At 38.8% G+C, this 71,560-nt stretch overlaps 7 protein-coding genes across 8 annotated transcripts; 1 reads left to right on the forward strand and 6 right to left on the reverse strand.

The window, feature by feature from the left end:
• Positions 1-18,602: 18,602 nt before the first annotated feature.
• LOC104114476 (putative UDP-rhamnose:rhamnosyltransferase 1) lies at positions 18,603-20,470 on the reverse strand. The gene is made up of 2 exons (XM_009624937.4): positions 19,874-20,470; positions 18,603-19,475 (listed from the first exon to the last, which is right to left on the reverse strand). The coding sequence occupies exons 1-2, from the start codon at positions 20,437-20,439 to the stop codon at positions 18,641-18,643; spliced, it is 1,401 nt and encodes a 466-aa protein (XP_009623232.1). The 5' UTR covers positions 20,440-20,470; the 3' UTR covers positions 18,603-18,640.
• Positions 20,471-23,047: 2,577 nt separating this feature from the next.
• Positions 23,048-25,119, forward strand: LOC104114481 (UDP-glycosyltransferase 91A1-like). The gene is made up of 2 exons (XM_070176934.1): positions 23,048-23,082; positions 23,213-25,119. Exons 1-2 carry the CDS (start codon positions 23,048-23,050, stop codon positions 23,934-23,936), a joined length of 759 nt encoding a protein of 252 aa, XP_070033035.1. The 3' UTR covers positions 23,937-25,119.
• A 672-nt stretch (positions 25,120-25,791) lies between these two features.
• LOC104114477 (UDP-glycosyltransferase 91A1-like) lies at positions 25,792-28,097 on the reverse strand. Of its 2 annotated transcripts, none has more exons than XM_009624938.4 (2): positions 27,198-28,097; positions 25,792-26,502 (listed from the first exon to the last, which is right to left on the reverse strand). In XM_009624938.4, exons 1-2 carry the CDS (start codon positions 27,991-27,993, stop codon positions 25,844-25,846), a joined length of 1,455 nt encoding a protein of 484 aa, XP_009623233.1. In that variant the 5' UTR covers positions 27,994-28,097; the 3' UTR covers positions 25,792-25,843. The 2 variants fall into 2 exon arrangements, with proteins under 2 accessions (XP_009623233.1, XP_070031459.1); XM_070175358.1 differs by having other exon boundaries at positions 25,792-26,499; positions 27,198-28,094.
• Positions 28,098-29,717: 1,620 nt separating this feature from the next.
• On the reverse strand, positions 29,718-30,350 carry LOC138893161 (uncharacterized mitochondrial protein AtMg00810-like). Its single transcript, XM_070176935.1, has 2 exons — positions 30,171-30,350; positions 29,718-30,050 (listed from the first exon to the last, which is right to left on the reverse strand). Exons 1-2 carry the CDS (start codon positions 30,348-30,350, stop codon positions 29,718-29,720), a joined length of 513 nt encoding a protein of 170 aa, XP_070033036.1.
• A 19-nt stretch (positions 30,351-30,369) lies between these two features.
• LOC138893162 (flocculation protein FLO11-like) lies at positions 30,370-33,650 on the reverse strand. Its single transcript, XM_070176936.1, has 4 exons — positions 32,982-33,650; positions 32,458-32,876; positions 31,155-31,716; positions 30,370-31,017 (listed from the first exon to the last, which is right to left on the reverse strand). Exons 1-4 carry the CDS (start codon positions 33,648-33,650, stop codon positions 30,370-30,372), a joined length of 2,298 nt encoding a protein of 765 aa, XP_070033037.1.
• Positions 33,651-33,686: 36 nt separating this feature from the next.
• LOC108948224 (uncharacterized) lies at positions 33,687-34,112 on the reverse strand. Its single transcript, XM_018777079.1, has one exon. The coding sequence runs from the start codon at positions 34,110-34,112 to the stop codon at positions 33,687-33,689; it is 426 nt and encodes a 141-aa protein (XP_018632595.1).
• Positions 34,113-37,070: 2,958 nt separating this feature from the next.
• LOC104114479 (UDP-glycosyltransferase 91A1) lies at positions 37,071-38,682 on the reverse strand. The gene has a single exon (XM_009624943.4). The coding sequence runs from the start codon at positions 38,588-38,590 to the stop codon at positions 37,184-37,186; it is 1,407 nt and encodes a 468-aa protein (XP_009623238.1). The 5' UTR covers positions 38,591-38,682; the 3' UTR covers positions 37,071-37,183.
• Between the last annotated feature and the right edge of the window lie 32,878 nt (positions 38,683-71,560).

Here is a 71,560-nt window from a genome sequence, read left to right on the forward strand (position 1 = left end):
TCTAAGAATTTATGACCTTCCCTTCAAAACTAAATCATGACCTTGCACACGGAAATCTCAATCCCACACAACACACCACATCTATCATGCCATCATATGAAAAGTACGAGAATCTCATAATCAACTCTGAGTCACAATCAGAATACATACCCAGTCAGTCAGAAACCTTCCATTTGATCCAATCCAGGAGAAAATCACAATACGCAACATGCTCCTCACTCCGGTAGGAAATATCCATCTCAAACTGTGGTAGAAACTATCGAGAACTCTCCGAAACCCATTTGCACATAACCAAACCATCAGAACTGAATCCCTCTAACTCCACCAAGCCACGCAAGTCGCCAAACCCAAGTGTATTGCCACAAAACACCTGTAGAGACTCACCACATCATAAGTACCCAAAGAACCGATCATATCCATTACCGTGCATATCCAACCTACTACCAAGTTGTCCTATTTTCTCCGAGTTCCTTCCGAATTACTCTCACGTTGACACTTCTCCTTGCAAAACACCACAATTCTTACCCAAAGCTCACCACAAGAGATGCTAGAATAAAACCACATCGCTCTAAGGCCCATAAGCCATTGTATTCCCTCTTAAGCACCCCAAAAATAGCACAACCGAGACACTCACTCTGAAGAGACATTCTGTCAATATAAAGCCATTTCCTTCACCTTCATGATACTGAAATGTAGAATCCATAATAATATTGAAATACCGTGAGTCTCTGCACAATCCAATTTAAATCTCAAATTCTAGCCATATACAAATCCAAAAAATTCTCAATTGCTACATATAAATTTTGAATCCGTTAGAACCTTCTCGAGAGTCATCCACTTTGCTCAAATCTCAATTGCACCGCCCAAACGGCCGAACAACATGCTCCCCATTAGCACAATAACAACCAAAGAAGTAATCCACACCTCTAAGAAACCGAGTAAATTCCTACTCCATGCGTACTACATCTTTCACGAATAACAATTCAAATCATTCCATGATTCTCATATACCCATAAAGTGCAATACACCATGCACTCAGAAATTCCTTACTCAAGTCATCCTTAAAACCAACATCTGTAAGCCATAACTGATCCACAAGTATGCCTCAGACCAAAACCAATACAGCATGTAACAATGCAATTAAATCGCCGATAGCAGACTCACCTACTTGGCTCAAAGCCATGGATCAAAACACTCGACAACTCACAATGCCCATACTCTATTACTGCCATAATACCGTAGTGAGATTCAACTAAATCCTTCATAAGCTCTTATAACAAAAACCATATAGTACCTCAAATCACTGCTAAGATCCCATTCATCCTTGTGATGGTCAGGTCAACTTTCTCAACCAATCCAAACTCAAATAGCAATACCTAGCTATAACCCACTGGTAGAAAAGAAACTCTCCTCACAACATCATAAGGATCACACATCTGTAGATTACCCCGGAGGTTATAACCCACCTGCTTAGCCTCAAACAGACATCTCTCTATATCCTTTCACATCCATAACTACTACGCAATCACTTAATCTTCCTAAGTCTGAACTCATCAATAAGAAATGAGAACCTAATTCGTTCAATAATTAAACAACATGAAAGATCCTTCAACACACTCATAACCCGAGACTGTATGTCATGTCAAGACAGAAATCAAGCACCCAATAGACCTTTTTACATCTCAAGAAAACTCTTCTCGTCACATTCAAACCATCTGAACACATCCCGCAGTCACATCCTACTCATCATATAGCCATCTAACTACTCATCGATCCACAACTCTACTCATAGGGACACTACCGGACATATAAGTCAAAAAGCACATGCTCACACAACCGAAATCACCGTGCTCAAGCTACCGTCAAAACCCGGCCTCAAGTCCTATTGACTGGCCGATCATCAGCACACATAAAACACATATCGCACCTCATCCATGAAATCACAAGCCTTTGATGCACAGTTGATGCCGAGCGCTCACGTACGCATACGAGTGAGTGGAAAGAATTCAAAGCAATATGCTTCAAGCTGAATTAATATCGCATGATAAAGAAAGAAAGATGGGAAATTTATCCTAAATGCCCCGTAGCCTCTCGAAGATAGGTGTGAACGTCATCATACCGATCCGCAAGACTCTACTGGACACTTACTCATGAATTGTAGAACTTATAAACCTAGAGCTCTGAATTGCGGAATAAATGAATAATAAACTAAACTCCAATCTCAACACTGGATATATAAATATAAAACTACAAATTCATAATTACAGCTCCCCAAAACCTGGTAGAAACAAGTCACAAGCTTTTAAGAGCAAATACTAAGTGTCTCTATATATCAAAGTCTAAAGACAAATAAGGAAAATAACATAATAAGGATAGAGGGGGACTCCGAGGTCTGCGGACGCTGACAGATATACCTAAAAGTCTCCACATACGGTCTGGCTCACTGGTATCTAATCTGGTGGAAAGAACCTGGATCTGCACAAAAAAAATGTGCAGAGTATAGTATGAGTACGCCACAACGGTACCCAGTAAGTGCCAAGCCTAACTTCGGTAGAGTAGTGACGAGGTCAGGTCAGGGCCCTACTGATTTAAAAGAAAAGTAAGGTAGAGGATATAATAATATTTTGAAATGACTGAGAATTTAAACAATAAGAGGTTTCAAAAAATATCAGCACAATAAATAGAGGTACACGGCTGGGGCACTCCCGAGGTACCGCCTTGTAGTTCCAAATGTAAAGATGCAGTACAGGGGGATCTCCCGAGGAACCGCATCGTAATCCCAAAGTAAATATGCAATACAGGGGGATCTCCCGTGTAAACGCCTCGTAGTCCTACAGTAAATATGCAGTACAACTCCCGAGTAAATGCCTCGTAGTCCCAAAGTAAATATGCAGTACAGGGGGATCTCCCGAGGAACCGTCTCATAGTCCTAAAGAAAATATGCAGTACAAGGGGATCTCCCGAGGAACCGTCTCGTAGTCCCAAAGTAAATATACAGGAGGTAATCGAAGGAAAACATAATTTTTTTCAGCAAGAATCTTACAGTTAAAGATTTAATTCAAATCAAGGAAAGCAGGTAATTCAACTAATCATGTTGCATAAATTCTAAGTAAGAGTTAAGACACATAGACATGCGATGCTAGACTAAGCATGATCACTACATATGCTAAGGCAACTCAGTTAAGATAATTTAAAAGAAGACAACTCAGTTAATGTATTTTAAAAGATGACAAATCAGCAAGAACCGAATTTTTCCATAATCAGCCCGTGTACGCACTCGTCACCTCGCGTACATGGCACTCACATATCACCAATTGTTACAACACTACCAAACCCTAAGGGGACCCCCCCCTCCCCACAAAGTTAGATAAGTCACTTACCTCAAATGTCGCTCAATCAATCGGTAAGAATGTTTTTCCCTCGATTTTCCAACTCCGAATGACCCAAATCTAGCCAAAAGCACTTTCATAACATGAATATAATTACAAGAAACTAATTTAAATCATAAATCTACGACTTTAGCAAGGAATCGAAAAATCACCCCAATAAGTCGACCCGGGACCACGTCTCGGAATCGGGTAAAAGTCATAAAATACGAACACACATTCAACCACGAGTTCACCCATACCAAAATTACCAAAAGCCGACACCAAGTCGCCACTCAAATCTCCCAAATTACACTCTCCAAATCCCTAGCTTCAAACTCCCACATTCCACCTTAAACACACATAATCTAGGTGGAAAGATTAATGGGAAAACAAGATTATTGATCAAAAATAAGCACAAGGGACTTACTCGAGCTCTCAACAATCTCCAAACTCGAGCTCAAATGTCCAACAAATGATAAAATCCCGAGCCCTTGAATTTATAGAATCTGCTCAGGCTTTCCGCTTTTGCGGACCAAATTCCGCTTCTGCGGTGAAGTCTCCGCATCTACGAAGTTCACTTAAATCCCCAGGTTCTGCACTTGCGTCCAAATCGCCGCATCTGCAGTCCCTCATCCGCTTATGCGGAAACCTCCCCAAGCACTCACCCGCTTCTGCAATCGATCCCCCGCAGAAGCGACTCCGCTTCTGCAACCCACACACCGCACCTGCGACCACTGACCAACTCCCCTAGCTCCACACCTGCACCCCATTGCTTGCACCTGCGGTCAACCTTGCGCAGGTGCGATTACACCAGAACCAACCCCGCACCAGAAAATCTTCTAAGTCCAAAATATTATCCGTTAATCATCCGAAACTCACCCGAGGCCTCCAGAACCTCAACCAAATATATCAAATAGTCCTAAAACATCGCATAAACTTAGTCGAACCTTTAAATCACATCAAACAACGCTAAAACATGAATTACACATCTATTCAAGCCTAATGAACTTCAAAGTTTCAAACTTCTACATTCGACACTGAAACCTATCATATCAAGTCCGATTGACCTCAAATTTTACACACAAGTCATAATTGATATTACAGACCTATTTCAACTTTCGGAATCGGAATCTGACCTTAATATCAAAAATTCCACTCACAGTCAAAGTTCTCAAAAATCATCCTTTTTCCAACTTTCGCCAATTAGCGCTAAACTAACCTACGGACCTCCAATTCAACACCCGAACACGCTCCGAAGACCAAAATTACCTTACGGAGCTATATAAACCGTCAAAACTCCATTACGGAGTCGTCTTCATATAGTTCGAACTACAGTCAATTCCTATGACTTAAACCTCAATTTTAGGGACTATGTGTTCCATTTCACTCCGAAATCAAAACAAATCCTCCCGACAAGTCACAAAATATAAAAATAAATTAGAGGGAACAATAAATAAAGGTTCAGGGCTAATTTCCTCAAAAAGACTGTCCGGGTCGTTAGATCCGATACCAACTTATCACAACCCAAAATTCAACTAGTCGTGATGGCACCTAACCCAACCCGCTAGGTAAGCCAATTAACAACAATCCAATTCAGTGAAATTTATTGAGAAAATAAATACTGAAATAACTTAACTTTTATACACTTCCCAAGGACTGGTAGTACAAATCATGAACTTCTAAGACTTAAAGTCTACAAAGTTGGTTTGAAATAAATACATCATCTGTTTGAAATGCACATAAATTAATTTTTTAAATCTAAGGCTACCAAGAACAAGAGGCAGCTACAACCGGAACGTAGGTATATCTTTAATGCTAGCTTTCGCCATTTACATCGCCTTCAGCTCCAAAATCTGCACGCAAGGTGCAGAAGTGTAGTATGAGTACAACCGACTCCATGTACTCAATAAGTAACAAACCTAACCTTAGGTTGAAAGCAGTAACGAGCTTGAACAATGGTAAGAGTCCAACACCAACAGTCAGGAACAAATTGTAACAATATAAATAAAGCAGTACAAGTAATAACTCAAGATATGATTTTCAGCCCGTTCATAGCCAAACAGTATTTATTTCATCAAATAATGCCTAAGGAAACAATTCCAAATGATAAAGGTTGAATATTTAATCAAAAGCCCAAAGTCAACCAAAAAGTCAAAATGCGAGCTCGTGCCTCAGAACCCGATGAAACTTATAAAATCCGATAACTCGTTCAATTACGAGTCCAACCATACTACTTTCACTCAAATCCGACTCCAAATCGAAGTTCAAAACTCAAAAATTCACTTTATGTAATTTTAGACAAAACTCCCCAAATTTCACTTTGAAATCATCAATCAAATGCCAAAAACGAAGATGGATTCATGAAATATAACCAAAATCGAGTATAGAACACTTACCCCAATCCATTTAGTAAAAATCTCCTCCAAAATCGCCCAAATCCGAACTCAAAATATGACCAAATGAACAAACTCTCGATATTAGATGTTTTTGCCCACTGTTCTGCCTCAAGTCTTGTGACAAATGACCCCGAAACTCACTTTTGATGCCTCCAATAGATTTCTTATGAAATTCTAGTCAAGTTAAGCTTTTTAATCACTCCATTTGATCTTATAATGAAGGAGATATGTTGGTTTCAATATTTGAAAATAGTGCAGATTTTTAAATACGAATTTAGTGACAATTTCGTAATTAAGCTGAAACAAATATGGCAACCCAATTCTTAGTAAAATGATCATATATTTTTCATACGATGTCGAAACTTGATAATTCCTGTTGCTATGGTTCCAAAATTACGATACGGATCTAACGCTTCAATCAAAACAAAAATTGTAGCTCATTTGCTTAATGGGGTACCATTTATGCTTGAAGAAAAGACGTCGAAACATCAAAAACGGGCGCAACACAACCCAAACCTATTTGAAACTCACGCGAGACCCTTGGGACCCCGTACAAACATACCAACAAGTCCCATAACATAACACGGACTTACTAGATGCCTCAAATCACGCATAACAACATCAAAACCACGAATCACACCTTAAATCGAACTTAATGAACTTTGAATCTTTTAACTTCCAAAACTCGTGTCGAATCTTATCAAATCAACTCGGAATAAACTCAAATTTTGCACACAAGTTTCAAATGACATAATGAAGCTACTCCAATTCATGTAACCACAATCCGAACCCGATTTCATCAAAGTCTACTCCCGATCAAACTTATAAACTTTTCAAATCTTCGAATTTCCAACTTTCGCCAATTAACGCCGAAACCTTCTAGAAATATCCAAATGCAAATCCGAGCATACGCCCGAGTCCAAAATCTCCATCCGGACCTAACAAAACTATCAAAACTCCGATTCGGGATCAAATACTCAAAAGTCAAACTTGGTCTACTCTTCCAACTTAAAGCTTCAAACATGAAATTCATTCTTCCAAACTAATTCTGAAGCTCCTGAAAATCAAAACCGACGATTCACACAAGTCATAATACATCATCGGAAGCTAATCAAGACTTCAAATCACCGAGCGAAGCGCAAATGCTTAAAACGACCGGTCGGGTCGTTACATCCGCCCAGACTCTAATTCCTTATGATCACGTTCCAATCCCGTTTATCTTACCGAAAAACTGAGATGTTCAACAGGCTTGATTTTACTCGTATAGAGATATGCATCATTGTCGAGATATGCATCATTGTCGAGATATAACCGTGAATTATAAACTATAGCCACAGAGATCCAGTGGTGGATATAGCCTTTCAATGCCAGATTTATCTGAACCAAGTACTTTCGGCGTGGTGCATAAATTTATGTATAAAAGCTCATTAAAACTGCTATAAATATTAGATATGAACCCCTAATTTTAAAGATATAATAGGTTTAATGTTAAGAACCTATTATATCAGTGGTGTTTTAGATTAAACGTTAACTTATCTAATCTTAAGGCAGATTTCTACTGAGAACGAAATAGTGTTCATGTCCAAAGGAGGATAGAGACCTAATTTCTAAAGTTTGTTGCTTTTCTAAAGTCGGAGAAGGGCTTATAGTCAGAGGCGGATCGTGGATTTAAATTCCATGGGTTCAATTTTTAAGATTTTTAACCTTGAATCGATTATATTTTTAAAGTTGTGATTTTATAACTATAAATTTGTGATGCACATCGAAAGTACCGGGTTCAGATGAACTCGATACCAAAGGGCCGGATCCGCCCCTGCTTATAGTCTTATATACTAATACTACTCAACTTTATTTGATATATTCATTCAGTACTTATACAACTACCAAAGTAGCAGACCGCCATAAAAGCTAGAGGTAGCTAGCCTATAATAGTCTGCCAAAGCGAAAAAGTAGTTGGAATTAATATAATTTCTAATTCTTTTGGTCAAGTTTAATTAATTTTTTTGTCTTCTTTTGTGATCGATAATATTTGATCTTTTTAGATATCAAGAATGAATTTCAAAGTTGCCCTTGGAGTAAAGAGGCTAAGAGTATTTGTTATATTTTCAATGAACAAGTTAAGGTTAATATGGTCAATTTTATTATTAATTAATGTTAAAATATATATTTTTTAATATATATATAAAAAAATTAAAAAATTAATTAAAGTAGAGCGAACGGAACAGTGATTATCATAGTAGCAATTTAATGTTCTTATTATTAATGACAGCTTTGGAATGGGGACATATCTGATCATTGGGTTTTATTATTGTTAATAATTTTCTTCAAAAGGCACGTTGCTAATACAATGCCTCACCAATACGATTTTGTGGCCCTCCCTACATGTTGAAATTAGGATTTGTACTGTTTTTAGTGCTCTAGTAAAATCCATTGTGGCTATTATGGAGGTTTCTATGTTTGGTTAAATGTTTCTTTCACTCACTAATATATCAGCTGAATCCTTAATTGTTTTACCAGGACGCCACTATAATTTTTTAATATGATACCGTTACATTTTTCACGTCAATACGTCATAGGAGTAATTAAATATTTTATTAACAATTTTATATTTTATCCTCTGAGGAATATGATTTCAACACTTTATATAGTGGTGGGTAGGACTGAAGCATATGCCAACTCTAAATAATGTATAGTGGTCCAGCAAAGTAAACCATAAACTGTTGGTTTTTTTTCTTCTAAAGGGTGTGAACTAGAAAAGGAGGAGACATCTATTGGATTACACTTCTTCACCTCTATAAACTTAAAAGTTTGACCTCGTTTGTACATACATGGAAAATCCGAAAACTTTAACTCTCTTTTTTACATTGTTGCATTATATTTTTTCAAAATAGCATACGTTTGAAGTGTGATATAGGGCTGGAAAATGATGTATATATGTTGTTATTGTTCTGTCCTTGTATTGTTGGTGTTATCTTGAAGTTGGAGGAAGGGCATATTATAGGGGAGATGCTGCCCGTTTTAATACAAAATAGGTTTGTCGTTCGTTGTGCGATAGTTGTACCTTTCGTAACTTAACGATAGTATTATTATCATTCTTGTAGATTAAGGTGCGAAGAGGTGAGTTCAACTTGGTGATTGAAAAGATTGTGATAAGGTATGTTAAGGCTAAGCCTTCCTTCATTTTGGCATGATCTCGTAGCTACATGTGTTAGTAATGAGACAAAAAGAGAAGTTCATATTCATGAATTTATTCACACTATTCTAGTCTCATAAGTTACAATATTATTCCTTATCGAGACTCTATATTCAATTTTAGTATTGTCTTCTTCCAGTCAAGAGAGCAGCAAGCCTATATATACAGTATTACAGTATTTTCATTACCATCGAGCTATAATCGATGGGCAGGCCCCTATTGGGCAACCTCTGATCAGATGGAAAGTTATATACTGAGCCTACTGTGGCCGAGCGCCTATGAGCGAGCCCAGCATGGTCGAGATACATAGCCTAGTATGGCCGAGCGCCTATAAGCGAGCCTACTATGGCAGAGCAGTTATATATACCGAGCCTTATAAGGCCGTACAATTATTTTACTTACTATATTGAAGGAGTTGAGTCAGTATCAGCAGGTAAGTATATCTCCAGATCATCTTTGACTCCCAGTTAATTTCAGTTATCATATTATCAGTTCAGTTTCAGATTTCAGTTATTTTATTGCCTTACATACTCGGTACATTATTTCGTACTGACGTCCCTTTTTGGGGCGCTGCATTTCATGCGTGCAGGTTCAGACAGACAGACGGGTAGACCTCCTCAGTAGGTGTTTCCCGAGTTCCGCCTGATCGGTAAGCTCCACGTCTTTCGGAGTTGCCAGGACTAGAGTTTTCTGTACATCTTATGTATATCTGTATATATGTTATGGGTAGGTCGGGGCCCTGTTCCGATCACAGTACATCTATCAGTAGAGGCTTGTAGGCATATCCTGTTGGTTAGTGCAGTATGTTGGGTTTGTATAAATTGGTGGTTTGTCAGCTGTAGTAGCTATGACGGCCTTGTCGGCCTAGCTTTATATTGATATTTAGTTAGTGCTAGTTTCCATTCAGTTTTATATTTTGCTTCGCAAATTGTCTTGCAAGGTGGCCCCATGGCCAAAGTATGACATTATGTGTTCAGAGTCCCTTAGTCGCAATTTGGTACGCCAGGTTAGGTGAGGCACGGGGTGCTTGTCTCGCTCCTAGGTTCGGGGCGTGACAAACTTGGTATCAGAGCAGTTCTGTCCTAGGGAGTCTACAAGCCGTGTCTAGTAGGGTCTTGTTTATAGATGTGTTGTGCACCACATTATATAAGCAAGGAACTACAGGGCATTTAGGAGTTGGTTACACTTCTTTGAAATCTAAATCGTGCTATAGAACTGAGTTATAGGAAATTTGAATTAAACTTATGTGTTGGTGTTTGCATGCACAGATGACGGTGACTAGGAAGACTACGGCTAGCCAGAGGAGAGATACAGTAGTAGGTGAGGGGACCAACAGGGTACCCCCAGTAGATGGGGCCCAGTCTGAGGCTCAAGGGGAGACCCCTACTCAGCCATTACCGGCTCCTCCACCAACTACGGAGATTCCTAGGGAAACCGCACATCCAGTTCCCCCTCCACTTCCATCAGATCAGGACTTAAGGAGTGCGGTGCATTTGTTGACACAGTTGGTAGCTACCCAGCAACATGCTAGGGCATCAGCTAGTGCAGGAACTTCTGAGGGGTCTGGGAGTTCAAGGGTCCGAGAGTTTATTGCTTTGAGTCCCCCAGAGTTCACGGGGACAGATCAGAGGGAGGACCCGCAGGATTTCATAGATCAGCTTCACAGGATCTTTCGTGTTATGCATGCCACGGAGAAAGAGGCAGTTGAGCTAGCAGCTTTCCGACTCCGAGATATAGCCATCCTTTGGTATGAGGGATGGGAGAGGTCCAGGGGACGTGATACACCTCCAGCTATTTGGGAGAATTTTTCAGATGCTTTCCTTGTCCAGTACTTACCGCGGGAGATCCGACAGGCTCGAGTCGATCAGTTTCTAGCCCTCAAGCAGGGTAATATGAGTGTTCGAGAGTATAGTCTCCGTTTTGACTCATTGGCCAGATATGCACCATCCATAGTTTCTACTATGCGGGACAGGATTCACAGGTTTATAGCAGGGTTAGCCCCAGAGTTAACCGAGGCATGTGCCACCGCTGCATTGCAGGATAGTATGGATATCTCCCGGATTCAGGCATTCGCCCAGAATATAGAAAGGGGTAGGCGTCGGCAGCAGGGTACAGAGAGGGCTGAGCAAGGGCAACGTAAGAGGATGAGATTTCCCAGGTCTCAGGAGCAATCTCAGGGTAGTTATAGGACCCAGTACTTCGGACGGCCACCTAGGCCTCCGCCACCTCAGTTACAGGGTTACGGGTATGACCGCTATACTCAGTCAGGACCAGGTGAGAGCTCACGGGCGTCGGGTTTGCAGCGACAACGAGGTTCTGCGCAGACATGGTCATTTCCTCCGCGGTGTGACATCTGTGGTAGAGGACACTTGGGTCAATGCCGAGCAGGTTCTGATGCTTGTTATACATGTGGGCGTCCGGGGCATATGATGCGAGATTGCCCAAATAGAGATTCTGGGGGAATGGCACAACCAGCGAGTTCAGCAACAGGATCGTCTATGTCCGTGCATCCTTCAAGGCGTGAGTCTCAGTCTTCGGCTGGTAGAGGTCGAGGCAGAGGTAGAGGTTCCAGTTCAAGTGGTAATCAGAACCGTATCTATGCTTTAGCGGGTCGACAGGACCAGGAGTCTTCACCAGACGTTGTGACAGGTATATTAACCATTTGCTCTCACGATGCTTATGCTTTGATAGACCCAGGATCTACTTTATCGTATATTACCCCATTTGTCGCGAGGAAGTTTGGTATAGTGCCTGAAATACTAAGTGATCCTTTTGCGGTATCTACACCGGTCGGAGAATCGATTATTGCTAGACGGGTTTACCGAGGTTGTACGGTGACAATTTGTAGTCGTCAGACCTCAGCTGACCTAGTTGAGCTAGAGATGATGGACTTTGATGCTATCATGGGCATGGACTGGTTGGCAGCTTGCTATGCCACAGTTGATTGCCGAGCAAAGGTAGCCAAATTTCATTTTCCGGGTGAGCCAGTCCTTGAATGGGTAGGTAATACACCAACACCTAGAGGTAGGTTTATTTCCTATCTGAAGGCGAGGAAAATGATCGCAAAAGGGTGCATTTATCATATTGTGCGAGTTAGAGATGCAGATGCTGAGATACCTACACTTCAGTCTATTCCCATAGTCAAAGAGTATGCAGATGTGTTTCCAGATGAGCTTCCAGGTATTCCTCCAGAGCGAGAGATTGATTTTAGCATCGATTTGCTTCCAGGAACTCAACCAATATCCGTCCCTCCGTATAGAATGGCACCTGCCGAATTGAAGGAGTTGAAGGAGCAGTTAAAAGATTTGCTGGAGAAAGGTTACATTAGGCCCAGTACCTCACCTTGGGGTGCACCGGTACTATTTGTGCGGAAGAAAGACGGCTCGCTGAGGATGTGTATCGATTATAGGCAGTTGAACAAGGTAACTATTAAGAATAAGTATCCACTTCCAAGGATCGATGACTTATTTGATCAGTTGCAGGGAGCTAGATACTTTTCCAAGATTGATTTGAGGTCGGGGTACCACCAGGTCAGAGTTCGGGAAAAAGATATTCCGAAGACAGCCTTCAGGACTCGATATGGCCACTTCGAGTTCCTTGTCATGTCCTTCGGGTTGACTAATGCACCCATTGTATTTATGGACTTGAGTAATAGCCTATTCCGGCTATTTTTATATCTGTTCGTGATAGTATTTATTGATGATATTCTGGTTTATTCCCGTTCAGAGGATGAGCATGCAGACCACCTGCGAGCGGTACTCCAAACCCTCCGTGATCGTAAGTTGTATGCTAAGTTTTCTAAATGTGAGTTCTGGTTGAAGTCTGTAGCATTCTTGGGGCATATTGTATCAGATGAAGGGATAAAGGTGGACACTCAGAAGATTGAGGCCGTGAAATCTTGGCCTAGACCTACCACTCCGACAGAGGTTCGTAGCTTTCTAGGCTTAGCAGGATACTATCGGAGGTTCGTAGAGGGTTTTTCTTCCCTTTCGGCACCATTGACGAAGTTGACACAGAAAGAAACTAAGTTTCAATGGACAGAGGCTTGTGAGCGGAGTTTCCAAGAGCTTAAGAACAAGTTGACCTCAGCTCCAGTTCTAACACTTCCAGAGGGTCTAGAGGGTTATGCCGTGTATTGTGATGCATCAGGTGTCGGGTTAGGATGTGTCCTGATGCAACATGGGAAGGTAATTGCATATGCTTCAAGGCAGTTGAGGAAGCACGAGAGGAATTATCCGACCCACGACCTCGAGTTAGCTGCGGTTGTCCATGCACTTAAGATATGGCGGCATTATTTATATGGTGTTCATGTTGATATATTTACTGATCATAAAAGCCTACAATATATTTTCAAGCAGAAAGAGTTGAATTTGCGACAGAGGCGATGGCTTGAGTTATTGAAAGATTACGATGTTAACATTCTCTACCATCCAGGGAAAGCTAATGTTGTAGCAGATGCCTTAAGTCGCCGATCTATGGGTAGCTTAGCACATGTAGAGCCCGAGAAAAGACAATTAGCTAGAGATATTCATCAATTGGCTTCGTTGGGGGTTCGGTTAGTAGATTCTGAGGATGGTGGAGTTGTAATCCAAAACACTGCAAAATCATCCCTCATAGCTGAAGTCAAGGAAAGGCAGTACGAGGACCCAGAGTTGGTCGAGTTGAGAGAGCGAGTTCCGCAGCAGAAGAAGCCATTGTTAGAGCTCAAGGGAGATGGGGTTCTCAGATACAAGGGTCGTTTGTGTGTTCCAGATGTAGCAGGGCTACGAGACAGGATTATGTCAGAGGCACATTATTCATGGTATTCCATCCACCCTGGATCGACGAAGATGTATCATGACATTAAGGATATGTACTGGTGGAATGATATGAAGAAGAACATTGCTGAGTTTGTCGCCCAATGTACTAGTTGCCAGCAAGTGAAGGTAGAACACCAGAAGCCCGGAGGGCTAATGCAGACTATAGAGATCCCGACATGGAAATGGGAGGCGATAAACATGGACTTTATCATGGGTTTACCTCGTTCTAATCGTAAGTTCGATTCCATATGGGTGATAGTCGATAGGCTCACGAAATCAGCTCACTTCCTACCGGTCAGATCTACATATACAGCAGAAGATTATGCAAAGTTATATATTAAGGAGATAGTGCGGCTACACGGAGTACTAGTTTCTATTATATCTGACCGTGGGGCTCAGTTTACAGCACATTTTTGGAGGTCATTTCAGAGAGGTCTAGGGACTCAGGTGAATCTCAGCACAGCTTTTCATCCACAGACTGATGGACAAGCCGAGCGCACAATTCAGACGCTCGAGGATATGTTACGAGTATGTATGTTGGATTTTAAAAGAAGTTGGGATGAACATCTACCTCTTATCGAGTTTGCATATAATAACAGTTACCACTCCAGTATCCAGATGGCTCCGTACGAGGCTTTGTATGGGCGTAAGTGCAGATCTCCTATAGGGTGGTTTGATGTTGGAGAATCTGGGTTACATGGGCCAGACCTGGTTCAGCAGGCCATAGAGAAAGTAAAGGTTATCCGGGAGCGACTGTTGACAGCTCAGAGTCGTCAGAAGTCATATTTTGACGTGCGGCGACGAGACTTAGAGTTCAGGATTAATGACTGGGTATTCTTAAAGGTATCACCTATGAAGGGCGTGATGAGGTTTGGCAAGAAAGGAAAGCTTAGCCCACGGTATATTGGGCCTTATAGGATCATTCGGAGAGTGGGCCAACTAGCTTATGAGTTAGAGTTGCCCTCAGAATTGGAGTCTGTCCATCCGGTTTTTCACGTATCTATGCTACGGAAGTGCATTGGCGATCCTACCCGAGTGGTGCCCACGGATGATGTACAGATTACAGAGGACTTGTCATATGAGGAAATTCCAGTTGCCATCCTAGACCGACAAATCCGCAATCTACGAAATAAGGAGGTAGCTTCCGTAAAGGTTTTATGGAGGAGCAAGAATGTAGAAGAGATGACGTGGGAATCGGAGGAAGAAATGAAGTCTAAATACCCCCACCTATTTCAAAATGAAGATATGGTTCGAGATGGGACGCTACAACATAGCTCTATGTAGGCTAGCAGGTCATCAGGTAAGCTTTTATTTTTCACTTTCAATATTTATGATTTACGGTCGGTGAGGCAAATTGCTGCTATTTATAAAGATTGGCCATGTGTGGCATGCATAGTATGTTTCTGGCTACGTGCAGGTTGGTTTTAACCTAGTGTACGAAGGATACTCTGGAAAAAGTTTCCAAAGTCTCCAAGAGTAAACATTCGAGGACGAATGTTCCCAAGGGGGAGTGATGTTACACCCTATATTTTCGTATGTAAAAATGCGTCGTAAGCAAACTAATGTAGGACAAAAAAATGAGATAATATTTAAAAGTATATAAAGTAAGTTAATCATGTTACCTCTGAGGTTACAAATATTGAAGATCATGAACAACAAGTACAAAGAGGGTTGGACAGTTCAGAAGCTAAAGCAATTAAATAAAATAATGTTTCATCGAAAGTCGACAAGTTGGGAATGTTATAACATGTACCTTTGGGGTGAGACTAGGGTGATTAACATGATAAAGAGATTATGTTATGATTTATATTAGTCGTATTACATCTGTGTGTTATGTTTTTAAGTCAAGCGAGTTGTGGAACAAAAGTCGATGAAAGTCATCACAAGTTACATTCATAAGTTTTACTGAAACTTTGGGTCAAATGTAACTGCAATTTTCTCCCAATATACTTAGAGTTATGGTGTGTTCCACCCATCAAATTAAAGATCTATGAGTCTATTTTCCAACGCATTAAACCATTTGTCAATACGACATCGGAGTAGAGAGATATGTGCATTTTTGCAATACTGCGCAAGCTGCTAGGTGACAAGTAGGTGTGTCACCTACTTGCTTAAATGAAAGCCCAAAAATGGGCCATTTCGGGTCGTCCAAAGAGGCCTTTTAAGGGCCTATTTTCTTCATATATTAGACTTAAAATAGAGCATAATAACCAGACATAAAGCTCTGCAAAGAATCCTCCCAAAAATTTCCCCCAAACCCTAATTGATTTTCTCTCCCTTTCAAGTTCCAATTGGAGGTAAAACTTAGAGTTTGAAGAACCAAGATAGGAGCTGAGTTATCCAACAAATAAGGTGAGTTTACTGCTCTCTTTCATCCATTTTTTCTGCTGTAAATTCATGGTAAGTCGTTCTATACTTGTAAGAACTCACGGGACGGTGATCGGAAGCCGTGAGTTCGAGTTATTCACTTGTAGCGGACTGTTTTGTGGACTGTTTTGTGTTGCTGTTGGGCTGCGTGTTTTATTACTATTTTGTGGAGTTTTGGAGGAGGAAGGGGGTTTATAAACACCATATAAATGTAGGGTGATTGGCTGGTCGTTCGTCATAACATTTTCGGGTCGTTTGACACTACTACGGTGGTCGTTTTGTGTACGAAGAGATTGGGGTGTGTTGGGCTGTTTTGTAGTATTTGATGGTGTATATAGGGCTGGAAAATGATGTATATATGTTGTTATTGTTCTGTCCTTGTATTGTTGGTGTTATCTTGAAGTTGGAGGAAGGGCATATTATAGGGGAGATGCTGCCCGTTTTAATACAAAATAGGTTTGTCGTTCGTTGTGCGATAGTTGTACCTTTCGTAACTTAACAATAGTATTATTATCATTCTTGTAGATTAAGGTGCGAAGAGGTGAGTTCAACTTGGTGATTGAAAAGATTGTGATAAGGTATGTTAAGGCTAAGCCTTCCTTCATTTTGGCATGATCTCGTAGCTACATGTGTTAGTAATGAGACAAAAAGAGAAGTTCATATTCATGAATTTATTCACACTATTCTAGTCTCATAAGTTACAATATTATTCCTTATCGAGACTCTATATTCAATTTTAGTATTGTCTTCTTCCAGTCAAGAGAGCAGCAAGCCTATATATACAGTATTACAGTATTTTCATTACCATCGAGCTATAATCGATGGGCAAGCCCCTATTGGGCAACCTCTGATCAGATGGAAAGTTATATACCGAGCCTACTGTGGCCGAGCGCCTATGAGCGAGCCCAGCATGGTCGAGATACATAGCCTAGTATGGCCGAGCGCCTATAAGCGAGCCTACTATGGCAGAGCAGTTATATATACCGAGCCTTATAAGGCCGTACAATTATTTTACTTACTATATTGAAGGAGTTGAGTCAGTATCAGCAGGTAAGTATATCTCCAGATCATCTTTGACTCCCAGTTAATTTCAGTTATCATATTATCAGTTCAGTTTCAGATTTCAGTTATTTTATTGCCTTACATACTCGGTACATTATTTCGTACTGACGTCCCTTTTTGGGGGCGCTGCATTTCATGCGTGCAGGTTCAGACAGACAGACGGGTAGACCTCCTCAGTAGGTGTTTCCCGAGTTCCGCCTGATCGGTAAGCTCCACGTCTTTCGGAGTTGCCAGGACTAGAGTTTTCTGTACATCTTATGTATATCTGTATATATGTTATGGGTAGGTCGGGGCCCTGTTCCGATCACAGTACATCTATCAGTAGAGGCTTGTAGGCATATCCTGTTGGTTAGTGCAGTATGTTGGGTTTGTATAAATTGGTGGTTTGTCAGCTGTAGTAGCTATGACGGCCTTGTCGGCCTAGCTTTATATTGATATTTAGTTAGTGCTAGTTTCCATTCAGTTTTATATTTTGCTTCGCAAATTGTCTTGCAAGGTGGCCCCATGGCCAAAGTATGACATTATGTGTTCAGAGTCCCTTAGTCGCAATTTGGTACGCCAGGTTAGGTGAGGCACGGGGTGCTTGTCTCGCTCCTAGGTTCGGGGCGTGACAAACTTGGTATCAGAGCAGTTCTGTCCTAGGGAGTGCCACTATCATAGAATAGTTATTCCGTTCTATCTTGGGAGGAATTAATTAATCCAAAACCTTGGGCAACAATGAGAGAATTAAATTCTTTAAGGATACACAAGCAACTTGTGAGCTCGAAATTATTTTTATATTTTATTTATTGAATTAACGTTTCTTTACTTATTTAATTTTCTGGTTTCGAACACATATTACTACCATAAACAAATCTTCGTAAACTCAGTATCAAAATCACAGTAAACATTTTACTTTTAATAAGTAATAGTAGGAGTAACTTTTACGATATAGACTTTAAAATTTCTTCACAGAAACAATATATATTATTAAAATAATGGCAAGAGAATTAATTCGTTTCAATCAAAAGGAATGTATTCATGTGGACAGTGGATCAGAATTCAAATTGCTTTTACGAATCAGTTCTTTCGTCACTAAGACATATCTTAAACACTTGAGCACTAATTCAAGAAACATTTTGAATATGCTATATCAAAAAAGCTGCAAGAAACCTTTCTCGATATTCTTTTATTGCTCTCTTTTGGCATAGTTTTCATATTTCAAAGGTTATTTCATTGGACGAGGCTTCAATCGGGTATTAGTGATAGTGAAAAAATATTACATCAATATCTTTTGTTTAATTTTTTAAATTACTTAGGGGAGGGTGAAGGCGAAAGGGGAAAGAGAAAGCTAAAATTACGCTACTTACGAGGTTTGAACCCTCCACCTCAACTACTCAAGCAAGACCAATATTTTAATCTATGATTACAGGTCGAATAAATAGATGAACATTTATTTTTGATGATCCACTCTCATTAATCAATACAAAGGCTTTTGTTCTTATGAAGATACTCAATAAAGTCATCTATGTATATATCACTTAAATCTCTATTTCCAAATATTTTTTTCATTTCATTTGCTTTCTCCCAATAGATTTTTCCCTTCTCATCATTCATCACCAATTTGAGTGACTCAGCCACTGAGTTCCGAGTCAAAGACCCATCCTTTTCATTTCTTGAAATTTCTAAACCCACCATTTTTTCTTCCAAACCTCTAGCATTTAGTGCTTGATCTCCCAAAAAAGGTAACATAACAAGGGGTTTTCCAAATTTAAGTCCTTCTATAATAGAACCCCAACCACAATGAGTCAAAAAAACACCTACTGAGTCATGTTCCAATATCCTGAGTTGCGGAGCCCAACTCGTCCAAACTATACCTCGATTTTTGGTACGTTCCTCAAAACCTTCGGGTAATTTTAACAATAAAAAATCATGTTGTTTCCTTAGAGCCCAGAAAAATGGCAACCCGGATAGCTCCAACCCATGAGCTAACTCAGTGAGTTCCTCTTGACTCGGAGTTGCCTCCGTTCCTAGGGCTACGTAAACAACTGACTTTTCACGTTGCATGGCTAACCAATTATTAATAAAACCCCATGCATCCCTTTTGTCACCTTCCGTATCTTGTACGGAAGGTGGCAATAGGCCAACTGGTACGACAGGTTTCTGATGAAGTTGTGGAAGAAGATCTAGCCATTCTCTCTCTAACTTGTTACAACTACGTACAAGAAACACGTCACAATCGGAGACTGATGCCCTAAATCGATGCCAATCGGAGACGCCTGAAATGTTTTCTTGTCCATGGCCAAAAAACCTGTTGAAAATTTAAGTAGAATATGAACAATTGGACTAAAGAGCAAAGAGAAAGTCGAAAACTAACTTGCTAACGCCATAGAAAAAAAATACGTGAACACGCCTGTTTATTGACTTGCATAGTTGCCTTTAACCGGGCTACCCATAGTTGTATTTCAGAGGCTCTTGCAGAAATGTAGGATAAGACTACGTAGTTCGACCCTTCTACGAGTCCCATAACATAGCGGGAACTTAGTTCACCGGACTGCCCACGGTTGCATTGAATCGAAAAATTCTCAACTACGAGGAAAATTTAAGCACTTATTCTATTCTTATTTTGACTAACAATTTGTGGAAAATAGGAATTGCTTTACCAAATAAAAAGGAAAGGAAAAACTTTGAATTATTATTCAATATTACCTGTTTATTTCATAGAGACGGAATGCTATATTGGATGGAAAAGGGATCCATTTTGGTGGAACGGTGAAATCCTCAGGCTTGGTCCGTTGAACATTACCATCAATTATGTCTTTTGCAGGACCAAAAAATACACTAGACCATGCATTAAACGTGCTAAAGAAAGCACATGAAATTCCGAGTTTACCCGCGATTGGGGGCAACCAATAAGGGGTAAAATCGTAAATGATCCAATCGGGGACTGAGTCTACGAGGAACTGAGTCAACTCGGATTCGAGCCCATCAAAGGCTTTCTTGAGGTATTGAACCTTGTCAAGTGGTACATCTTTTGTGGCCTCTGCGTTTTCTGGTAGACCTTTGGTTAAAGGTAGAGAAAGATTAACAAAATGTATGGAGTAATTTAACTTTTGAGAAAGTTTTGGGAGTCGATCGATATTTCTAGAAGTTGAAATGTAGGAAACTTTGTGACCCTTACGTGCAATTTGCTTAGCAAGTTCGAAAAATGGAATTAAGTGGCCAAAAGCTAACCATGGGAATAACACAACATGAAGCTTCTTAGTTTCAGTCATGGTGTGTATTGCTGTGAAATAAATTTGTTGTTTCTATAGTTTATGTAGCAGCATAACCCTGTACTAAATTAGTTTAATATTCATTTTTTTTATTGAGATGATGGTGAATACTATGTCCTGTTCTTGTTATAAAATTGCCAATTATTTTCATAAAAGACATGTTACATACATTGAGTGAATTTGTCTTTTTCTATTAGGCTGAAAAGAAGAATATTCGGTAATAATAATACTTAATTGAGGTTTTCATAATCGTTATATTTTCTGTTCTAAAAAATGTGATTTTCTCCAGTTGTTATTATCTAGAGGAAACCTAGTTTACATTGAAATCCCAGTTTATATTCGAAATATTTCCTTCAATAGTTTCATAAATAAAGCTTTCCCCACGCCGTCCACATTAATTCATGTGGGTAAAAACTTATTTGTGCTTGATGTTTACACTAAACAAATACATGCACCTCGACTATTTTATTGGGTACTTAATATCTCTCACTAATACAAATCTCGGATATCTCTGCTAGCCAAGGTTCAAATAAAGAAATCACTTAATGCGAGTAGCTTTTTTTGGTTTATAAAGAATATGTTGGGTTAAGCTAGTCCAAAGTTATACTCAGTATTTTAAAAGGCGTGGGCGTAAGGCGGGGCATTTTACATATGCCTCAGCGAGGCGTAAGCCCCATAGGTATTTAATTTTTAATATTTTTATAAAATAATATAATGATAGTAAATATTTATAAACAGATAAAATTGCATAAAAATTGAAGAAAACTATAAATATGTGATATATATATATATATATATATATATATATATATATATATATATATGTGTGTGTGTGTGTGTGTGTGTGTGTGTGTGTGTGTGTGTGTATTTTTCATCCCCACAAAAAACTAGTCAAAACAATCTATTATACGCTACTTACAAGCAATGTTTTAAAAGGCAGGGGCGTTTTACTTGATATGGGGCGAGGCGTAAGCCTGGGGGCGGGGCGTAAGCCCCATAGGGGGGGGACGTAAGCCCCGTGGATCTTTAAAAGTTAAAAGGCGTGGGCGTAAGGCGAGGCGTTTTACATATGCCTCAGCGAGCCGTAAGCCCCGAGGCACGGGGCGTAAGCCCCATAGGTATTTAGTTTTTAATATTTTTATAAAATAATATAATGACAGTAAATATTTATAAACAGATAAAATTGCATAAAAATTGAAGAAAACTATAAATATGTGAAATATATATATATGTGTGTGTGTTCCATCCCCACAAAAAATTAGTCAAAATAATCTATTATACGCTACTTACAAGCAATGTTTTAAAAGGCGGGGCGTTTTACTTAATATGGGGCGAGGCGTAAGCCTGGAGGCAGGGGGTGGGGGGAAGTAAGCCCCGTGGATCTTTAAAAGTTTTAATTTATAAATTAATAAAATAACATAATAACACAAAAAAAATATAAAATATAAATTAAAAGTTAAAAATTAAAAGAAAATTAAAGGAACCCATAGAAAAAAAAATCTACCATGATTCTTAAGTATAACTAATGCATAAATCACGTATAACGTCTTAACTTTTAAATAATTAAAAAATTATAATTTCTTTAAAAAAATTTATCAAACTCCACATTTTACCTTTCTAAAAATAAATAATTAATAAATCTTATTAGTACGATAATTAAAATATTACTCCTTCATGAATAAATACAAATTAGTTTAAGATATCAAATTAATAAAAATGTATAACAAGGAGGGACAAATGAACTAAGACACGACCAATAACAAGTGAAGATATAAATTCGCAATACTATGTCTCATTATTAGAGTTATGCTCAATCTTCATATTTCTATCGATGAATAGAACTTTTATCATTAATTTGTTAAAGAATTTTGAAGGCTAACGATATTAATTGGAAAATTCGACAAGTGATTTGCGTTAGAACTATTAGGCTAGCCCCGAACATTGGGCGTTAGGCGTGTTTAGCGCACACGGTCGGACGTTTGGGGCGTAAGCCTCACAGAATTAAGCCCCATACATGAGTCCCAGAGCGTTTTGTAAGTGCCCCGCCCAAGGATAAGCCCCGGACGAATCCCAAAAATACTTTTTAAAATACTGATTACGCTTAACATAATATGATACCGTCCAATTTGAATCAACATCACATGTTTCCGGAAGACTATATGCTATTATGAACCACAAAGATTATTATTCGTACGTAAGCGGGAAATAAAAATACCATCAACCGATACAATGAAACAGAGAGATCTAAAATAAATTTCCATCCCTAGCTTTTGGCCATATGGTTCCATACTTAAGACCAGTTTGACCATAGATTTTGCCAAAATAAATTTGAATTTTATTTGATAAATATATGTTTGGACATAGATTTTGTTTACATTTTGGTCAGATCCCAAATTTCAAAATTATTTTTGGGTCAACATATTACTATTATATTTTTTAAAAATTGCCCAAACTTTTGTATTTTATAAAAGAGCCCATCATTTATTATTTTGTAACGATGTTGCTTCATCTTCTCGGTCATCTGATAGTGTATCATGTAGTTCATTATAAAAATGATAATTTTGTATCAAATTTATTTATATTCAGGACTATGGTTTGCGATAATATAATGAATGTTATTGATAATGATACTGTTGAATATTTGTGATAGTTTTTAGAACTTGTGGGTATAAGTAATATTTCATGTTTTTTCAAACCAAACTTCACCCAAAATAGATGTCCAAATATATTTTCATAACTTTATCCAAATTAAATTTTTCTGAATAAATTTGAGAATCTATGGTCAAGCTAGTTTAGAATTATCAAAACTCATTGCTCAAAGAGGTCACAAAATCTCCTTCATTTCAACCCCAAGAAACATTAATCGTCTCCCAAAACTTCCTCCAAATCTCGTCCCGTTCATAAATTTCATCAAATTTCCTATGCCCCAAATCGAAAATCTACTAAAAAATACAGAAGCCACAACTGATGTTCCTTATGAACAAGTCAAGTACCTCAAAATTGCTCAAGGCGGACTTAAACAATCCATGTCTGAATTTCTCAAAGATTCAACTCCTGATTTTATACCCTTCGATTTTACTTCTTACTGGATTCCTTCAATTGCTAAAAAATTTAATATTTCGACGGCTTATTTCAGCATATTTATCGCCGCGTTTCTGGGTTTTACCGGACCCCTACCTGGACTGAAAAACGACTATGAAATTCGGAAGACAGCTGAAGAGTACATTGTTCCTCCAAAGTGGGTCCCATTTGAGGCAACTGTTGCTTGGAAATTGTTTGAGGTTTTACCTATGTTTGACGCACCCATGAGCGGAGATGAAGAGAATATGTCTGATATTTTGCTTGTACGGAGTTGTTCAGAATTTGAGCCAGAATGGTTGAAAGTTTTGGAGGATATTCACCAGAAACCGGTTTTTCCGATAGGGCAACTTCCAACGACGTCGTATGAAGATGATAGTACGACGATTGATGCATGGAGATGGGTCATTCACTCATGAGTCGTGACTCAGTAGCTGGTATTAGAAAAATAATGCAAGCATTAGCTTTTTCGCATTACTTAATTATACATAGAGATGGTAAAATGGTTAAAAGAAAATAGGTAATCACCCATATTATCCACTAAAAAATAGGTTGGATAATGAACTTTTTAAAAATAGATCAAATATGGATAAGAATCATATTATCCATTTAGAAAATGGATACCTAATGAGTTTGTTTCTTTTACATTTGTAAAGCTTCAAATTGGAGGTTCCTCAAGTTTGGAAGACTAGGAATTCTTTCAAATGTGATCATATTCATGAAGTCGGGGCGGATAATTTATCCATTTTTTATTATCCGTTTTGACCCGTCCCATATCCGACCTGACCCGCCCGTTTACCACCCCTAGTTATACATCATACTTGATATTATTTTATGTATAAGCAATGCATAGAAAATCATGACATTTGTAATGCAAAGGTTTTTAATATTTGCGTAAATATTATTAAGGACCTAATTGCCCCCTCAAATCCCTAAAAACCCATCTCAAATGCTTTCCCCCATATTATTAGCAAACAGACATCTCTCCGTACACTTTGGCCATGGAAAAGCACAGGTGAATGCAGCTAAATCATCTTTTTCATTTTCCTCTACAGAGATCAAAGTCACGTGTACAGGTAAAAGAATCTTCAGTGATTTTGTTCTTTTTTCCCCTTTTGAACGACTCATGGAGTGAAGGCACTAACTACTGAGTTTCTTTATTTGTTGGGGGTGTGTTTCTATATTCAAGAACTAATATTTGAAATATTTTGTAAAATTAGTTCTTAGGTCTGGTAATTTCGTTTCTGGTGCTTCCTTTTGAAATGGTTTGTTCTTTAATCATTGTTTGCTTTTGTAAACATCCAATTTTTTAAAAATTATACAATGCTTTAATACACCAAACCAAACAGTAAAAAAAAAATAATTTCAATAGAACTAATGACATCATAACTAATGCCAGTATTACTAATACCACCATTACTAATACACTCTATTCAGCACTATTCTTATACTGCCTACCAAACTACCTTCGGTGAGATTGGTACTTGTTGAGGAAGAGGGTAAGATTTATCGTGAGAAGGTTAAAGAGGTAAAACAACTTTTTTGTGACAAGGAAAGACAAGATAGCTATGTGGAGAATTTGTTATGTTATCTTCAAAATCATAGAAAGACTAAAATATGAAACGGGCTGGGGAGAAAAACTTGGGTTGCGTCTACCTATTGTGTCACCTGGGTTATTTCGTCGAATATGTTATTTCCCGCTAAAGATTTATGATTTAAATCTTGATCTCAAAAATTTGCATTCTTTTCTATCACTAGATCAAACTCTTATATGTGCTTCTTTTTATTGCTTATATATGCTATTATGATAGTAAACCTAATGTATTGCAGAACTGCATAAAGGCTGCTTTGAATTTTCTTTGAATGGTGGTTTGGTTTACGAACGTACCAGTTATGTAATGTTAGGTATAATGGAGCGAAGTTAATGAAACAAAAGGAAATATTGAGGGGGTCTCAATATTACGAAATTGAGCAAAGAAGGAAATTAAAAACAAAGACTGTCATACAAATGACTCCATTCTAGATTTATTTTAACCTTAGTTGAGAAGACTAGAATTTCATTTAAAACATCATGAAAATCCACAATAGTAACGTACGCAGTATGCAGTGTAATCTCACAAATGGAGTCTGTGGAGTATAGTGTATACGTAAATCTTATATATCCGCCTTCACAAGCCAGATATAAAGACTATATTCGATAGATCATCGGCTCAAGAAAAACATAATCACAACGGTTATAAAAATTAAATAGGAAGCTATGGGAAGAGAAGAACATCATGACAATAAATTGGATAAAAATAGTAAGTAATTTACTAAAAGCATTAAGCTAGCTCTCTTTGCTGGGTGTTATGTCACCATTTTCTTTCTCGATTTCTCTATGCTTTTGCAAATATTTCATCAAATTATCAACATATTTTTCTTGTTTTCCCTTATCAGCAAACAATTCTCTCATATTTTTAGCATTTTCTCTATACACTTTTCCTCCTTCCTCTAACATAACCAAACTCAGTGAGTTAGCGACCGAGTCCCTCGTAAACGTCCCTTCTCTTTCATCTCTCGGTATAGAATACGCCATCTTTTTCTCCTCTAATAACCGAGCATTTAAACCTTGATCAGACAAAAATGGCAACAAAATAAGAGCCTTTTCATAAGATAAAGCTTCAACTACTGAACTCCAACCCGAATGAGTCAAGAATCCACCGACCGAGTCATGACTCAGTATCTTTAATTGTGGGGCCCATCCTGTGCACACCATTCCACGGTCATTGGTCCGTTCTTCAAACCCTTCTGGTAACTCGATTAAATCAGTGTCAAATTCACCGCGTTGCTTTCTTAGAACCCAAAAGAACGGTAATCCTGAAAGTTCTAACCCGTGAGCTATCTCGGTGAGTTCTTCTTGACTCGGTTTTGCCTCACTCCCAAATGCAACATAAATCACTGATCCTTTTTCTTGCGAGTCAAGCCATTGTTTTATAGTACTCCCTCCTGATTTATTTTATACAACAATGCATGTTTGAATGAGTAACGGTTCAAAAAGATTGACACTATTACTATTTGGAAAGTTTACGAGATTGTTCTTTGACCACATTTTTCTTAAATATTTTATAGATATTTTAAATTATGAATTATTATGGCTTAGGAGTAATACTTTTTATGTAGTTTTCAAAAATATAAATTTTATTTTCAAAAGCTTGAAGACTCTATGTCAAAATTCACAGTCAAAATTAAGTACTTTGACCCTCGTATTCCAAACTATTCTATTATGCTAGTGGTTGCTATAACTATGAGAGAATATTCTTGTGGTAGTTCATGCAAGAAAAGCGTTATTTATATAAGAAAGTCATTTTTTGGTATTTAATTAGCAGAAAATAATTTTCAAGGAAAAGTGATTTATATTGGGGGAGAAGTCATTTCCCTTCAAATGCATAATAATATCAACTATGTTCTAATTAATCATTAATTAGCTATTATTGTCAAATTTTAGTGCTAAATATTTCATCAAAACACTTTTCGATTTGCTATTAGTAGTAATCTTTAATCCACATTATGTTCGAAAAATATTTTCGCTCACAATCAAGTAGTAGAAAATATTTTTCAGGGGAATTTTTTGTTTTGTTTTTAAAGTATATATTTAAAGATAAAATAAAAAGGTTAAAGTTCTAAAAATGTGTACGGTGTACCTGTCCATACACCATTGCTTTCATCGTCGCAATTGTCAATGGTCAACGGCGAAAGCTGACCTACTGGAAAGACCGGTTTCCGGTGAATCTGTTCGACCAAATGTAACCATTCCGGTTCAAATTCCGAGCAGCTTCGATTGAGCAAAACATCACAACTCTTTATACCAGCACCAAACCGGTAAATATCAGATGCTTCAGACATATTACCGGTAAAACTATCTTTCATCCTTAAAACCTCGTACAATCGAAAAGCTACCGTTGTAGGAAAATTCACCCATTTTGGTGAAGCTGTAAGAACTTTGAGTTCATCTAAGGTACCATAGCCAGACATTAAAACCGGCGCCGGTCCAAGAAAGCCTAACACGGCGGCGATCATAATAGAGAAAAAAGCACTTGAAATATTAAGTTCAGTGGCAATTGGGCCGGCCCAATAAGCTGCGAAATCGAAGAAAATCCAGTCCGGTTTATTAGTTTGAAGAAAATGACGAATAGAATCGCGCAGGGCGTCGTAAGCTATTTTTAGATACTGGACTTTCTCGTAGGGTAAGTCAGTGGTAGCTTCAGCGTCTTTTGGTAGATTTTCTACTGGTTGAAGTGGGATTTTCACGAAACGTATAAAAGGTGATATATTTGGTGGTAATTTTGGAAGGCGATCGATGTTTCTTGGAGTGGAAATAAAGGAGATTTTGTGACCTTTAAGAGCTATATGCTTAGCGAGTTCTAAATATGGAAGCATGTGACCAAAGGCTAGCCATGGAACCATAGCTATGTGGAGCTTTTTGTTTTCAGTAGCCATTGGAAAGAGTTCAAGATCCACTTGATTTTTTTTACGTGTGATATTTGGGTTAGATCATTCATCTTCATTTATATAGGGAAGAAAGAAAGTATTTACACCACCAAAGTGAAATTTTAATTCCTATTACTTTATGGGGTTATTTGGTAGGATGTATTAGGAAAAAAAAATATACTTATTAGTTTTGGTATTATTAATCTTTTGTTCGGTAGTGTTTTTACATCTATGTATAACTAATACATGTATTAGTTATATACTATATTCAGTATTATTCATATACATAGCAAACTATGGTAATAGCAATATTATAATTTTTAATACATGGATAAGCATATATAAAGAGAGAAATGTCATATTCAGTACTACTCTATATTTATACATGTCAAACCAAACAGTCGATAGGAATAATCTCAGCATAATTAATCAAAATATAATTAATCCAAGTATTATTAATCTTGACATTACTAATATACTCTATTCAATATTATTCTTATACACCGTATTATAAAGACCCCTAAAAGAAAGTTTGTAGGCCATGCATGTGCTATTCAATAAGTACAGCTCGGTAAAGAAAGCTTTTAACTATGCCCATAATATTAGAGCTTTTAATTATGCCTATGCTTGTAGCCGATAGATTACAATACACGTTATTCATGCATAGAACGGGAAAGAAATAATAAGTGTAGTACGTTTTATTCGTTACAATAAGTATGAATAATTGTGTTTATCTTGATAATCAATATTGGTCGATAACGTGAAAATATGACGAGTAATATATTAAAACAAGTTAAATTGCAGAAAACATGTAAAATTATTTTACGTAAAGTATAAATTATTGTTCAAATATTACAAAAGTGCATATTAAAGGTTTATTGTTATGAGGTGCCGAATAAATAAGTTTTCTTTATATTAACCTTGCGTCAAATAATGTAAAAATATTTGATATTTGGTAAATGAGAAAATGGGAGACCATAAGAATTAAGTGTAATAATTTGGATCTGCAGTCTCGACGTTCCGTTGTTTATGGAATTGGACTTCTCATTATCTATTTCATTCCTATATGTAAATGGCATTGAGTGATTTTTTTTTAAAATTAGCACATTCAATCTCAGTTATTATTTTATATTAATTAATTTAAAATCGTTGTAGAAATCCATAAAATTCAAATCATGGATCTCCTTCGACTCTAAGGATTTCTACGATTGTCTATTATATTTAATTCTATAGTTATACGTGTGTAAATATTTGTAGATCAAGAGATTTGAAGAAATGTAATTAGGGTTTAAAAGAGAAAGAGAAAGAAATCGGGAGCCATCATTATTAAGTCTTTCAGAAGATATCAATTCTCTAGAAATATATGTATCCTAAAGTCTCTCTCTCTCTCTATATATATATATATACAAGGGTAAAATTGGTATTCCACTCAAACTACATGGGCCACTGCCCGACAGACTCATAAGAAAACTATTGGGCTTATCCCTGTACAAATAAATACAAATGTGGCCCAGTCCTTCAAGTAACAGCACTATCTCTAATATCCCCCCCCTTCCCCCCCCCCTAAGTTGGAGGGTGTGCACACGCTCAACTTGCCAAGCAAAGAATGATGAGAAGCACCTGCAAGAGACTTAGTGAATACATCAGCTGGCTGGGAAGCCGTATTAATGTGACTCAAAGATATCAAACCATCAGCCAACTTAGAGAGACACCACCTGCTGTTTTTTAGATTTTCAACTTATCAAACTACTTCCAAAAGTAACACAAAAACCAGTAACTGACTTGCGAGTCTCAGGGCAGGTTGCCCAGTCACTATCACAGTAGCCATAGAGAGAAAAATCAGAAGACTTGTTTAAAAGAATACCAAGATCAGGAGTGCCCTTTAAGTACCTTAAAACATGTAATGCAACTGCCATATGAGGAACTCGAGGGGCCTTAAGAAATTGACTAAGATATTGCATAGCAAAACATAAGTCGGGCCTAGTATGAGTGAGAAAATTGAGTTTACCAATTAAGCCCCGATAAGTATCAGGCCTAGGCAAGATATCCCCAGCCTTAGAATGTAGCTTTGTGGACAAAGCAAGAGGACAAACAACAGGAGAGACATTTGAACACCCAAACTCAGTCAATAAGTCAGAGATAAATTTCTTCTAGTGTAGAAGAACCCCTGAGGTATGATAAATCACCTCAATGCCAAGAAAGTAATTAAGAAGGCCCAAATCCTTGATCTTGAACTCAGCATCCAGAAAACTCTTTAAGGCAGTGATTTCAGCCATGTCATCCCCAGTGAGGATGATATCATCCACATAGACAGCAAGGAAAACAGAGGAAGCAGAAGTTCTTTTAAAAAAATAAAGAATAGTCATTTAAGGAATGAGTGTACCCTCAAGAACAAAGAGCCTGAGATAGCTTTGCATACCATTTCTGAGAAGCTTGTCTCAAACCATACAAGGATTTCTTTAATTTGCAAACCAAATTAGGAGAAGGAGAAGGAGAAGGAGAAGAAGGAGAAGGATGGGGAGGAGGAGAAGTAGAAGGAGAAGGAGAAGAAGGAGAAGAAGAAGGAGAAGGAGGGGGAGGAGGAGGAGGAGAAGAAGAAGGAGAAGGAGGAGGAGAAGAAGAAGAAGAAGAAGGAGAAGGAGGAGGATAAGGAGAATGAGAAGGAGGAGAAAAAGAAGAAGAAGAAGAAGTAGGAGAAGAAGCAGAAGGAGAAGAAGCAGAATGAGAAGAAGAAGAAGCAGAAGGAGAAGAAGCAGAATGAGAAGAAGAAGAAGAAGAAGGAGAAGAAGCAGAAGGAGAAGGGGAAGAAGGAGAAGAAGAAGAAGAAGGAGAAGGAGAAGGAGAGGCAGTAAGAGAAGAAGAAGAAAGAGAAGGAGGAGAAGGAGAGAAAGAAGAAGAAGAAGAAGAATGAGAAGGAGAAGGAGAGGCAGCAAGAGAAGAATCAACAGAAAGACTCTGTGGCAACCACATGTAGACTTCTTTATCTAAGTCCCCATGCAAAAATGCATTGTTCACATCCAATTGAAACAATGACTAATTATGTTTGACAGCAAAAACAATGAGGCATCTAACAATACACATTTTTACAACATGTGAAAATGTTTCAGCAAAGTCTATACCTTCTACTTGAGTGTCACCTCTAGCCACTAGCCTCGCCTATACCTCTCCACAGAACCATAAGCCTTATACTTAATTTTGTAAACCCATTTGCACCCAATTGGTTTCTTACCTTGAGGTAAGTCAATAATGTCCCATGTGTGATTAGTTTCCAAAGCCTTAAACTCTTTCCTCATGGCCTCTTGCCAAGCAGGACTTACAGCAGCCTGATGGTAAGAATGAGGCTCAACTGCAGTAATTGGTGCAGCAGTAGTGGTGGCAGTAGAGAAGCAGAAAGAGGGAGGAAGGGATATTATATAATCCTGAAGGTGAGAAGGAAGAATGTGAGTTCTGGCTGATTTCCTAGGAGCAGAAGGACTGGAAGAAACAGGTGAAGAAGAGGAGCTAGCTGGAGATGAAGCAGATTGTGGAGAGAAAGAACAATTGGAAGGAGGGAAAGCAGGAGTGGAAATAGGTGAAGAAGGGGCGAAGGAAGGAGGAAAAGAAGCATCAACATTTGAAGAATCAGAAGGGTCAGAAATGATAGGAGATGGAGAAGTAGATAAAGGAAAAGATATAGAATAAGGAGAGACTGAGAGATGAAATGGAAAAATTGCTTCATGAAAATTGACATCCCTGGAAATAAGTACAGACTTATTTTGCAAATTGTAAAGCTTATAGCCCTTCTTCCTAAAAGGGTAACCAATGAACACACAAGGGACAACCCTTGGCTAAAACTTGTCCCTTTGGCATTTGGGAACCGTAGCATAGCAAAGGCAGCCAAAAGATTTCAAATGGTTATAGGATGGTACTGCACCATATAAAAGTTTAAAAGGAGTTTTGTATGATATTACAGTGGAGGGGAATCTATTTATAAGATAGGTGGCAGTTAATACACGATCCTCCCAGAATTTGATAGGAAGTTTTGACTGAAATAAAAGAGCCCTTGAAGTTTCTAAAAGGTGTTTGTGTTTTTGCGCAACTACACCATTTTGTTGAGGTGTGTGGGGGAAACTTGTTTGGTGTAAGATCCCATTTTTAAAGAAAAATTGAGACATGGAGTGAGAAGATCCAAGTTCTAGGGCATTGTCACTTCTAATAGTTTTGACAGAGAGCTTGAACTGCGTTTGGACCATTGCAATGAATGCATTGAGAAGAGGAAAAATATTACTTTTGGCATGCATTAAATGAGTCTAAGTGGCTCTATTATAATCATCCACAATTGTCAAAAAATATTTTACACCAGTATATGTTTGTGTATGATATGGTCCCCAAATATCAATATGAACTAGTTGAAATAAGGAAGCGGAACTAGAGGTACTATCTGGGAAAGGCAATCTAGGTTATCTAGCTAGAGGACAAATTGGACAAACGAACGATTGCTTAGAGGAAATAGTAGGAGAAATAGCAGGAATGGCCTTCATTTTAGAAAATGGGATGTGACCCAATCTATGATGCCAAAGAATATCTGAACTAGTTACAGCATTCACAAAATTCATACAAAAAACATCAGAGTTTGCACAAGAAAGAGTAGAAGTAGTACTGTCAGACACAATAGGTGCAGTATTATTCAAAGGTGAATTATTTATAGCTGGTGTAGTATCACTTAGGGAAGAGGCATGGGATGAATGCATGGAGAGTACATTAGCAGTCAAATCTGAAATAGAGATACAATTCAGTTTAGGGAGAACAGTAGTATGACTAGAAGTAGAAAAGCTAGAAGTGGTGAGTGGAAGAAGCTTGTAATGACCATGGTGCACTCTACCAAGTTCCAGAAACTTCTTCCTGGAAGGGTCCTGTATAAAACAGGAACAAGATGTGAAAATGACAAAACTGTGAAACTGTTGAATCAATCTATAAATAGATATGAGATTGTATTGAAAGGATGGAATATAGAGCACATGATGCAAGACAAAGGAAGGAGACAAAGAAAGTGAACCAGTGCATGTTACTTTCACTTTGTATCCATTTGGCAAAGAAACTAAATAGGGTACAGAAATGGGTTTAATGTCAAAAAGGAAATCTTTACTAGATGCCATATGGTGAGTTGCTCCTGAATCTACTATCCAAACACTCCTAACAACACTAGACAACATGCATGCAATAAAGCTATCACGATCAGGCATATGTAGAGTAGATATATTACCAGCAAAGTTTGTAAATCTCATAAGATTTGTCTGAGAGTTAGAGTCCAAAGCTGAATTTTGTAGAAGCATCAATAGTTGACTGCATTGTTCCTTTGTCAGTCCAGGTATCATAGAGTCTTGACCAACAGATCCAGAGGTAGTAGAAGCATCAGGAACTCCAAAAGTAGAAGATTCAATGTTGGCAGCAGTACCATACTTCCTACCTTTTGTGAATTTAAAATTCTGTGGAAAACCATGCAGCCTGTGACATGTCTCAACGGTATGGTTATTCTTCTTGCAGTATTTGCAGAATAAAGATCCCTTATGCTGCCCAAGATTCATCCTTTTATTGGATTGATCAAAATTAACTCTCTGATTGTATTGTTTGTTGAGATTTGGTTGAGAAGGAGACTTATTATTGGCACTTGCATGGAAAGAAGCCATATCAGAACCAAAATGAGTAGTAGGAATGACTTGTCTTTATTTTTCATCTTGTAAAAAAATGTTATAGACATTATCAAGTGAAGGCAGTGGATTCATGAGCAGAATGTTGCTCCTAACATTAACATATGTCTCGTTCAAACCCATTAGAAATTGATGCACCCTATTCTCTTCTTCTTCCTGCTCCAGACCAGGCTTAGCAGCACAATTATAATTTTTTGCATGATTGGAAGACATGACTATCAGTTCATCCCAAAGCTTCTTCAACTTTTTAAAATAAGATGCAATATCAAGAGCCCCTTGACATGTAAAAGCCAACTCCCTCTTAATTTTGAATTTCTTAGTTCCATTAACTGTTCCATACCTAGTATTTAATTGCCTCCAAATACTCTCAGCAGTCTCCGAATATTGAACACTTTTCGCAATCTCAGGGGATAGGGAGCTTGTCAACCAGAAAATTACCATGTTATTCAACCTATCTCACTGTTTGCACTCGGGTGAATTAATAGGAGGCCTAGGGAGAGTTCCATCGATAAAAGCTATTTTATTTCTAGCTGAAAGAGACACGATAATGCTCCTTTTCCAACCTCTAAATCCAGTACAGGAGAAAGGAATACCAACCAGTGATGTACCAGGGACATCACTAGGATGAAGGAACAGAGGACTTGAAGCACGAGGAGTAAATTCAGACTCATTACTAGTAGTACCAGTTATTTTTGTGAATTAATACCAACACAATTCAAACAACCAAAATAGGGATTGTATAATTCTACCTCAGTTCGATATATGTGATAAAGAAGAAAACGAGCAGAAAATAAAATCGATGTTACCTAAATTCTTCACAACCGGAAGATACGACCTTTTGACAGAAGCCCTAGCTCTGACAAAGATTTAAAAAAAACAGAAACTTTCGAACCAATGGATGGTGAAGGATCCAAAAATCAATCGTTCCTTGCTGCAATACTAAGAAGACAGTGAAAAATCCAAAAAAAAAAGGAGCTTCACAGGCAAAAACTCAAACGACAGCAAAACCGAGAAATTGATGCACATGAAAAACTCCACCAGAATAGCTCGAGGGTAATATCCATCGATAGAGAATGATGAAATTCATCAGGATCGACCGCTGTGATACCATGTAAACATTTGTAGATCAAGAGATTTGAAGAAATTTAATTAGGGTTTAAAAAAGAATGAGAAAGAAATCGGGAGCCATCTTTATTAATTCTATCAGAAGATATCCATTCTCTAAAAACATATGTATCCTAAAGTCTATATATATACAAGGGTAAAATTGGTATTCCAATCAAACTACATGGGCCACTGCCCGACAGACTCATAAGAAAACTATTGGGCTTAGTCCAATACAAATAAATACAAATGTGGCCCCGTCCTCCAAGTAACAACACTATTTCTAATAAAGTGTACCCATCATGTCGTGCTGGAGAAAAAATATTGTCAAGAACGTATGGGATTCGCAGCCAACACAGGCATTATCCTTCCATTTTAAATTACTGTTACTCTTGATTATGTGAATTTAATAATGGTTTCAAGATCAATTTGAATCTCAATGATATGATTTTGTTTGGGGTTGACCTCTCTCAGTCGGTCAAAATCGGTCTCAAAGGCAAGAGGACTGTTTCTACACAATATCAAAATTATTTTTTACTTTTTGGTGCTGCTCATCTTTTTTTTCCCGCCTAGTGTTCTATATTCATATTGGAATCTGATTAAATTCAGATTCACGTTGAAAAGTTTCATATTAGGGAATAAAACATTTCCTAAAATAAATAATTTTATATCCAGGTCTCGAACCCAAAACTTATAAAGGAATACTTATCATTTCATCACAGGTCTGGTTGGTTTGTTGTGGCCCCTCTTGTCAAAACACCAATAAATAATCATCTTTGAATGGCTATTGCCCATCTTGCGAAATCACCAATAAATAATCATCTTTGATCGGTTATTGGTAGGTATACTTAATAGTGAGAGGCGGAATCAGAATTTCAAACTTATGAATTCGGGATCTTAATTTTTTTAAGTTATTAGGTTCTAAATTAATAATTTGTATATATTTAGTGAAAATTTTACGACAAATACATGATTTGAACCAAAGCTATTGGGTTCGGCCGAACCCATAGCCGACATTGTGGCTCTCCTCTGTGAATAGTGACCGTTCAGCTACATTAATGCAAGAGCGTCCTGCGATGTGAAACACGAGTTATAGCTTCTAGAGTGGAGGCATTGAATTTTTGTAGAAGATTAAAAGTATGTGTTTGGACAAAATTAATTTGAATTAAAGTTGAAATAAAGTTTATCATAAGTTAAAGTTGAAATTAGAAAAAATATTGTGGAATTAGTTCAAGTTGTTTTTCAACATTAACTTGATCACTTGGACAAAAAATTGTGAAAACTGATTACTTATGGGTCGGAGTGGGAAGTTTTGAAAAACTTTATGTTAAATACATACACACATGTGCGCCATTTTCAACTTGAAAGGATTAGTTCACTTAAAATTCGAAAATTAAACCCATAACTTCATGGTCAAACTTCTACAAAGTATTGTGCTTTACTATTATTTACAATTGAAATTAATGTCATACAAATGTATCAGATAGTTGGATTTTTCTTCTATACACCAAATGAAATACATCGACGGATCGGAGCTCAGCTATTTTTCTTGTTTTCTCTATAAGTCAGATTTTCTTTCTTTCTTTTGACACGGCAACTTCGTCCCTCATGATATTGAGATGATCCTATCTAAAAATGGCATAATTTATATTTAAACTTTTTTCAACACCTAAATTTAGTCTTCTTAATTATACTATAGAAATTAGTCAAAGAGTTGTTACACATAAAATTTTAAGTCGTTATATCAGTGTACATAGTACATACCTAGAGTATTATTTTGTTGCTACAAATTAAAACTCAATTTCTCAACTATTTAGATAAGCTAGAGATATTAACCACCTTATACATCCACTCCTTCTCCCACTTCTGATCATTGCCGTAGGATTTGTAGATTGAAAAGTCAAAGGAAGACAAAAATTAATACTACTAATATTAATTTCTTCCTATATATATATATATATATATATATATATATATATATATATATACCTCTTGTAGGTATGCCTGATGGTGACCGTCCAGCTAAGATGATGGAGTCTCCCGCAACACGAAAAGCGAGTAATAATACATGTATTAGCAATATGTGAATAAGATAATAAATATTCAAAAACAAAAATATCCTTAATTAAAGATTATGATATAATCCATGTATTATTCACTCTATAACATTTTTATATATTACTTATTTATTGCATAATAATTTTTATCTTATTATTCACCATGTAATAATTTCTCAATAGCAATTTCTACATTATGACGTAAATCAAACCCCCACAAAGCTAAATCAAAGCAGCATTTGCACTTTCTAAGTTAAATATTTATTTTATTGATCGCATAAAGAAAATATATGTAGAAGCTAACATTATTGGTGCATGCAACACCAAGTTTTTCTTCCCACTTCATATAATTTAGGCTTTTCTATAATCTTGAAGATAACTTAACAAATTCTCCACATAGCCATCTTGTCTTCTCTTGTCACAAAAAAGATTTTTTACCTCTTTAACCTTCTCCCTGTAAATCTTACCCTCTTCTTCAACGAGTACCAAACTCAGTGACTCAGCCACTGACTCACGAGTGAACGACCCGTCTCTGTCATCTCTGGGCACCGAATACGCCATCTTCTTCTCCTCTAAGAGCCTAGCATTTATCCCTTGATCAGCCAAGAATGTTAACAAAACCAATGGCTTCTCAAATTGTATAGCCTCAACCACTGAACTCCATCCCGAATGAGTCAAAAATCCACCCACTGAGTCATTACTCAGTATCTTGAGTTGTGGTGCCCAACTCGTGCACACAATTCCCCTTTCCTTTGTCCTTTCTTCAAATCCTTCAGGCAATCGAATCAGTTCATCATCAGATTCTCCTCGTTTAGTCCTCAAAACCCAAAAGAACGGTAATCCCGATTTCTCTAAACCGAGTGAAATCTCAGTGAGTTCATTTTGACTCGGTTTTGCCTCGCTACCAAACGCTACGTAAACAACTTTCCCCTTTTCTTGCATATCAAGCCACAACTTTATACTTCTCCATGCATCCATTGTTGTACTATCATCTTCATACGACGTCGTAGGAAGTTGACCTACCGGAAAAACCGGTTTCTGGTGAATATTTTCCAAAACTTTCAACCATTCCGGCTCAAATTCAGAACAACTTCTCACAACCAAAATATCACAATCTTCTAGGGTTTTATACAGACGAAATATATCAGGAACATTCTCTTCATCTCCTTCCATGGAAGCGTCAAAGATCCTTAAAACTTCAAACAATTTCCAACAAACTGTGGTCTCAAACGGGACCCACTTCGGAGGAACGCAGTATTCCTCCGGCGTCTTCCGAATTTCATAGTCGTTGTTTAAACCCGGTACGGGTCCGGCAAAACCCAGAAACGCGGCGATAAATATGCTGAAATAAGCCGTCGGAATATTAAAGTTTTTAGCGACGGAAGGAACCCAGTGAGAAGTAAAATCGAAGAGTATAAAATCGGGTGCTGAATCTTCTAGAAATTTAGCCATGGATTGTTGGAGTTCGTCTTGAGCAAGTTTGAGGTATTTGACTTGTTCATAAGGAACATCAATAGTGGCTTCTGCATTTTTTGGTAGTTTTTCTATTTTGGGCATAGGAAATTTGACGAAATTTAGAAACGGGACGAGATTTGGAGGAAGTTTAGGGAGACGATCAATGTTTCTTGGGGTTGAAATGAAAGAGATTTTGTGACCTTTTTGAGCAATGAGTTTTGATAATTCTAAGTATGGAATCATATGGCCAAAAGCCAGCCATGGAAATACTGCAATATGCAGCTTTTTGCTGTTTTCCGCCATTTCTGTAATGCCAAAAATCTCTCTGAATTTTTCAGTGATGCAATTCGTGGATGTAAAGATAAAGAGATAAGATTTGATGCAGCTTTAATTGTTTTTCGAAAGCCGTTTGAATTTTTTATTGTTAGATGGCATGACTGTACGGTACTCCGTTCATCCGTTTGACATGGACAATAAATTTTAAAAAAAAATTAAAAAGTTTTGAAATTTGTAATTTTAAATAAGTCAAAAAAGAGGTCAGAATATTTGTGTGGTTATAAAAGTTTCTTATTAAGGATAAAATTAAAAATTTAAGCTAAGTTGTTTTCAAATTTAGAAAAGGATCTCTCTTTTTTAGAACGAACCAAAAAGAAAATAGGTTCATATAAATCAGAACGGACGAAGATTTTTTTATATTCGTTCTTTGTCGAATTTATATTGAAGGTTGATTGGTTTTTCCGTCAGAAATGATTTTAAAATGATTTTAACTTCAATCACAATACAAATTTGTTTATATTATCAAGAAACTTAAAATATTAAATATTTATCGATAACAAAATGAGATAACAATATCTACTACCCCTCAATCTCAAATTAAATAAATTAAAATCGACTATATGAATCTTCATTTCTCTCTATATTTATATATCAGATAATAAGTGAGATTATAAATAATTAAAAAAAATATCCGGAGATCGAGGATTAATGTGGTAGGTTAACAAATAGTTGTGAGTTTCTCCTTGGTTTACCAGTAGTTCTAGCACTATTCTTGTATTCTCTTATTCCTGGTTCTTTGTTACTTGTTATGTCATTCGCTTCCATTACCATATTATATTATTGTTGCTATTGTTTGTTGCTTTATTTTTTTATGTTCCTAAAGCCGATGGTTTATTAGAAACGACCTCTTTACCTTTATAAGATAGGGGTAATGATACGTACGCACTACCATTTACATACTTCATGTATGAAATTAAGTTGGGTTTTTTGTTATTGATGTGGTAATAATTGAATAAAGTATAGGTTCCTTAGTGATCATTTACAAGTTAAAAAAATACACCTATATTGTACTAAGAATTATTTACCCTTGTCAGTATATATAAACTTTAAAAATTAATGATTGTTAAGGGTTCACAATAATTTTTTAATATTCTACAGTTTTGAACCGCTCAAGCTTTACGCAAGTGGAGGCTCTTCTTAGATCATGTAGCCTCGTTGTACCTGTTCCTGTATTTCAAATCAACAATTTATTGTTTGTGCTGAATGGGATAGATTGATTTTTGCTCAAATTCCATGTATACAAACTATTTCCTCCGTTTCAATTTATATAAACCTATTTGACTGGGTATGGAGTTTAAGAAAAAGGAGAAGATTTTTAAACTTGTGATGTAAAATGAGGCACATATATTTTGTGTGGTTATAAATCATTGCATATAGGTAAATTGTTTCCAAATAAGGAAAGAAGTCATTCTTTTTGGCACGGACTAAAAAGGAAATATGTTCACATAAATTGAAACAAATGGAGTATATATCAAAAGTTAATTAGTATTAAATAGTTATAAATATGTGATTATGACCCAAGTTATTATTGTATATTAATTTAAGATAACTATAAAAATTTATTAACTTTAAATTTTGGATCTCTGTTTGTTGTCATGTATATTCTGTTTTCCAGGTTAATGACTGTGAAATGAAAAGACTAAAGAGGTAGTGTACGAAATAATTATCTCAGAAACCATTAAGAGAAAGATCAAGAGTTTCGTGGATTTGAGAAGGAAAAAAATGATTGGTTGAGAAAACCAACGATAAAATCTTATACTCTAAAATGATAAATCAAGTTATCTTATTCATTTCATTAAAACATTAACCATTTGATACATTTTCTATTTTTAGACTCATTGACTAGCTCATTTTAGTATCTTATGTCATGCCGGTATTATAATTTTAAGAAAAAATTTCACCCTAAATAGTCAAGTCAATATACAACCATGGATCGAAAATGGTCTGTTTATATATATATATATATTATGCATCATAGATTACTTTAGTTTAAGTAGTTGGGTGGATGCGACAATATAGGTTAATTCTTCAAAAATATATGGGTGAATGACACAATTATCCACAAAAATAAAATTATTTATCCTTACCTACCAATTTATTTTTCTATCCATCAAACTAATTAAATTTCCTACCCATAGTAGTTTTTGTGGGGAATTTTCTCTTTTTTCTCCAATTCTTTTTATTTCTATGCTTCTTTCCTTTTTTTCTCCTTTTCTTTTTTCTCGTTTTCTTCTTATTTTTTTCTTTTTTTCTCTTTTTCTATTCATTTATTTTTGCCCAAATCGTATTATTGTTATTTTTACCATAACTTATTTCACACTAATTTTGACTTCTTTATTTTTTTTTTCTTTATTTCTTCTTTCTTTTCTAATTCCATTTAACTCCTTTTTTCTTTTATCTTTATTTCTTGTTTCTTTTCTTATTTCATTTAACTTCTTTTTTTTATATACTTTTTCTCTTCATAAACTAATTTTATTTATTGTTTTCACTATTTTTTATTATTCATGTTTTTATACAATAAAAAAATAACTGATATAGTATTTGTTCACCTTTTTTTTTAATATAACTATTATAATATACCTTTTGTCTTTTTTCTTATTTTTTAATTCAATTATTAAAATGAAATAATATCAGTTGTCACTTGATCTAATTCACTAAATATCACACTGACTGCTGCCGAGCACCATTGTGATGACCCGATAGGTCATCTTATGTTTTAAAACCTAATTCTGTGATCCGAAACCTTAAAAATTTTATTTTACCCTTATCGAGTTACGTGCGCAGTCCGGACGTATTTTCGGAAAGCTTTTATGTTAAAAATTGTGAAAAATATGAAATTTTTCTTTGGGAACCATTTGAGTTGACTTTGGTCAACATTTTAAGTAAACAGACCCCGGATCAGTATTTTGACGGTCTCGGTAAGTCCGTATCGTAATTTGAGATCTGGGCGTATGCCCGGAATCAAATTCCGAGGTCCCTAACTCGAGATATGAAATTTTGATGAAATATTAAAAGTTTGAAAGTTTAATGATTTTAAGAATTGACTGATGTTTGGTTTTGTTGATAGGGGGTTCGTATTTTGATTTCGGATCCCGATACAAGTCCACTATAATATTTATGGCTTGTCTGTCGAATTTTAGTGAGAAACAGAGTTGATTTGACGTGTTTCGGACGTTCGGTTGTGAAAATAGAAGTTTTAAAGTTTTCTTAAAAATTTCATTTGATTTGGTGTCCGATTTGTAATTCTAGGCGTTATTTTGGTGTTTTGGTCGTGCGAGCGAGTTCGTATGATATTTTAAGACTTGTGTACATGTTTGATTTGGAGCCCCGAGGGCTCGGGTGAGTTTCGGATAAGCTTTTGATGTTTTAGAAACTTAGAAATTCTGTTTTTTCTGCAGTTTCTGGTGCTTTCTGGTTTCCTTCTTCGCGTTCGCAAAGGTACTCTCGCGAACGCGATGTGTGAACTGGGCTTGGTGGGTTTTTCTCCTACACGAACGCGAGACTACTATCGCGAACACGGAGCATTGGGGGGATTGCTCTACGCGAACGCGAATAAACACACGCGAACACGTAGCAATAGGTAGGATGGGAAGGGAAATCAGGGGTGACTCTATGCGAACGTGAGCCCTGTCTCGCGAACGCGAAGGTGAGGCAGGCTATACCTTCGCGAATGCGTTGAGTCTCCCGCGATCGCGTAAGCCATTAAGGCTCTGCTCTTCGCGAATGTGTCAATGTTCACGCGAACACAATGAACACTGACGCCCAGTGATAAAACAGTCCCAATTATGGGAATTTGCCATTCTTTAAAAAATTTCAAAACTAAAAGACCTAGAGGCGATTCTCCCATAAGATTTTCTTCCCTGATTTGTTGGTGAGTGATTCTAACCTACTTTCTTTCAATTATCCATTGCATTCCATGAGTTTTTAACCTAAAGATCTAGGATTTTCATGGTGAAAATTGGGGGTTTGGGTAGAATTAGGGATTTTTGCATAATTGGAATCTGACCTTGAATTGAGGTCAGATTTCAAAATAAATTATATAATTGGGCTCGGAGGTGAATGTGTGAATGGATTTTGGTCCGAACCTCGGGTTTTGACCAAGTGAGCCCGGGGTCGATTTTTGACTTTTTGGGAAAAAGTTTGGGGAATCTAAATTTATGCATTGTAATTGATTTCTTTGGCAATATTTGCTATTATTGAGTCGTTTGTGGATAGATACGAGTAGTTTGGAGGTGGATTCTAGAGAAAAAATGGTAATTGAGCATTGAGTGGCCTTTGGAGCGAGGTAAGTATCGTGGTTAACCTTGACTTGAGAGAATATGACTTGTTTGTCTATTTGCTACATGTTTAAATGTTGGGGAATAATGTATATGTGAGGTGACGAGTACTTATGCATTGTAGTTGGGTTAAAGCATGCGAGTGGGGCTTGGTTTCTTGCAATTATAGCTTCCTTTGTTCATGTTATCTATGCTTACACTAGTATTGTTAAATTGATCGTTCTTATCATATTTACGGATCTTCTGGTGATAATTGAGTATTGATTCTGAAGTTGAGGTTGATATTGTGGAACAAATGTTGAAGTAAGGCTTGTACTTGTTATTCTATCTCCCTGTTGTTATTTGCTCATTGCATTATGGTAAGGGAGAGTGTTAATGCACGAAGGGTGATGCCGTGCCATATTGTGAGTGTTAATGCACGAAGGGTAATGCGTGCCATATTGTAAGTGTTAATGCACGAAGGGTGATGCCGTGCCATGTTATGAGAGTTAATGCACGAAGGGTGATGCCGTGCCATATCTATTGATTTATATTGTGAGGCTGAGAGTAAAAGCACGAAGGGTGATGTCATGCAATTTTTTTTATTGTGTTTAGTTATTTTCACTGGTTAAAAGCATGTTGACTGTTATGGTTATCATTTTCGCTGTACCTCCTATATCCTGTGCCCCTTTAGCATGTCCTCCTCCCAATAGTACATGTTTAGCTGTTATTGTTATTTTCTTATACATATACTGTTATCTGCATAGGTTTATTATCTGGGTGTCTTGTCATAGCCTCGTCACTATTTCATCGAAGTTAGGCTCGATACTTACCAGTACATGGGGTCAGTTGTACTGATAATGCACTCTGTAGTTTTTGTGTAGATTTTGGCACCGGTCCTAGCTGATCGTGAGGCTTAGCAGCTTGGATTTACTGTCAGGAGACCTAAGGCAGATCTGCTGGCGTCCACAGACCCTGGAGTCTCTTCCTAGTTTTATCATGTACTGTTTCTTTACTCCAAAACAATGTATTTTTCCCTTTTCAGACTCTATTTGTAGTAAATCATAGTAGCTCGTGAGTTGTGACTCCAGATCCGGGTGGTAGTAATTAATGAAGATTTTTTTATATTATTCTGCACTCGCTATATTCCATTTTAGCTTATTTGTTATTATTTACTGAATTGAATAAAGATTAGCTTAATAATTCTCTAATGTCGTCTTGCCTAGCAAGTGGAATGTTAGGCGCCACCACGATCCCGACGGTGGAAATTCCGGGTCGTGACAAGTTTGTATCACCACTAGGTTTCCTAGTTCTCACAATTCACGAGCGAGCTTAGTAGAGTCTAGGGGATCGGTACGGAGACGTATGTACTTATCTCCCAGAGGCTATGAAGTTTTGGAACAAATTTCATTTCTATTCTTCTCTGTCGTGCGATTTTATTCTATCATTGCTGATTGAACTCTTCTATTCTTGTCCTTCCGCAGATGGCGAGAACACGTACTGCATCTTCAGCAGATCAGCAGCCAGAGCCTCCAGTGGCAGCTCCTACGAGGGGCAGAGGTCGAGGCCGAGGCTGTGCCAGAGGCCGAGGCAGGGGCAGGGCTCAGCCCAGAGCCCAAGCAGCAGCGCCAGCAGTGGAACCTCAGGTAGAGTTTGACGAGGAGGTTCCAGCCCAGACTATTCCGGTCGGTCCAACTCAGGTTCTGGAGGGGTTCATTGCCACCCCAATACTTCAGGATGCTTTGGTCTGTTTGGTGGGCATTATGGAGAGTGTGGCCCAGACTGGCACATTCCCCATGGCACCAGCCGTCTCTCAGGCTGGAGGAGGAGCACAGACTCCTACTACTCACACTCCGGAGTAGATGGCTCCCCAGTATCAGACTCCAGCAGCTCATCCAGTCGGAATAGTTTAGCCGGTGGTTGCGGCACAGGCCGACGATGGGTCAGCTATGCCTTCTGAGGCTTTATGGAGATTGGACAGGTTTACCAAGCTCTTCCCAGTTCACTTCAGTGGTGCTCCTTCAGAGGATCCCCAGGAGTATTTTGACAGCTGTCATAAAGTGCTATAGAATATGGGTATAGTGGAGACCAATGAGGTCGATTTTGCTGCATTTCAGATGACTGGTTCCGTCAAGAAATGGTGGAGAGATTATTTGTTGACCAGACCAACGGGGTCGCCTGCTCTTACTTGGGACTAGTTCTCTCAGCTCTTCCTAGAGAAGTTTCTTCCTATCACATTGATAGAGGAGCATCGTCGTCAGTTCGAGCATCTCCAATAGGGCAGTATGACTGTTACTTAGTACGAGACCCATTTTGTGGATTTGGCCTGTCATGATCTTCTTCTGCTTCCTACCGAGAGAGAGAGAGGGTGAGGAGGTTTATTGATGGACTTGCTCAACCTATCAGATTGCAGATGGCTAAGGAGACTGGGAGTGAGATTTGTTTTCAGGCGGCTGCCAATGTCGCAAGGCGAGTCGAGATGGTTCTTGCTCAGGGAGGTCAGGGGTCTGACAAGAGACCGCGTCATTCCAGGGGGTTCAGCGGTGCCTCATTTGGAGGCAGGGGTACTTTTGGTAGAGTCCATCCTCCCAGACCGTTTCATTCAGCACTCCAGGCATCCCACGGTGCCTCAGGTGGTCGTGGCCCTCATATGCCTTAATCCGACCAGTTAGCCTACAGTACACCACTAGCTCCTATTAGTGCACCTCCGCTCCAGAGTTTTCAGGGTGGTTACTCAGGTCGACAGGGTCAGTTTCAGGGTCAGCAGTCACATCAATCGATATCATGTTATACTTGTGGTGATCCGAGGCACATTGCTAGATTTTTCCCTCGGTCATCGGGCAGCTCACAACATCAGGGTTCTCGTGCCATGGTTCCGGCACCAGTTCCTACACTACTTACTCAGCCAGCCAGAGGCATGGGTTAGGCAGCCAGAGGTAGAGGTTAGACTGTTAGAGGTGGAGGTCAGGCCGTTAGAGGTGGAGGCCAACCAGCTAGAGGCTATCCCAGGGACGTAGTTCAGGGTGGTGGGGCCCAGCCCCAATGTTATGCTTTTCCAGCCAGGCCTGAGGCTGAGTCATCTGGCACTGTTATCACAAGTACTGTTTCAGTTTGCAGTAGAGATACTTCAGTTCTATTTGATCCGGGGTCTACTTATTCCTACGTGTCATCCTATTTTGCTTCATATTTGGTTGTGCCTCATGATTCTTTGAGTGCTCCCGTGTATGTGTCCACACCTGTGGGAGATGCTATTGTTGTATATCATGTTTATCGTTCATGTGTGGTCACCATTGGGAGTCTTGAGTCTAGTGTAGATCTTCTACTTCTCGATATGGTCGATTTTGATGTTATCTTGGGTATGGATTGGCTGTCACCTTATGCTATATTGGACTGTCACGCCAAGACGGTGACCTTAGCCTTGCCGGGGTTGCCTCAATTAGAGTGGAGAGGTACTCCGGCCATTCTACCAACAGGGTTATTTTTTATATGAAGGCTCGACGTATGGTCGAGAAAGGGTGTCTAGATTATTTGGCTTATGTCCACGATTCTAGTGCGGAGGTTCCTTCCATGGATTTAGTGCCAGTTGTTCGCGAGTTTCCAGAGCTGTTTCCTGTAGATCTGCCGGGGATGCCACCCGACAGGGATATTGATTTCTGTATTGATTTGGCTCTGGGCACACAGCCCATCTCTATTCCGCCATACCGTATGGCTTCGCCAGAGTTGAAAGAATTGAAGGAACAGTTGCAAGATTTGCTTGATAAGGGCTTCATTAGACCTAGTGTCTCGTCCTGGGGTGCACCTGTGTTGTTCGTGAAGAAGAAGGATGGATTGATGAGGATGTGCATTGATTATCGGTAGTTGAACAAAGTCGCCATCAAGAACAAGTATCCATTGCCGAGGATTGATGACTTATTTGATCAGCTTCAGGGTGCTTAGGAATTTTCGAAGATTGATTTGAGATCTAGCTATCATCAGTTGAGGATTAGGGCATCCGATGTCCCTAAGACAACTTTTCGGACTCGGTACAGGCATTGTGAGTTTCTGGTGATGTTCTTTGGTTTGACAAATGCCCCAACAACATTTATGGATTTGATGAACCGAGTGTTCAAGCCTTATTTGGACTCCTTTGTGATCGTGTTTATTGACGATATCTTGATCTACTCCCGCAGTCGAGAGGAGTATGAGCAGCATCTTAGGATTGTACTTCAGACTCTGAGAGCCAGCTAGTTATATGCTAAATTTTCAAAGTGCAAGTTTTGGTTGGATTCAATTGCTTTCTTGGGGCATGTTGTATCAGCAGAGGGCATTCAGGTAGATCCTAAGAAGATTGAGGCAGTTCAGAACTGGCCTAAACCCACTTCAGCTACGGAGATCAGGAGTTTCTTGGGTTTGGAGGGCTATTACCGTCGATTTGTGGAGGAGTTTTCATCTATAGCAGCCTCGTTGACCAGGTTGACCCATAAGGGTGCCTTGTTCGGATGGTCAGACGAGTGTGAGGCGAGATTTCAGAAGCTCAAGACTGCTTTGACTACAACGCTAGTGTTGGTGTTGCCCACAGGTTCAGGATCTTATACGGTATATTATGATGCGTCCCGTGTTGGACTCGGTGAGGTATTGATGAAGGAGGGCAGGGTGATTGCATATGCATCGCGACAGTTGAAAGTTCATGAGAAGAATTACCTTGTCCATGACTTAGAGTTAGTAGCCATTGTTCATGCGCTAAAGATTTGGAGGTACTATCTTTACAGCGTGTCGTGTGAGGTTTTCATGGATCATTGGAGCCTTCAGTATTTATTCAAGCAAAAGGATCTCAATTTGAGGCAGAGGAGGTGGTTGGAGCTATTTAAAGACTATGATATCACCATCCTGTATCATACCGGGAAGGCCAATGTGGTGGCCGATGCCTTGGGTAGAAAGGCAGCGAGTATGGGCAGCCTTGTGTTCATTCTAGTCGGTGAGAGGCTGCTTGCATCAGATGTTCAGGCTTTAGCCAACCAGTTTGTAAGGTTGGATATTTTTGAGCCCAGCCATGTTCTAGCTTGTACAGTCGCTCGGTCTTGTTTGTTTGAGCGTATCAGAGATCGGCAGTATGACGACCCTCATTTGTTAGTCCTTAGGGACACAATGCGGCATGGTGGTGCCAAGCAGGTTACTATCCGAAATGATGGAGTTTTGAGGATGCATGGTCGTGTTTGTGTGCCTAATGTGGATGGACTTCATGAGTTGATTCTTGAGAAGGCTCACAGTTCCCGGTATTCTATTCATCCGGGCGCCGCCAAGATGTTTCAGGACTTGTGGTAGCATTATTGGTGGAGGAGGATGAAGAAAGACATAGTTGCTTATGTAGCTCGGTGTCTAAATTGTCAGCAAGTAAAGTATGAGCATCAGAGACCCGGTGGTTTGCTTCAGCAGATAGAGATTCCTGAGTGGAAGTGGGAGCGTATCACTATGGATTTCGTTGCTGGACTTCTACGGACTCAGAGGAAGTTCGACACAATTTGGGTCATTGTGGATAGGCTGACTAAGTCAACGCATTTTATTCTTGTGGCACTTACCTATTCTTCGGAGCGGTTGGCAGAGATTTACATCCACGAGATTGACCGTCTTCACGATTTGCCCGTGTCTATCAATTGTGATCGAGGTACGCAGTTCACCTCGCACTTCTGGAGGGCGGTACAACGTGAGTTTGGTACGCGAATTGAGTTATGCACAACGTTTTATCCTCAAACGGACGGACAGTCCGAGTGCACTATTCAGTTCTTGGAGGATATGATCCGTGCATGTGTTATAGACTTCGGAGGATCGTGGGATCAGTTCTTGTCCCTTGCAGAGTTTGCCTATAACAACAACCACCAGTCGAGCATTGAGATGGCTCCCTATGAGGCATTATACGGTAGGTGGTGCCAGTCGCCAGTTGGGTGGTTCGAGCCGGGGGAGGCTCGGTTATTGGGTATAGATTTGGTACATGATGCCTTGGATAAGGTTAAGATTATTCAGGATCAACTTTGCACAGCCCAGTCCAGGCAGAAAAATTATGCCGACCGTAAAGTTCGTGATGTTGCATTCATGGTCGGGGAGAGAGTGTTTCTTCGGGTATCACCCATGAAGGGTATAATGAGGTTCGGAAAGAAGGGCAAGTTGAGCCCTAGGTATATCGAACATTTTGAGATTCTGGAGAGAGTGGGAGAGGTGACTTACAGGCTTGTGTTACCACCGGGGTTATCAGCAGTTCATCCGGTGTTCCACGTGTCCATGCTTTGGAAGTATCACGGCGATCCGTCCCATATATTAGATTTCAGCTCTGTCCCGTTGGACAAGGATTTGACTTACGAGAAGGAGCCGGTGGCTATTCTAGCACGGCAGATTCGACAACTGAGGACTAAGAGTTATCCTTCAGTTCGAGTGCAGTGGAGCGGTCAGCCCATCGAGGCATCTACTTGGGAGTCCGAGTCAGATATGCAGAGTAGATACCCACACCTTTTCACCAGCTCAAGTACTTTTCTATGTCTGTTCGAGGACGAATGAATGTTTTAGCGGTGGAGAATGTGATGACCCGATAAGTCATCTTATGTTTTAAAACCTAATTTTGTGATCAGAAGCCTTAAAAATCTCATTTTTACCCTCCTTGAGTTGCGTGCGCAATCCAGGTGTGTTTTCGGAAAGCTTTTATGTTAAAAACTGTGAAAAATAGGAAATTTTGCTTTGGAAACCATTTGAGTTGACTTTGGTCAACATTTTGAGTAAACGGATATGGATCCATATTTTGACAGTCCCGGTAGGTCCGTATTGTAATTTGGGACCTGGGCGTATGCCCGGAATCGAATTCCGAGGTCCCTAGTCCGAGATATAGAATTTTGATGAAAAATTAAAAGTTTTAATGTATAATGATTTTAAGAAATGACTGATGTTTGGTTTTGTTGATACCGGGTCTGTATTTTGGTTCTGGAGCCTGGTACAGTCCATTATAATATTTATGGCTTGTCTGTCAAATTTGGTGAGAAACGAAGTTGATTTGACGTGATTCAAATGTTTGGTTGTGAAAATAGAAGTTTTAAAGTTTTCTTGAAAATTCATTTGATTTGGTGTCGCTGATTCGTAGTTCTAGGCATTATTTTGGTGTTTTGGTTGCGAGTGCGAGTTCGTATGATGTTTTAGGACTTGTGTGCATGTTTGATTTGGATCCCCGAGGGCTCGGGTGAGTTTCGGATAAGCTTCATATGTTTTAGAAACTTAGAAATTTTGGTTTTTCTGCAGTTTCAGGTGCCTTCTAGTTTCCTTCTTCGCGTTCGCGAAGGCACTCTCGCGAACGCGATGTGTGAACTGGGTTGGGTGGGTTTTTCTCCTACACGAACGCGAGACTACTTTCGCGAACGTGGAGCATTGGGGATTTCTCTACGCGAACGCGAATAGTCACACGCGAATGCGTAGCAATTTGCAGGTTGGGAAGGGAAATCAGGGGTGACTATATGCAAACGCAAGCCCTGTCTCGCGAACGCGAAGGTGAGGTGGGTTATACCTTCGCAAACGCATTGAGTCTCCCACGATCGCATAAGCCATTAAGTCTCTGCTCTTCGCGAATGCGTCAGTGTTCACGCGAACGCGATGAACACCGACGCCCAGTGATAAAACAGTCCCAATTATGGGATTTTGCCATTTTTTCAAAAATTTCAAAACTAAAAGACCTAGAGGCGATTCTCCCATAATATTTTCTTCCCCAATTTATTGATAAGTGATTCTAACCTACTTTATTTCAATTACCCTTTGCATTCCATGAGTTTTCAACCTAAAAATCTAGGATTTTCATGGTGGAAATTGGCGGTTTGGGTAGAATTAGGGATTTTTGCATAATTGGAATTTAGACTTCGAATTGAGGTCGGATTTCAAAATAAATTATATAATCGGGCTCAGATGTGAATGGGTGAATGGATTTTGGTCCTAACCTCGGGTTTTGACCAAGCGGGCCCGGGGTCGATTTTTGAATTTTTGGGGGAAAGTTTGGGGAATCTAAATTTATGCATTGTAATTGATTTCTTTAGCAATATTTGATATTATTGAATCGTTTGTGGATAGATACGAGTGGTTTGGAGGTGGATTCTAGAGGAAAAGCAGTAATTGAGCATTGAGTGGCTTTTGGAGCGAGGTAAGTGTCGTGGCTAACCTTGACTTGAGGGAATAAAACTTGTCTGTTTATTTGCTACATGTTTAAATGTTGGGGAACAACGTATATGTGAGGTGACGAGTACTTATGCGTTGTAGTCGGGTTAAAGTATGCGGGTGGGGCTTGGTTTCTTGCAATTATAGCTTCTTTTGTTCATGCTATCCATGTTTAGACTAGTATTGTTAAATTGATCGTTCTTATCATGTTTACGGATCTTCTGGTAATAATTGAGTATTGATTCCAAAGTTGAGGTTGATATTGTGGAACCAAATGTTGAAGTAAGTCTTGTACTTGTTATTCTATCTCCCCGTTGTTATTTGTTCATTGCATTATGGTAAGGGAGAGTGTTAATGCACGAAGTATGATGCCGTGCCATATTGTGAGTGTTAATGCACGAAGGGTGATGCTGTGCCATATTGTGAGTGTTAATGCACGAAGGGTGATGCCGTGCCATGTTATGAGAGTTAATGCACGAAGGGTGATGCCATGCCGTATCTATTGATTTGTATTGTGAGGCTGAGAGTAAAAGCACCAAGGGTGATACCGTGCAATTTTCTTCATTGTGTTTAGTTGTTTTCAATCGTTAAAAGCATATTGATTGTTCTGGTTATCATTTTCGCTGTATCTCCTATATCCTGTGCCCCTATAGCACGTCCCCCCTCCCAATAGTACATGTTTAACTGTTACTGTTGTTTTCTTGTACATATATTGTTATCTGCATAGGTTTATTATGTGGGTGTCTTGTCATAGCATCATCACTACTTCGTCGAGGTTAGGCTCGACACTTTCCAGTACATGGGGTCGGTTGTACTGATACTGCACTCTGCACTTCTTGTGCAGATTTTGGTACCGGTCCTAGCTGATCGTGAGGCTTAGCAGCTTGGATTTGTTGTTAGGAGACCCAAGGTAGATCTGCTGGCGTCCGCAGACCCTGGAGTCTCTTCCTAGTTTTATCATTAACTATTTCCTTACACCAAAACTGTGTATTTTTCCCTTTTCAGACCCTATTTGTAGTAAATCATAGTAGCTCGTGAGTTGTGACTCTAAATCCGGGTGGTAGTAATTAATGAATTTTTTTATATTATTTCGCACTCGCTGTATTCCATTTTAGCTTATTTGTTATTTTTTACTAAATTGAATAAGGATTGACTTAATAATTCTCTAATATCGGCTTGCCTAGCAAGTGGAATATTAGTCGCCATCACGGTCCCGACGGTGGGAATTCCGGGTCGTGACAACCATAAATTACATAATCAGATTCTAAGAATTAACATGTGATTGCCATGCAAACCTTGATCTCCTTCCCTACATGTAACGACCCGACCGGTCGTTTTGAGCTCTAGCACGTCGTTCAGCGGTTTGAGGCCTTGAGTAGTTTCACTTCAGGTATTATGACTTGCACGTATGGTCGGAATTGAATTTCGGGAAGTTCGGAGTAAGTTTGGGAAGAAAATTCTAATTTCGGAAGCTTTAAGTTGGAAGAATCGACTAAGTTTTGATTTTTGAATAAATAACCTCGGAATCAGTATTTGAAGGTTCCAACAGGTTTGTATGATGATTTTGAAATTGGGCGTATGTCCGGATCGGGGTTTTGGATAACCCGGGAACGTTTCGGCGCCTATTGTGGAAATTGGCATTTTGGAATAATTTCCTAAATTTGGGTTGAAGTGCATTTCAATGTTATTGATGCCCGTTTGGGATTTCGAGTCTGGGAATAGATCCGTATGGTGATTCTAGTATTAGGAGCGCGTCCGGATGTGGATTTGGAGGTCCATAGGTCATTTTGAGGTCATTTGGCGAAAGTTGGAATTTGAAGATTTTTGAGAAGTTTGACCGGGAGTGGACTTTTTGGTATCGGGGTCGGATTCTGATTTCGGAAGTTGGAGTAGGCCCGTAATGTCAATTATGACTTGTGTGCAAAATTTGAGGTCAATCAAACGTGATTTGATAGGTTTCGACATCGATTATAAAAGTTTGAAATTTCAAAGTTCATTAAATTTGAATTGAAGGGTGATTCGTAGTTTTGATGTTGTTTGGCACGATTTGAGGCCTCGACTAAGTTTGTAATGTGTTTTGGGAGGTGTTGGTACATTTAGTTAAGGCCCGTAGGGCCTCGGGGTGGTTTTGGGTGGTCAACGGATCAATTTTTGGGCTAAAGGAATGATGAGGCAGCTAGAATCTGGTGTAACCACAACTGCGAGGTTTTGGCCGCAGGTGCGGAGCTGCAGAAGCGGCCATGAGGGGCGCATGAGCGATTTTAGTTGGGCAGTGCTGAGACCGCAGATGCGGTTATCTCGCCGCAGAAGCGAGACCGCACCTGCGGAAGGAAAGGCGCAGAAGCGGAAGCAGCGACTGGGGGCATCTCCGCAGAAGCAGAATAATTGCCGCACCTGCGGAACCGCAGAAGCGGTCAAGTGACCGCAGGTGTGAGAATTTAAGCTGGGCAGTGAGGTTTCCTTTAATACGGGATTTGGCCCTTTTTTCTCCCATTTTTTGCTTGCTTGGGCGATTTTGGAGAGTTTCAAGTGGGGATTTTCATCATCTATGCCAAGGTAAGTTATTCCCATCCATTGCAAGTTAAATAAATGGTTTGTATAAGGATTTAAGCATGGAAATTAGTAGAAATTGTGAGATTTTTGGTAGAATAGCTAGAAATTATATTTTTTGATTTTGACCACGAATTTGGGCATGAAATTGAGAATAAAATATATATTTGAGCTCGTAATGCTATGGGTAGTGTTTATATTCGAAATTTTTTGAATCCGGGAACGTGGGCCCGATGGTGATTTTTATCGACTTTTCGAGCGGAGTTGGAAATTGTTGTAAATTGAATGATAATGAGTATTAGAGTATATATTTATGGATTTTCACATTTATTGAATAGTTTTGAAGCGATGGGCATCGGTTTGAGGTGTTAGAGAGGCTTTGGTGCTAGTTAAGAAATTTCGGAGCGAGGTAAGTCTCCTGTCTAACTCTGTGAGGGCAAAATTACCCCTAGGTGATATGTTTGATGTGTGCTACTTATTGTGGGGACTACGTACGTGCGGGGTGACGAGAGCCCGTACGTAGCTACATTCATGTTATTGTCCGGGTAGACTTAGGTTCACATCATGCTATAGCTGTACTATTTACATTCTATTTGAGACTAGGCATGCTATTGTAGAGACTTCACGGGTTCACGATTATACATCATATAATATTCCTCCTCTTACAGCATGGCTCCAGTATATATATGTTTCATCGAAAGGTTTTCATTAAATAAATTATAACTCACACGTTTATTCGTGAGTGGGGTCAAGGACCCATCAAGGCTTCTTATTCTAATGGGATCGGGCAGTTCGCCTCGGCAGAATTATGTATTTCACTTCTTATGGGATCGGGCCGTTCACCTCAGTAGAAAATTTGTATTTCACTTCTTATGGGATCGGGCCATTCACCTCGGCAGAAAATTTGTATTTCACTTCTTATGGGATTGGGCCGTTCGCCTCGGCAAGATTTATGTACCACACTCTCATGGGAGCGGTCTGTTCGCCTCGGGAGGTTAATTGATTTATCATATGGTTCGGGCCGTTTGACCCTCGGCATTGCACAGTTTTATTATTATGTTGGATCGGGCCGTACGCCTCGGTATTTCCTATATCACATTCCCATGAAATCGTACGTAAAACTTGGCAAGAAGCCAGTGTATTTGTAAATTCTGGATTTGAATTATGGTAGCCACTTGATGAGTTTCACTATACCTATATATATGCTCCGGTTAAGGAGGGAATTTCTAATGAAGAGTTTGAGTTCCTCGTAAAGAGTGTGGATTTGTATCACGTGATCTATATTTGTCTATTTCACTTACTTACTCTACCTCATATTTGCCACCTCATTACTGTACCTTATGTTGTTGGACCACTAATGAGTGTCGATGTCGCCCCCTCGTTACTCTGGGGTTAGGCTAGATACTTACTGGGTACACATTGTTTACGTACTCATACTACACTTGCTGCACATTTTTGTGCAGGTACATATATGTCTAGAGGCCATTAGAAAGCAGAGGCGTGTATACATGCGGGGACCTAGGTGAGATGCATTCCATTTGTCGACTCGCAGCCAGCAGAGTCTCCTTCAGAGCATTTACATTTTTCCTATCCAATTTGTATTCTGGACAGTTGTTGTATTTTATTTTATATTCCTAGTTAATGCTCATGCACTTGTGGCACCGAGTTTTGGGATGATTATTGGTTGTTCTGTATTGAATTTGTTAAAAGTATTATTATTTACTCTTTAAATCCCTATTATTTACTATTTAAATTGAAGGAAAATATGATTTCAAAAAAATATAAAATGAGAACCCAATTAAGTAATTATTGTTGGCTTGCCTGACAGTGGTGTCTGGCACCATCATGACCCTTATGGATTTTGGGTCGTGACAACATGGTATCAGAGCACTAGGTTCATTTAGGTCTCACGAGTCATGGGCGAGTCTAGTAGAGTCTTGCGGATCGGTACAGAGACGTCTGTACTTATCTTCGAGAGGCTACAAGGCTGTTAGGAGCACTTCACTTCTTGATTCCTCATCGTTCGAATTGATTCTTTTGAGGCTTGTACCTTTATTTCTTCCCTATTCAATCTTATGCAACGTGAAGCGCTTGTTAAAGATTGGGAATCGAGGAATTTTCATGGTACTACTGAGGTGGTGCAGGATGTCTTTGCCTGCTTGTTTGATTGGGCTATTACCGTCGCCTTGCGGAAGGTCGTCCTGTCATTTTAGCTCAGCATCAGTACTTCCTATGGTTTTGAGATTTGGCATTAATTGTGATGACGATTCGTGCGTTGTTATCGCACCGTGTTTGTGTAATGGTAGGGTGCCTGTCTATGCGTTGAGGCAATGAATGAATCGAAAGGTGTTTTTTCTCAATACGTGATTCAGAGGTTCAGTGTTTTATTTCCAGCGGAGGGAAAGGCAATCGGACTAAGAATGTTCAGGTTGGATTGATAGAGTAAAGAGACTTGGTATTTTCAAGTGTAGTGGAATCTTCATCCGAGATGTGGTGTCGTCGTCCTTGATTGAATGTGTTAAGTTCTCCGATTTTATGGCCTTCTTCAAATCGCCTTTGGGGCAGAGTATTATGAATGGTTCCAGGGAAGCGGCTATCAGATGTCGCAGTGTGCTGTGGTTCAGAATCGAATTGGTAATCCTAATGTTGATGGCTCGAGAAGGATGATCTTCGGAAAGGGTTAGAGTGGTAGCGATCTATTGGTTCAAAGTGCTACAGAGATGGATTTAATTTACGGCCACAACTGGGCATTTATGAGGAAGCACATGTGGGAGGTGTCTTGTGGTGGTTAAACTTCTAGAAGGCCAAGTGTAAGAAAATGGGAGTCGATTATTGCTTAAAGGAGGAGGTTTTGACCAAAGTGGGAGAGTGGCAGAGTAACATATGGGTTCTATGGTAGGATAGCCACACATCTTGGGGGAAGTTACAGTGATTTTGGATTCACGGTGGACAGTGACTAGGTCTACAGGCTTAATTTGAAATATTGGCTGCTATATTGAGGAAGATTGGGTGTGACATGGGGGAGTTGCTTAATATGAAGCAGGATACAACATGACTTTGGATTAGAATGTATTGTCACACCTTTAGTTGATGTCCATGAGGAGTGAACGGACTTGTACAGCTGGTGAATGAGCACGGGCTCAGGATGGTTTATTGGTTTCGTGGTAATTGTACTCGGTGCCACGTTGTTGGAGGATGCCGGCATGGAATTTCCACAGGTGGGATATCTCCTGTGAGCAGGTTAGCGGTTGCATGGTGTTGATGAAGCTTCTACGAAGAATTTTACTGGCTATCTAGTAAGAGGTCGAATATGTGAATGTGGCTAGTGGTTCAAAATGTTCATGAAATGTTTAACATAAGGATTTCGAGGAATTTGGCAGGTTGGTTGTGCAAGATCATGTCAACAGGGGATAAGGAATCTTGGTAGGTTCTAGAGCTATGTAATGGTAGCTTCAAGCCAAGTAGGAGAGCCCCATCGTCTATGATTGGATTGCGTAGTTGTCAACTTGAGCGGTTTCTGGTTATCAGTGTATTGGCGGGTTATCATGACTAAGGAAAGAGAACATCAGTGGTAATTTGAGCAAATGATTTGAGGAATGCGTTCTGTAATTGGCCTTATCGATTCATGTTCAGGTTTTGGGAAGACTCAGAGTTTATGCTTCGTGGGGATGTGATGTACAAGGAAAATGAATTTAGTTGATTGCTTCTTTGAGAGGGTGTACCTGTGTTTGCAGGGCCTTGGAGTTGATTGTATTTGGGACCGAGTCAGAGTGGGTGACTCTCAATAACGGTCTTAGTGGATTCAAAAGTTAAAGTGCGATACCTAAGGATTTCGAGTCTGTAGTATGGCTGAGTATCGAGCTTTTGCGGCAGATTATGAAAAGGGGCTTGGAATGTTTTATGTTGTCTTCGGTTTGCGATATAGCATTGGAGAAATAGGAGAAAATAACTTCGGATTCATAGGGGAATTTTCAGAATGGGTGTACCCTATTAGTGGTTCGGGAGTTATGATGAAATTCTTGTACTCTTGCGAATTGGCATGATTAAGTGTAGTGGATAGCATGGGAATTGGAAGTTGAGGATCAAAGTTGCGGTTAGGTGTTGATAAGAATGTCAAGAGCTCGGATGAGCAGGGAAGAATTCAAATGTTTAGAGTGAGCTAGTATTGCCTTTAGCGTCACCTGAGATCAGTGTCCTGTGTAATAGGCTTTGTGTACTGATTTGCGAATTCCCGATTTGCTTTAGAGCCTTAGTATGACCGGTGGTATGGATGTGCAGACTTGTTACCTGGTGCGGAAGGTCGTGGGAGTGTATTCCATGGGAAGATTGTATAAGTGTGACATGTAGTCACTGGATTGATTAAAGATTTAAATCCAAGTATGGAGATTGTGGTAGTATCGCTAATTTGAGAATTTATGCATGAAGGGCGTTCGGTTCATTTGGTTGTGGAATGTGGACGTTTGTTCCATATTTGATGGTTGTTCTTATGTGTCGTGAATAGGTCATTATGGGTTCTTGAGGGGCTATTTAGACAAGCATGGTATGATCAGAATCGGTTTAAGGTCCGTGGATGGATCTAAATGTGAATGTGGGCTCTATATCAGGCCGGATGTCCTTATCTCAGCATAGCATTGTTTTCGGAAGGGTCTTTGGGCCTTGGATGTTATTTTTGTCGTCAGCTATTCCGTGTAATCTATATTATACCAGGTGGGTTGTGAGGTAGTTTAATTATTCGCACTCGTATTGAAGTCCCGTATGGTTTGTGGTATTATGTAAGTAGGATGGCTCTCGAGATGCAGATCATATATCGCACCTTAGTTATGCTTGAGTTTTGTAGCGCGTGATGCTACCCGTCTCCCCAGGATTTGTATTATGCACTCGGCGTGCTTATGGTTGATATTCGAGCATTTCGTGAGTATAAGCGTTACGACTCGATATGTGTTTTCTTTAGATTATTATGTGTGGATCGGGTGGCACGCCACCACGAGTATATGGTTGTATCGGGTGGCACGCCGCCACGGATATGTTGTTTGGATCGGGTGGCATGCCGCCACGGGTATCATGGTTGGATCGGGTTGCATGCCGCAACGGTATCATGTGTAGATCGGGTTGCACACCACAACAATGTAATATTGAGTACAGTTTCCCATATCTATCATTGTGTGTTTTTCTTCTTGTTTCCTGAGGAAGGTTCATAACATCTTTTTGGTTATTTAAATTAGTTACGTGGGTTGAGTAGATCTTTCCAGAGTTCGTTTCCTTATGTATCACCTTTGAGTTTGTAGCTTGTTGGCACACTGTGGCATCATATAAGACTTTTGGCAGTGTTTGAGGTGGCTTACTGCCCGAGCAACTTGTACTGGGTGAGATGAGATTATTGGACTTGGGATCAGTGTGATCAGATTTATATGAAGCATATTAAAGAGTAAATATTGTTATTCAGTCCATAATGAGGTAATGATTCTTGTCGAGAGGAGAGACTCCATAAATTGTGATTCGGCAGGTGTTATGAGTTCTACACATCTTCTCTGTCGTGGCAGTATTGCAAGAGTTTGAACATGACTTATATGAGTCATGAGGTGTGTTGTGAGCATCCGATTCATGAGTTTTTGGCTGTTGTTATCATGGGATTTTATTATGGTCATATGAATTATGCGGTGCATGGTGTGGATTTTGCGAAGGTATGCAAACATGTATTAGTGCACCGTGTAGTGATTAATACGGCATTCGTATGTTGGAAACAGACTTGGTAGAGGAATTTCAGATGTTGGAATTTGGCTCTAAGGCTTATTTGCCTAAATAAAAGGGAGGATTTTTAGGTTTGCTCGAGCTAATGTGCTCATCTGGGTTGTGGTAGCACTGGTAGGTGCAGGAGGTGTTAAATAGTGATTTCAGACAACTCCAGAGCAGTTCTTAGCACGTTCGTGGACGAATGTATGTTTAAGTGGGAGAGAATGTAACGACCCGACCGGTCATTTTGAGCTCTATCACATCGTTCGGTGGTTTGAGGACTTGAGTAGTTTCACTTAAGGTATTATGACTTGCATGTATGGTCAGAATTGAATTTCGGGAACTTTAGAGTTAGTTTGGGAAGAAAATTCTAATTTCGGAAGCTTTAAGTTGGAAGAATCGACTAAGATTTGATTTTTAAGTAAACGACCTCGGAATCGAGATTTGAAGGTTCCAACAGGTTCGTATGATGATTTTGGTCTTAGGCGTATGTCCGGATCGGGTCTTTGGTTGACCGAGGAACGTTTCGGCGCCTATTGTGGAAATTGGCATTTTGGAAGAATTTCCTAAATTTGGGTTGAAGAAGTGCATTTCAATGTTATTGATGCTTATTTGGGGATTTTGAGTCTAGGAATAGTTCTGTATGGTAATTCTGGTATTAGGAGCGCGTCCGGATATGGATTTGGAGGTCCGTAGGTCATTTTGAGGTCATTTGGCGAAAGTTGGAATTTGAAGGTTTTTGAGAAGTTTGACCGGGAGTGGATTTTTTTTTGGTATCGGGGTCAGATTCCGATTCCAGAAGTTGGAGTAGGTCTGTAATGTCAATTATGACTTGTGTGCAAAATATGAAGTCGATCGGACGTGATTTGCTAGGTTTCGGCATCGATTGTAGAAGTTTATAATTTCAAAGTTCATTGAGTTTGAATTGAAGGGTGATTCGTAGTTTCGATGTTGTTTGGAACGATTTGAGGCCTCGACTAAGTTCGTAATGTGTTTTGGGACGTGTTGGTATATTTGGTTAAGCTCTGGAGGGCCTCGGGGTGGTTTCGTAAAACGACCCGACTGGTCGTTTTGAGCAATTGCATCTTGCTCGACAGTTTGAGGTCACGAGTAGCTTCACACAGTGCATTATGACTTGCGTGCATCATCGGTTCGGGATTTTGAGAAGTTCGGAAAGGATTTTTAGGAGTGACTCTCATTTGAGAAGCTCGAAGTTTAAAGAATTGACCAAGGTTTGACTTTTGCGTATTAGACCACGGATTGGAGTTTCAATGGTTCCGATAGACTCGGGTGGTGATTTTGGACTTAGGTGTGCGTCCGAATTTAGATTTGGAGGTCCGTACGGTAATTTGAAACATTTTGGCAAAAATTGGAAAGTTGAAGTTTTGGAAGATTGAGAGGTTTGACCGAGAGTTGACTTTGGTGATATCAGGGTCGGAATGCAATTCCGAGAGTTGGAACAGCTCCGTTATGTCATTTGGGACTTGCCAGCAAAATTTGGTGTCATTTGGAGTTGATTTGATATGGTTCGGATGCTTGGTTGCGATTCTAGAAGTTCTTGAAGTTCATGGTGATTTTCATGTGTTTTGGCATCCGATTCGTGGTTCTAATGGTTATTTTGGTGTTCTGATCACACAAGCGAGTTCGTTTTATGTTTTCAGACTAGTGTGGATGTTTGGTATAGAGCCCCGAGGACTCGGATGAGTTTCGTACCCATTTCGGAGTAATGAAAGAAGGTTCAGCTGTGCTGGTGTCTCTGTTCTCGCATTTGCGAGGTTTTCATCGCATTTGCGATGTCCGCATTTGCGATGTCCACATTTGCAAGATTATTCTCGCTTTTGCGACGATGGGCTGGGGCAAGGAAGTTCGCAATTACGAACTATTTCATCGCATTTGCGATTAGGCAGCTTCGCCTTTGCGACACAAACTATCGCTTTTGCGAAAACTCTGAGCTCGCATTTGCGAGTCTTGTGTCACATTTGCGACCTTGGAAGAGCTGGTCAGCCTTCGCTTTTGCGACGCTTTTGTTGCATTTGCGAGCATCGCAATTGCGATCCGGATGTCACAAATGCGACATCTGAGGCTGGTATTAAGACTCCCATTTCGGGACTTAGCTTTATTTTATCATATTTTGAACCTTAGGTCCGAGAGTGGGCGATTTTGAGAGAAGATTTTCATATCAAATCATTGGGTAAGTGCCTTTAATCAATTTTCAATTATATTTTGTGATTATATCTTAGATTTAACATCAAATTCATGAGAATCTAAAGGCCAATTTGGGGAAAATTGCAAAATCTTTCAAAAATGTAAAATGATGATTTGAAGGACAAATTGGTATCGGAACTTGATAATTTTTGTATGATTGAACTCGTATAGGGATAGGTGTTCAGGTTTTGTAAATTTTGTCGGGTTCCGACATGCGGACCCGGGGAGTTGACTTTTTGCAAATTGTGTAAGGATCATAGCTTTGTTAATTGAAGTTGTTCTCTCTTGCATTGTTTGATGTATTTTAGTCATCTTTGGTTAGATTGAGCCGAGCAATGGTGAATTGGTAAAGGAAAAGCTAAATTGAGTGTTGAGTTGGCCGAATTGAGATAAGTGTCTTGTCTAACTTTATGTGGGGGAAACCACCCCTCAGGAATTGAGTTAATTGTGTTTTCTTGTTATGAGAAAGCCGTGTACACAAGGTGACGAGTGGGTACACAGCCTATATGTGATATTGACCGGTTTAGATTTTCTAGTCTCTTTCCATGATTTTTATTGAATTGTCATAACATGTGGTATCTCGTTGTTAGACTACTCTTAGATGCTTTATATGATGTGGTTAGCATTTATTTACCTCTTACTCATTATTTGGCCCTTATATGCCTTGATTGAAGTCATTGCCTTCCTTATTGTCTTGGTACCTCTTAATTGTTGAGTTCTTCTATGACTATGTGCACATCTTCTACATGTCCAAAGTGTTGTGATTGCCTGCATAGTTATCACGTGCCTTACATGTCCTGTTATTTTGTATAGGTTGTTGTATTCCTTTGATTTTTACGTGGTTCCCTTATTGCCGTGTACTCATACTCTTGGTCGTAGAAATTTTTATATATTGAATTATTGAATTGTTGTTGTTGATTTAAATTATTGTACGGGGGATCGGGTTGCACGCCGCAACAGGTGAAATAAGGGAGGTTGTAGAATAAGGGAGGATATTTATATTGTGATATTGTTATTGTACGGTGGGATCGGGTTGCACGCCGCAACAGGTGAAATAAGGGTGGATTGTTATGGTGAAATAAGGGTGAATTATGATATTGATATTATATGGTGGAATCGGGTTGCGCGCCGCAACATATTATGTTTATTGTTATGATATTGATAGACGGTGGGAACGGGTTGCACGCCGCAACAGGTGAAATAAAGGTGAATTGTCATTGACTTATTGCCTTGCCTTCATTTCCCGAGCTCTTTTCCTAATACTATCATTCTGGCGAATAGATTTTCAAAGTGAATTTACTACCTTGAGTCATTACCTCCTGCCCCGCTGAGTTGTTAGTAATATAGTGATTTAAAATGAACGAATTAATATCATGCTACCTTGTGTGACTTATAAATTAGAACTCGCCGTATATTTCAGTATTTACTATTTCTAATAGTTGTTGTATTTTACCTCAATTGATTTCTCAACTTAATCTCCTTAACCTGTTTGAAGTTGTTATTATACTTAAAAAAAAGGAATTGTTATTATGTTTTAATTTAATAAATTTTATATTAAATGCAATAGCTTATTCGATGTTGTATTTTATTTGAAAACGTTATTTACCTTCATTCACATGATTTCTAAAATAAACTCATCTTTCTCGTTGATTTTCTATTTGGCCTAGAAACTGTAAATTTACTTTATGTTATATAAACGGAATCTCTTGAACATCTTAATTAGCATTTGATACTGATATTATGTACCGAATAGCACGTGAATTTTGCCGTGCAAAGTGAGATGGCAAGAAGTGGGCATAAGGTGCCAGGTGTGTTAAAGGTTTGGAAGTTGTGATTTATGGTATATGATTACGAGAATTGGGATTGTTGGAATCGTGTATTAGAAACGATTTGATTGGTCGAGTTGACATCGTTTTCCTACTTGAGCACATTTACACTTATATGTATCCCAACTATGTTGTCGTTTAATTAATTGGTTATTTCTCGTTTCCATTCGTGTTTTCCCCTTATCCTCACTACTGTTTGTAATTTGATTTCTTCCTGCTATTGGCATTATTTCGATATCCCTATCTTGTTAGCTTTATATCATATCCTGCTCAAGTTTATATGTTCGGTATGTGTCTTGACCTGGCCTAGTCACAACTCTACCGAGGTTAGGCTTGATACTTACTGGGTACCACCGTGGTGTACTCATGCTACACTTATGCACATCTTTTTATGCAGAAACAGGTACTTCGGATCGAGTTGGTTTTGAGACTTATGCTTGGTGTGGTTGGAGACTTCAAGGTACACCTGTCGGGCGTTCGCAGGCTCCGAAGTCACCTTTTAATTGTATTTATTTCTATTGTTTCCTTTTGTTCCGGGACAGTGATATATTCATTATGTATAACTACTCCTAGAAAGGCTTATGACTTGTACTACCGGTTTTGGGATTGTAAATTGTACAGAGATTTCTATTTCGAAATTGTTTGATGTTAGTAAATATTGTCGTTATTTCTGTTAATGTTAGGCTTACCTAGTTTTAGAGACTAGGTGCCATCACAACTCCTTCGGAGGGATTTTGGGTCGTGACAGGTTGGTATCAGAGCTCTAGGTTCATAGGTGCTACGAGTCATAAGCTGGTTTAGTAGAGTCTTGCGGATCGGTATGGAGACGTCTGTACTTATCTTCGAGAGGCTGCAAAAACTATTAGGAAATTCCACTTCTTTCATTCCTTGTCATGAGACATTGATTCAGCTTGAAGAATATACCTTACGTTCCTTTGCACTCCCTCGTGTATGGTATTGCACTCTCAGTATCAGCTATGCGCCAGCAGTTCGTGATGCTGCAAATGGGCTACAAGGGGGCCAGGGATGCGCAAACATTGTCTCAACGTGTCATCCAGACTGAAGATGCGGAGGTATTGAAGTACTATTCAGTTGTTCACATGGAGGTGCAGCGGGTCCCGGCATCTGGTTGATGAATACAAGCTTGGGAAGGTTTAATTGGTTGACTAGTCATTAATATCGTTGTGGGGTCACGAGGTGGATGTTGATTAAGGATAGTTGGTGGTATTAGAGACTATGTGGTTTGTATGAGATTGCTACTCAGTGAAAGGTACATGTTATCCTTCAAGGCATTGAAGGAAGCGAGTTTGACTGTCACGAGAATGGACGTGCACTTAGTAGATGACTTGGAATACCTTGTAATTGGTATTGTATGAGCTGTGAAGGTTAGTTTTGCGGATCATCAGATATTGTTTTCTATGGCTTCGCGCCAAGTGGGGGAGTCCACTAGAGGCATGCAGATTGTAGAGTCATGTGTTATACCAGTGTTGGCTTGAGATGTGTATATATATGGTATTGGAAGTTTCCCCAAAATTTATATATGATTAAGACCTGAGATCTTGCATAGGATGATGTTGGGGCTTACGGTATTTTTGCTTCATTAATGGATCTACATTTCAGTATCAAGGGGGGGTCGGAGAAACAACTTCAGATTCACAGGAGGTCTATTCAGCGGGGGTATCTTGGTTGCGGCATTATGGGGTGCTTAAGAGGAAATACGGTGGTTTATGAGCTTCTGGGCTGCGTGGTTTGTGCTAGGATTTTCTGCATTGGGTTTTGGTTGGGATCATTGTGTATCGACAGGGAGAAGTGTTACCCAAGAGAAAGATGAGGAGTATTCGAAGGGCCAGCTCTGTGGTATTGGGTCAGCATAGCAATATAAGTAATTGGTCCGTTTTTGAAAGGGAATTCTCTAGTGGTATTTATAGCAGTACTCTTGGGTTGGACGGTTTGTGTGACTCGGTTGAGTTGGGAAGATGCAGTCCTGATGGCTTAGTTACGTGCGGGCATGTCTCGGAGAGTTCTCGATAGTTTCGGCCACGGCTTGAGTCGGCTTTCTGCTATGGGCATAAGGAATATGTTGTACATTATGGTTTTCTCCTAGATGAATATCAGAAGTTAATAGAATGTTGGCATTATTGGATATCATATGTGAAGAGCATGCATTTTAGGAAGGAACCTTGAGTTTTGGTTTGCGGGTGCATGACTAGTGGCATGGTGATTACTGGGTTTAGAGGCTTTTGAGGTTCAGGTTTTGTTACGCGGCCGGAAAATCTATATGGATGCTTCAGTAAGATGATGGGGTGTGAGTGATGTATCAACCATTCGAGTAGCATAGTTGAGTTTGGGTATGGAAATTTTGGTATTCATGAAGATTTGGGGCTGGATGTCCTCATATGCAGACTATTTCTTGTTTGCGGATTGTGAAGGAATGTTGAGAATGGGATAATTGATGGTATAAATTATTGATAGGTTGCTATGGACTTTTGGGAGGATATTTACCTATTTGGGAATGATCAGGATTTGGTTTGGGGGCTATTCGAAACCTCATTGAGAATGTGTACTTTATATCGGATCAGGTTTGGGTACTCTTGTGAAGTTGATATCACGGTTATGTTACTGGGCGGAATAGATATCATTTGTGCCCCTGGCCTATGTTATGTGCTATTCTCTTATGCTGTGATGGGCTGTGAGGTTGTATGATCATTCTCCATGCATGTTGTAATTCCGTTCAGGCCTTATGGCGATGTGGGCGAGATGGCCCTCGTGGTGTTGATTTGCGCATTGCACCTTAGTTGTGCTTGCTTTCTTCCATGTTTTATTAATTTTATTCATTTTCTCACAGTTATACTTGTGCACTCTACTGTTCTTGATATCAGTATTCATGTGATCAGTGAACCCGAGCACTTTGGCTTGATGAGTATCTGGGAGCGGGCTGCACGCTGCAGTGGATGTTATGTCGGATACCCTTTCCTTGTGTTTATTTGGTATTTTGTTTTCCCTCTGTGGGGTGATTTAATGAAACTGTACTTTTGTTGTTACACATGTTGTACTTGTTAGATAATCTTCATACCTTGCTTTCCTTCTATTTGTACTTCATAACTGAGTTATTGCTGGTTGGGTGTACGAACTGTGTTATGTGAGAATCTGTGTGGTTCAGTGATGAGTTGCCATTTGGGCTGCTTGCTTGGTGTACGGATGAGAGAGCTTTTTGACTTGTTGACTTCATGGGCGGCTATGAGTTCTCGCATGCTTCCTTATCATGGGCAGCGTTGTGGAGGTCCGGAATAAGGTTCTATTTAATGTGAAGTGTGTTGCCGACATCCAGAATGTTATTTGGGTAGCTATGATGGTCAGAAGTTATTGCTACGGGCATTTGAGTTGTGTGGAACGTCATGTGATTGTACCCTGGGATGGAATTATGGGTCGATTCGACTTGTTCAGGTTTATACAGTGTGATGATGCGAGATTCGGGTCCTATGATGAGTTTCAGATGTTGAAGGTTGGGTTCTGCTCTAAGGTTATGGACTACGGATGAAGTGAAATCTTCAGTTAAGTTGCGTTGTTAGTCCTACATAGGTTTGGGTGATGGAGAGTCACCCCCGGGTGTATGTATGGTGAGTTCATGCAGTGGTTTGATGGCTTTGGAATGACTCCTGGCACGTTCGAGGACGAACGTATGTTTAAGTTGGGGAGGATGTAATGACCCAACTGATCATTTTGAGCAATTGCATCCGGCTCGGCAGTTTGAGGTCACGAGTAGCTTTACACAGTGTATTATGACTTGCGTGCATCATTGGTTCGGGATTTTGAGATGTTCGGAAAGGATTTTTAGGAGTGACTCTCATTTGAGAAGCTAGAGATTTAAAGAATTGACCAAGGTTTGACTTTTGAGTATTAGACCTCGGATTGTAGTTTCGATAGTTCCGATAGACTCGGGTGGTGATTTTGGACTTAGGCATGCGTCCGGATTTGGTGGTCCATAGGGTAATTTGAAGCATTTTGGCGAAAATTGAAAAGTTGAAGTTTTGGAAAATTGAGAGGTTTGACCGAGAGTTGAATTTGGTGATATTGGGGTCAGAATGTGAATTCGAGAGTTGGAAAAGCTCTGTTATGTCATTTGGGACTTGCCTGCAAAATTTGGTGTCATTTGGAGTTGATTTGATATGTTTCGGACGCTTGGTTGTGATTCTAGAAGTTCTTGAAGTTCATGGTGATTTTCATGTGTTTTGGCATCAGATTCATGGTTCTAGAGGTTATTTTGGTGTTCCAATCACGCAAACGAGTTCATGTTATGATTTCAGACTTGTGTGGATGTTTGGTATAGAGCCCCGAGAGCTCGGATGAGTTTCGTACGCGTTTCGGAGTGTTGGAAGAAGGTTCGGCTGTGCTGGTGTCTCTGTTCTCGCATTTGAGAGGTTTTCATCGCATTTGCGATGTCCGTATTTGCGAGATTATTCTCGCTTTTGCGACGATGGTCTTGGGCAAGGGAGTTCGCAATTGGGTACTATTTCGTCGCATTTGCAATTAGGTAGCTTCGCATTTGCGACACAAACTGTCGCTTTTGCAAAAACTCTGAGCTCGCATTTGCGACCTTGGCAGAGCTGGTTAGCCTTCGCTTTTGTCGCATTTGCGAGCATCGCAATTGCGATCCGGAGGCTGGTATTAAGACTCCCATTTCGGGACTTAGCTTCATTTTATCATATTTTGAACCCTAGGTCCGAGAGTGGGCAATTTTGAGAGAAGATTTTCATATCAAATCATTGGGTAAATGCCTCTAATCAATTTTCAATTATATTTTGTGATTATATCTTAGATTTAACATCAAATTCATGAGAATATAAAGGAAAATTTGGGAAAAATTGTACAATCTTTAAAAAATGTAAAATGATGATTTGAAGGACGAATTGGTATCGGAACTTGATAATTTTTGTATGGGTAAACTCGTATCAGGATGGGTGTGGGTTTTGTAAATTTTATCGGGTTCCAAGGTGCGGGCCCGGGTTGTTGACTTTTGTTGACTTTTTGCAAATTGTGTAAGGATCATAGCATTGTTAATTGAAGTTGTTTTCTCTAGCATTGCTTGATGTATTTAAGTCGTCTTTAGTTAGATTGAGCCGAGCAATGGTGAATTGGTAAAGAAAAATCTAAATTGAGTATTGAGTTGGCCGAATTGAGGTAAGTGTCCTGTCTAACTTTGTGTGGGGGAAACCACCCCTTAGGAATTGATTTAATTGTGTTATCTTTTTATGTGAAAGCCGTGTATGCAAGGTGACGAGTGGGTACACAAACTATATGTGGTATTGACCGGTTTAAATTGTCTAGTCTCATTCCATGGTTTTGATTGAATTGTCATAACATGTGGTATCTCGTTGTTAGACTACTCTTACATTCTCTATATGATGTGCTTAGCATTTATTTACCTCTTACTCGTTATTTGGCCCTTATATGCCTTAGTTAAAGTCATTGCCTTCCTTATTGTCTTGTTACCTCTTAATTGTTGAGTTATTCTACGACTATGTGCATATCTTCTACATGTCCAAAGTGTTGTGATTGCCTGCTTAGTTATCACGTGCCTTACATGTCCTGTTATTTTGTATAGGTTGTTGTATTCCTTTGATTTTTATGTGGTTCCCTTATTGTCGTGTACTCATATTCTTGGTCGTAGAAATTCTTGTAAATTGAGTTATTGAATTGTTGTTGTTGATTTAAATTATTGTACGGGGGATCGGGTTGCACGCCGCAATAGGTGAAATAAGGGAGGTGGTAGAATAAGGGAGGATATTTATATTGTGATATTGTTATTGTACGGTGGGATCGAGTTGCACGCTGCAACAGGTTGCACGCCATAACATCGATGCGACCTCTCGTCACTACTTCACTGGGTTAGTCTAGATACTTGCTGGGTACACGTTGCTTACGTACTCATACTACACTTATTGTATATTTTTTGTGTAGGTACATATATGTATAGAGGCCATGTGAGAGCAGAGGCGTGTATACATGTGGGGACCTAGGTGAGCTGCATTCCATTTGTCGACCCGCAGCCAGCAGAGTCTCCTTCAGAGCATTTACATTTTTCCTGTCCAATTTGTATTCTGGACAGCTATTGTATTTTATTTTATATTCCTAGTTAATGCTCATGCACTTGTGACATCGATTTTTGGGATGATTATGGGTTGTTCTGTATTAAATTTGTTAAAAGTATTATTATTTACTCTGTAAATCCCTATTCTTTACTATTTAAATTGAAGGAAAATATGATTTCAAAAAAATATAAAATGAGAACCTAATTAAGTAATTATTGTTGGCTTGCCTGATAGTGGTGTCCGGCACCATCATGACCCTTATGGATTTTAGGACGTGACACTACAAATATAAGTACACACTCTACCATGAGCAATAACACAATTAGTTATGGAGCAAGAAAATACAATCTACAACCACCAAATCTTCATATATACTAGTTAGAATAGAAATGATAATAAAATATTGAAAAATACAATAAAAGTATAAGTAGCAAAAAGACTTCTAATACCATATGATACCAATATGGTATACGTATATACCAACAGAGTATATGATTTCTGTAGAATATTGCTACAACTATCTGCGACTATACTACTGTACATAAACATAAAAGGATGCAATAAGAGTATGAGAAAATTATATGCTCGCATTGCAAGCTAAATATTCGCAAAGCAACTTGCTCTATACTAATAGGGTATATAGTTGTATGGGGTCGTTCCAACAATTGCCTATAATTATAAAAATTATTAAATAATACACATAATCTATGTCCATCGGCACAAAAAAATCCCAGCACTGCAAATCATGTTCATATAAATAATTCCATAATAGAATTCACTTAAAAATGCAGCTAAAACAATCAAAACAAATATTCAAACTACCATATGATACCAATATGGCATATAACTATACCAACATGATATACAATTTTACTGGTTAATTTCCGGTAACTATATGACTATACTACTATTACATAACACACGTGCATAGAGAGAAAAATACAAAAATAGTGTACCACATATTAATATAATAAAGTATTTCAAGATATTGGACTATATTACTACTATTAAAAGAAAATCAAATAGTGTACCAATTAAATGCAGCTAATACAACCAAAAAAGGATTCAACTAACATATGATACCAATATAGTATATAGCTATACTAATAGGGTATATAGTTATACGAGGTCGTTCCAACAACTGCATATAACTATAAAAACTATTACATAATACACAAAATCTATGTCCATAAGTACAAGAAAATCCAACACAGCAAAATATGATCATATAAATCATTTCAGAATAGAATTCACTTAAAATTGTAGCTAAAAAAACTAAAAAATATTCCAACTACCATATGATACCAATATGATATATAATTATACCAATAAGGTATACATTTGTACTAATTAATTTCAGGCAACTATATACACATGCATACTACTATTACATAAAGAGAAATATAATACAGGCAACTATACTACTATTACATAATACACATGCATAAAGAGAAAAATCAAAAAATAGTGTATCACATATTAATATAATAATATATTTCAAGATATTGTCCTATAATACTATTATATAAAACAAACGCATAAAGAAAAAATCAAAATGATTACATAATACATATGCATAAAGGAAAATTAAAAAAATTCAAGATATATTACTATTCTACTATTACTAAAAAAAATCAAACAGTGTACCAATTAAATGTAGCTAATACAACCAAAAAAGATTTCAACTAACACATGATACCAGTATAGTATACAGATATACCAACAGGGTATATAGTTGTACACAAAGATTTTTTAAAACAATTAATTCAATTATTAAACTTAAATAATATATAATTTATATACTGCTAAATTATATATTATATATTATATACAGAATACAGTATATATACTATAAATTATATATTATTTCAGTTTAATAATTGAATTCAATTTTTTTTAAACTCTTTGCGTACAACTGTATACCCTGATGGTATATCTATATACTATATTGATATCATATGTTAGTTGGAACCTTTTTTGGTTGTATTAGCTATATTTAATTGGTGCACTGTTTGATTTTTCTTTAGTAATAGTATAATAGTACAATATCTTGAATTTTTTTAATTTTTCTTTATGCATATGTATTATGTAACCATTTTGATTTTTTCTTTATGCGTTTATTTTATA

This window comes from Nicotiana tomentosiformis, chromosome 5 (genome assembly GCF_000390325.3).
Source record: "Nicotiana tomentosiformis chromosome 5, ASM39032v3, whole genome shotgun sequence".
NCBI classification, from domain to species: Eukaryota; Viridiplantae; Streptophyta; class Magnoliopsida; order Solanales; family Solanaceae; genus Nicotiana; species Nicotiana tomentosiformis.

Excerpts from the sequence above, each read along its gene's own strand:
- LOC104114476 (XM_009624937.4), bottom strand. The coding sequence starts at position 20,439 with ATGACTGAAACTAAGAAGCTTCATGTTGTGTTATTCCCATGGTTAGCT. Across the intron at positions 19,476-19,873 it reads CGTCTCTATGAAATAAACAG|GTTTTTTGGCCATGGACAAG; the intron begins GTAATATTGAAT and ends AATTTTCAACAG.
- LOC104114481 (XM_070176934.1), top strand. The coding sequence starts at position 23,048 with ATGAATGTTATTGATAATGATACTGTTGAATATTT. Across the intron at positions 23,083-23,212 it reads AATGATACTGTTGAATATTT|AATCTATGGTCAAGCTAGTT; the intron begins GTGATAGTTTTT and ends AATAAATTTGAG.
- LOC104114477 (XM_009624938.4), bottom strand. The coding sequence starts at position 27,993 with ATGGCTACTGAAAACAAAAAGCTCCACATAGCTATGGTTCCATGGCTA. Across the intron at positions 26,503-27,197 it reads AAGCAATGGTGTATGGACAG|GAGGGAGTACTATAAAACAA; the intron begins GTACACCGTACA and ends AAAATAAATCAG.
- LOC138893161 (XM_070176935.1), bottom strand. The coding sequence starts at position 30,350 with ATGACTATTCTTTATTTTTTTAAAAGAACTTCTGCTTCCTCTGTTTTC. Across the intron at positions 30,051-30,170 it reads ATTACTTTCTTGGCATTGAG|CTACATTCTAAGGCTGGGGA; the intron begins GTGATTTATCAT and ends TTGTCCACAAAG.
- LOC138893162 (XM_070176936.1), bottom strand. The coding sequence starts at position 33,650 with ATGGCTTCTTTCCATGCAAGTGCCAATAATAAGTCTCCTTCTCAACCA. Across the intron at positions 31,717-32,457 it reads ACTATTTCCTCTAAGCAATC|GGATGTCAATTTTCATGAAG; the intron begins GTTCGTTTGTCC and ends ACTTATTTCCAG. Across the intron at positions 31,018-31,154 it reads AGTATAAGGCTTATGGTTCT|TCATTGTTTCAATTGGATGT; the intron begins GTGGAGAGGTAT and ends AAACATAATTAG.
- LOC108948224 (XM_018777079.1), bottom strand. The coding sequence starts at position 34,112 with ATGGTAATTTTCTGGTTGACAAGCTCCCTATCCCCTGAGATTGCGAAA.
- LOC104114479 (XM_009624943.4), bottom strand. The coding sequence starts at position 38,590 with ATGGCGGAAAACAGCAAAAAGCTGCATATTGCAGTATTTCCATGGCTG.